General features: G+C 41.7%; 1 long non-coding RNA gene across 2 annotated transcripts; it reads right to left on the bottom strand.

The window, feature by feature from the left end:
* Window positions 1-11980: 11980 nt before the first annotated feature.
* On the bottom strand, window positions 11981-37215 carry LOC111272526 (uncharacterized). Of its 2 annotated transcripts, none has more exons than XR_015315764.1 (3): window positions 35562-37215; window positions 20676-20792; window positions 11981-12795 (listed from the first exon to the last, which is right to left on the bottom strand). It is a non-coding gene; the product is annotated as an uncharacterized LOC111272526 (long non-coding RNA). The 2 variants fall into 2 exon arrangements; XR_002687569.2 differs by lacking the exon at window positions 35562-37215 and adding an exon at window positions 26991-29035.
* Window positions 37216-51951: the final 14736 nt, after the last annotated feature.

The following is a 51951-nucleotide window of genomic DNA, read 5'->3' as shown; positions in this document are numbered from 1 at the left end:
ATTTGAAAGTTCCAACGAGTTTGGTCGCCTGGACGTTGTGGTGAAGAAGAAAGCCATCTGAAACCTGAAGACTCCAACGAGTTTGGTCGTCTGATCGTTGTGACAGGAAATAGGCTATAAAATAGGCTTATTATTCGTTTGTAATCATGTACTCGATCTGCCAACGCTTCATTTGTCAAACTCGTCCTTTCCTATCGGTATTTCAAAAACTCTCCGTACAATGTAAGCATTTATAAAACCTGTTGACAGTTATATTGACTTGTACTATTATCTATGTTCTATTCAAAGCAACAAGAAACGAGGCATCATAAACAAGCATCGCCTTTTACCGTTTGGTCAGTAATATGGCGGCTATACCGACACCTTAGCACACGAACACAGTCGATACGATCGAAACGATGAGTCACTTCAACGTTACCATAAAAAAGCGCGCACGTAGTTGCTATCCTTATTTCACACTGGATTTTACTGTTTGAGCGCAGTACCGCCGTTCGCCTGACGTCAAGACCCCTGCCCAAGTTTTTCCTCAAATGAACAATGTCCTAAGTAGCTGACAACCCCTATCTGAAATAGGTTCTGCTATAATTAGCGATGCGTATTAAAATGAAAATGAATCAACGGGCGCCGTCGGGACTACCGTCGAACAGTTATCTTTATCTCGAATAGAATTACTGCCAAGCACAACAAGCAAGCGTGCGCGTCGGGCTCGTAACGCCAAAACGTTTTTTGCGCGTGTCTTTAGATACCTAGATAGTTTTGTCTTTTATTTAATAATGCTAACGTTGTAATGGCTCCTTCTGGCTGTATCGTAGTGGTGAAAAGGTATTAGATGAGCCGGCGGAGACAACACGGGTAGATTCTGCAATTTTATCTGCTATTTTGCGATCGTGACTAGATAACTAGCAAGCGACTGTACTATCAGTTGTATACAATACAATTATTAAGAAATTGTGCTCAAAGATGCAAATACAGTGCAGCTGCGTTAACAGGCATCGTGCGCACGCGATAGTCACGGATTAAAAGCAATTTGAGATGAGCGTTACATACTTTGTCCAAGCGTACGATTCTTGCGAAATGTATCTATACTATATATATATATATATATATATATATATATATAGGAAATCTAAAATCTGATAGAGCGTAGGAATCAAATGATAGGTCACTAGAACAAGTCAACAGAAGGCCAAATGCGATTTTTGCAGATGGACCCGGCTGACAGATGAAAGAAGATAACAACCACGTACGGAAATTTTATGTAGAGATTGCTTGTAACATCTAAGTTTGCCACTCCGTATTCATTTCATACAAGTTCCATTTCAGCTTATAGAAAAGTCCATTCGCATACGTATCTATGCCATCCTACTATTTTGTTACCTTTTCTGACTCGTTCTTGTTTCATGCAAATCCAACGCTCTTTCCTTGTAGAACCTTTCAAGAACCAATACAACTTTCTACCGTTCTTGTGCATGCAATTGGTGTATATATATCAAATGAATCCAAATCCACTCTGTTCTTTTTCAATCCTCCGTTTATTGATATAGAAAAGAGTTCCGAGTTCAGTTGAATTGAAATGTGCGCGCGCGCACCGGAACGTATTACGGGGAAATGCACTCCGACAACCGTATGAAACATAAGAGGCCTTGGGGACGGCTTGGGACATTTGTTGAGGTCGAAGACGAAATGGAGCGAAGCGGTAAATGGTGTCAGGGGGACAATGGAAGTAGTTCGCTGTGGTACCGTATGTTGTACGTACTATTCCCCAAACAGCGTCTCCAATCTAACGTCAATGAAGCAGTTAATATTCTTTCCCTTATATTGCTTCATAACGATTGCTACCACCGCCAATATTGTCGCTTTCAGTGTTCCTAAAATTCTATTATTCTTTATTCTGGATGAAATCTGTCTTTCCGACAATCAGTAACATGACATAATCACGACTCTTGCCACTGCTGGCGTATTTCATGGAGCCCCCAACGACAGTAGCAGCTGTTGCTGCTGCTTCTACTGGCGAAGACGAAGCCTTCGTCACGTGCGATGTTAGCACCAATAATCGTCCGAGGGCGTTGATGCTTCTGCTATTTTATAAGGTGAGGGCGTTGTCGATTCTATTCTGTACGCAAGGCACTTCAGCGTGTCTTACGTCGAAGGCGAAATGAAACTGTCTCGAGGGGAGATCTCGAGGAGTAAGGGCACTCGAAGCCCTGCGTTAGGGCAGCTGACAAGCCAACTAACTTTAAGCAGGGAAATTGACTAAGTTGACTAGTGTGTGCCTGCTGTGTATGAAATGCGCAGGAAAACTAGGGCCAGAAGTTGCTTAAGCCCTGTCGCTTGCCACTGCTGTTGGAAACGGCATCGGCGAAAAGACGTCATTAGGTAATTTGCGTGAAATACTCCGGATGATCTCCCTTCTGACAAGGCTGCTAGACAGTGCTGCTTCCTTTCGTTTACTGATGTGTCTGTGCGTGTGTTTATTTCGAAGTACGGCACTGTTCCACGTGGCTGTACACTTTGTTTTTCGCTGTACACTTGTTTGTATGAAAGGAATTCGACGAAAGGGAATACGGGAAGAGAAAGAGAAACATCTCTTTCAACCAACAGATCGATGCTGAGAAAGCTGAATTTCGAAAAATTTTCACCTATGCACCCCACTGAAGCCAGCTGTGCACAGTAATTGTAATAGCATTGTTACAAGCTTGTTATGCGGAGGAATTATCACAGCAGTTTTTGTCCTGATCAACAGCAGCGTAAACAAACTAGATCGTTTTATGGTAATCTGCATTTTCCATCATTCTTCCCACAGTATGAATCGACGGACAACCCTCGAGATAATTATCACTCTAGTCGTCATGTCACCTCACAACAATTCTGCTGCTCTTATTATTATCACCATTACAATCGCCTGTATGTTTACCATATCGACTGTGAGAGTCAAGCCTCCGGAGCATTGAGACTTATTTACTAGACTTAAGGTCTGCTTTCTCAATGCTGCTGGATACGTCTCAGCAGTTCACACCGTTGACTAAGCACGCATCACATCAGGTAGGAATACTTTTCTCACACCCACGGTTCTCTCCTATCTGAGCTTACGTACGTCCTACTTCATCTACATGGTTCTTTCAAGAATGGGAAAGGAAACAAGATTTGAGCGGACAAAGTAGCCGGCCTGGAGAACAGACGATTGGAAATGAAACTCCCATCGGGGCACGGATATACCGCAACACAGCTTTATGATCTGCAAGTGGAATGTTCCTTTGGAACTGACAGCCCTTCCCGATGAAGGGATAAAAAAGCTCGTTCGGGATACGGGTTGGGGTAATGTCCCCATAGCGTCCGTTGCATTAGGGCAGCACCTATTCTATTCTATAATACTGAGTGATCCTGAAACAGTGTTGTAACGTGAAACAGTATTGCCACATATGTTTTCGACTAATGCCATCAGCCAGGCAACGAAATTATAGGAGAAATATAATGAAATTCATATGTGTTACTCGCTTAATGATGCTAGTCTACTATATCAGATCTAAGTACGGCGTTTATAAACTCTATGTAAGTCGATCAATTACTGTACATTACTAGACCAACACATATACCCGATAGGAAAATCTTTCAGGCTTGAACCAAGGCTCAAACTTCTTTTTGTTCATATAAATCAAGTGGGTATATATAAATATATTTTTTAAGGCACGACAGGCATGATCGCCGCGAGTTTCCCTTGGTTTCTCCTGTGCAGAAAAAGACATCAAATGTGCCTGATAGAGAGGCTAAAAACAATTGCAAGAAGCACTGAAGATGATGTAGTTCCCCGAACAGCCATAACCATAAGTCAGAGCGTATTTGCCGAGCTGTCAAATCTGTGGCTGGCCAGGTTAAAATCGCTGAGGGTGGCTGACAAGTAACTGGCCCGTAGCGGTCGAACAGTTGTGGGATGGATGTCCGGCTCTTCCGGGAGGAAATAGAGCTTCGGATTTTTCTCTTCTTCTTTCTAGCTGCTACTTATCCCTTCGTTAACTCGAAAAATCAGCAGGTACCAATCAGTACAGCTGTTAACATGAATAGATATAATATTATATATATAATATTATATATATAATATTATTACATCGATATCAGCGTAGATTGCGTGACAGGTTGACCTGGTCACGTGTGACGCAACTTTGTCACATGCAAGAAAGAGTTCTATTTTTTTTCGATAACCCTTACAGGCCTATTACACTCTGTCTGGGGCGAAGGGTACAGCAGAATCTATATGAACAATAAAGTGAATGCATAAATTATTGTTGATCAGCCGACGCTAAACGGAAGCATACTTTACATAGAGAAGTGAATCGAACTTGGTAACATCGTACAAGGCTAACGACCTTGCCTGTGACGGGTCCGACTATAGACCGTTTGCGTCTGGAAACATCAATAAGTTCGCCACTCTTCTAATGCAGAAACGACGAACACTCCAAGCTGATCTTTATCTCTCCTACATAACCTTGAGCAAATGAGAAGTGTTTAACTACCTTAACTCAAGATTTTTTTCCTTTTTCCTCTCTCTATGACCATTATTGCTTGTCAGCGCAAAATAGTGTTTACTCCATCTCAAACGTATACAGAGAACTCTCTAGAACCTTTTTTGTAATAATTGTGCTTCTTACAGTAGTACTAAAATTATACTAGATTGTCGTAAACGGTTAGCAAGCTGTTCCATTTTGAATCACCCCTCGACCGACTCGAAATGGTCCCGACGCCACCGAATCGGCAGACGTCTGCTTCCGTTAATGGAAGGTGACATAGGCAAACTTCTTTGGCCCGTCAAACTGAATTATCACACCACGGTCTCACTGCACCACTGATGCACCGACCCCGTAACATGCTAAGAGAGCGTTACACAAATGAAAACTGGTAACCCGTTAGTCGGCAGTCGCTCTTATACAGGTCGCAGATTGATGGCAATTCAGACTATAACAGTGAGAGAATCAGTTAGGACACATGTAGCTTAAATGACAGGTAACTCTTAATAATTATAACATTTTCATATGAATTATTTGATACTTGGAGCATAACTCGTTGCAAATTTGCTCGGTTTTTTCTACGTGTTAATATACTATACATAATAAACGGAAATTGTATTGGCGGGCTCTCTGTTCGCTTATTTCTTCTGTTTATTTAACAGGTTTACTCACCGCCACCGAAGGGTATAGAGCACATAGACACCATTGCAACAGATGCGTAGGATGCCGTTGCAGCTGAAGCGAGACTGAAGTTCCACGAACGAGATACCAGTTCAGAGTACATACAAGCCGATATAAGATCCCAATAGTTGCAATAACAGTACGTCGCCTAAACAAAAGGCGCAGCAAAGCCTTTTCTCCTGGTAGTAGACTAACGACAACTTAAGTAGAAAGACTTAAAAAGATCAGGTCCCTTTTGTTCGATCGAGAATCAGCTGGCGGCTGCTTCTCGCAACTACGTTAACGCATTTATCCACGGTACTACAAAACGGGAACTGAACGATTTCGTGGAGCTAACTTTCTCAACGAATGAAATGCTATTCAAAGCTTAAGTTTCAATGCAAAATTTACAGACTAGAGGTCAAAGTAACCGCATCAAAAAACCACCTGCACAGCCACCCCTGTTTTAATGCGAATGTCTCGTGGCTGTGTCTCCCCGCACTATATATATATATGCTAGGACCGCCCTTGCCATCAGTCCCTTTCCAGGTCCGCTCTCTTGTGCAGACGTTCCATCCTTTGACGCTGCTAGAAAAAGGCGGAGTCGTAGCCAGACCGAACACAGGCAGGATGGCTACAGCGGGTCGATTACCAAGAGTTCCGAGTAGAGACAGATGGAAGTGACCATCTAATTGGCTATTTTTTTTTTTCTGTTAATAACAACAACAACAACAACACGGCAATTTACAACGACTTACACCTCGATACGACGCAAGGAACGCTGTAGGTGTCTAGTCGCGTTTCAGCAATGGATACACCCAACGGCAAACGACCCAGGTACCAAGCAGCTAAAATATCAGCCCTAATAATTTTGTTGTAGGCGATTCCGTTAGCTTGTTAAAATTGTAAGCGCGCACAAGTGTTTACATTGGCATATGAACGTAAAGTATTTCTCGCGATCGAAATTTCGGTTGAATGAATCGTCTACGATGAGAATTGTCGCTACCATCGCTGTTTCCTGTAGCTGACAGGCGATTCGGTACGTTCTAGCGTCAATAAATCAGGCCAATAGCTCAGCACTTAGCCTGCTTAATATTACGCATTGCCTTAGACGCGGATAGGCGGCTGCCGGTGAGAACAAACTGAAAACAGCGGAAAAACCGCAAGAAAGTCAAAAATGATCAATTGATACAATAGACTGTCTGGAAAATCGTTCTGTCATAAAGATTAATGTTTGACAGTAGAAATCAGAAATATCGGATCGATTGTTAACGACGATCTCTGAGGCGTCAGGTACCGTACAGACTGGAAGGCAATGGACGATGTAATTGATGGGTATGATCTAATTAATGTATGAACGGAACGGAACGAAACAAAAGAGTCGAACAAATCGAAAAGACCGATAACTGATGCTCTGCCGACGAGCAGTGCTACCGATCACTAGTAAATATCATCACACAACCAAAGATAGCACTTGTTTAGCTAAATAATTATAATTTATATATTTAATCGATGTTTTTCTTCTTTGTCTTAGTTGATTCTTTCAGCCACCTCGTTAATCCCTTTCTATCCTGCTAGGAAGTGTATGATTTTGCAGATCGATAAGGGAGACGGTAGGGACGCTCCATTTTTTCCATGCTGCTTCTAACAGTGAATAATAAATGACAACAGTCGAGCAAATACGTACGGCGACTATTAGGATACTTCCAACTAATAAAACAAAGTACCAACCTGCAACGAATCTGATTTCCGTACGGGTAATCGATCGGCAGATGCAAAGGTACCTGTTGGCGCCCGGCGTACTGGTTAATATGGTAAAGTTCCGGAAAAGCGTCTTAATCTCTCGCGGCGAGCTGAAAGCAGCTAGATTTGCATGCAAGCCAGACACCGAGGGGTTGAGTAGGGGAATGACCTATGGGGTTACCACACCGTAATAATAAGACGACTGGATAGGCAGTTTTTACTGTGGACGGCTCCAGAACAAGTAGCGGTGACTGCTAAAAAAAGCTAAGAAGCCAGATTGGTTTATTTTTGGGAATGCATACGCTTTTTATGAAAAGCGTAACGGCGAAACGCAAAACGTGCTAAGTCAATGTCAATATTACTACAGTGATGACAAGATCGTCAACAAGCAAAGGTCCACAAAGCAGGCTCGGCCTGCCTTTTTTAAGAGAAATGTTGCGGTCGAAATTTTACGTCCATGGCTGAGGAGCAAGTGTTATTATACTGCGACAACACAAAGTGAATGGCCTAGCTCCTCTCAGCGACATTAGGTGACGCAAAGCGTTAGGCCAGCGCTACGTGTACTTTTTGAGTGCCCAGGGCAAATGAAAGAGAAGAGTCGGCTAGTCACAGAATTACGGCGATGATTACTGGCACAAAATGATAACCGAGTATGGAAGGCACAATCAGTAAGTTGGAAACTCGCTAAGTTGATTAGCTCAAATCTATGTTACTTGTTAAAAACAGTTAGTTTCAGGGAACCGTATTAATATATCCCAAACTAAGGAAAACCCAAAATGACGAGTTGATAATTATTATCAACATGGACTCACCACTTCTGCGCTTGTGACGAAATAGCTAACTAGGCAAGAATACGACCCTCATCCACAGTGTATTAATTAAGGAAAATAGTTGTCTACAGGCTGGAAATATTGAATAGTAACTGAAAAATGCCCGTAATGATCAGGGGACATCATTAAGCCCTTTATATTTTTCATGATCCCGCTCATTCTTTAACTTATTTCCTCTAATATCTCCGCAGTACCACGTAAAAAAATCTACTTTTAAGCAGCAAATGTCCCTTAGCTGAGCCCACGATACTTTAACCATTTAAGAATAAATAACTCCTGCGGATTTCTCCTTCACTTTGTCTTTCTTTTTTCTCCAAGGACAAACTACAGAAGAGGACTTTTGTTCCGAAGTTCCTTGTATCCGGCCGAGTGAGGTTCAGGCGAAACGAACGTTTAACAATCGGCTACTGTGATTGATGTTTGCCTAGGCTGATGGGCTATCTACTTGCTGGTCGAGCAACAAAAGCCGCCGCCGCCGCCGCCTCCTCGAGCTAACTTTGTCCGGATCTCAGTTCCACGAAACAGACAATGAACAACCTGGCGCCGGGTCTGGTGGCTCAGTAACAAGATCACAAGGCAGCTACGCTGAAATCGTCTGCTTAGACTATAGGCCCGGCTGGCCTTATATTGCATTGCAACGTCCCACTAAAACCTGATTGAACAAGGTGCTGCTATGTGCGTGGCATGACAACATATCGATGAACGAGATGGGACGAGCCAACCATACTATTTCTCTTTAACGAAAAAGTGACGCCAGCTGTCCGCTTTTTATTGTTCTTGCTACTGTGTCTTTTGTTGTGCCTCCTAGCAACAACAAGCTCGTATCGCGTGCAACACATCCTGCGATTGCTGAATATCTTTTGCAACAGCCACCTTTCCAGCACTCCCTTCTGATACTTGACGTTGGCATCGAATTGCAACTACGGTTCCTCGCTTGTCAAATGATACGATGCCGTTGACAAAAATATGGCATGATAACAGCAATACAATCTAATCATACAAAACGATTACCGTTATCATCCACTCAGCGATTTTAAACTTCAAACCAAGGTAGCAATACGCGTTACAGAGATAGCATACATACCGTGGTACTTCATAAGCGATAACGCACTTCTACCCCGACAGCAAGCTGTTACTTTATGACACTCTTACTTTATGGGCAAGAGGGAAATATGGTGGATAAAAATACCGTCAGTGATAAGATGAAGCGATATTGCCTTGCCAGCGAACGTGTCGAGCTGGCTAGACGGCAATTGTTATTACGCTTTGTTGTCGTGATCCAAAGTCCAAGACCACGGATGACCGCATTGTTATGCAATCGACGCTTGCTATGCCCAGCTATGCTCCAGGTACGATAACGAACAAAGCTTAAGTATCGATACGATCCGGTCTACTCTACCGTTTCTTAGCGCAAATAACCTACGTAGTAATTTTATGTACGGAGCTTGTAACTGTTTGTTCAAGTAAAATCTCCCTCGTGCGCTTCAGCGGGGGGTCTCGGTTTGGGTATCCCCGGAGGGCTTCTGGGTCGATTCGCAACCACGTAATGGATGCAGAATGCTGATTACAAACTACCGAAACGAAACAGCCATAACCATGTTTAACATAAAACGGTGGAGAAGTAGACGCAGATAAAGGTGCAGCCACGAAAATGGGTCTAATAGTATATAAGTAAATGTTATTAGCCGTTTGACCCTGTAGCATTCTACTGTCCATATCCAATTGAACGTCGGTTACTCCCCATCAACGATATGTATTGTTACATTGAGGTTCAAATTGAGACAAGGACAGAACGCATCGCTTTCAAACGGACCACCGTTGTTGCGACACGGTCACGAGGGCCTGACTCGACATGGCTCGATAGTCCTACAGCGTAACTTTTATTTTCGCTCGTTTGAGCGCCCCCGCCGTGGTCAACAAGTGGCAAGGCAAACGACCCAATTTCATTGGCATATGGTGTGCCTTTCGATGATATTATAAATGAAATGCCACAACGAGTCCTTAAGTTCACGGAAACGATGCTCGATAACTTTCCACCGATTCTTTCCTCACGTAAAACGTTTTTTTTTGTTCAGCTAATTTTCGTTTTGTTTAGTTCAGTGTGAGAAGATACTAACCAGCACACAAACTAACGTAATTGCGTACCAGCTATCTAACCTGTCATTTGCTACACTGTGTTAAAGGTTATAGCATCAACGGTTCTACAGTGTGTTGTATGGCAAGCTGCTTCGTACTGATAAACAATAGTTCGTAGTCGTGGACCTATAAGTTTAGCCTAGTCGTCTCACAGATTTCCAGATAGCTTTGAGTGATGGCTGTGATGGAGTGTCACTGAAGCATGCACTGCACGTTGTTATACGTTTATGATGAGCAGAATTACAGGCGTTGGACCGCCTCTGTGCGAAGTTTTTCATTGCCAGCTTTAGGACTGGTCAATCGACGCGTTACATGCAAAGATTACCTAGATCTGTCCCCTATATTTTGAAAATTTTCATCAGACCACTTTTAAGTATAACTGAATCATTAACATAATTCTAACTTATACATCACAAAAATATCAATTGTGGATCACTCGTTTCTCCTATCGGAAAGTTCGAATCAAATTTGAGAAGTCCGCAAAAAGGACACGACTGTAATCAAACCATCTCGTTTGAAAGTCATATATCAATTACATTTTTATCAGCTGTCCTTGGCACCCCTTTTAAATGCGAGCGACTCGCTGAATGACCACTAGTGACGAAGATTTCCCAGCAGTACGCTTTGTCGGCCCTGCGAGCAATTGAACTATTACATAGAAAAATAACTTATGGAATCGCACCTAAAATCATCTTTAGATATTTTATCAGTTCAGCTCGACCTAATTTTGAACATCTTTTTTTATAGATTTATTTAGCCTTTTTGTCGCTTCATTTACTGTCTGCGATGGTTTGGTGCAAAGGGCTTTTCTGTTTCATCATGCAGATTCTATTTATCGCTGACTATCACATCTGGTTTCTTATCTCAAAAGGGTAAACTTAGATTTCACCCTTCTGTTCGACTCATAGCGTATTTATTTATTTATATGTAGTCTTACATATCCGCAGTGTATCTACACTGCGCTGAAAGGATCAGAGACGCTCCGGTCAGCACCCAGTAAGGCTTAACGGTGGGCAGTAACTGAGCTCGGTGTGACGTCGAAACAGATACTAAGACAAGGTTCCATGGCTGCGGCAAGTCCAGTAGTAAAATTCAGAAAACGGTACGATAGTAAAGTGAAAGATCTTAACAGCGATGATCTTATTAAAATATGTAGATAACTGATGATAACAGAACAATCAGATGCTTCCTGACGCTAAAAGCAAATGTTATCCCTCTATGCGTCGTTGTCGCATTTAAACCTTTTCCTGCAGCTGGCCACAAAGCTCAGTTGGTCAGCTGTAGACAGTGCTTCCGGCAGAAGCTGCCGTCAGCAGGTCTACGTAAATAGCTAAGTAACTGGGGATCCCATGTGCCTTTATTCTTAGTTCCGCCCAAACTTGCAGATCATAGGCAATACATGTATTCTCCACTAATGGTTATATTCCAGTTACTGATCAATGTGTACACGGTTTCGTACATAGAACGACAGTTTATTATGGACTATTGACGACCACTTGCTACGGCTATGTAGAACGCAAAACTAACTAGAGGTAAATTCCCGCTAGCAAAACTGTGCTTATAATTGCCTAAATAAATCACGTCTTTACAATTCGAACCAAAGAGTATCTGTATATATTTTGTTCTCATGTAAAATATACCTAATTAACGGAGTGAATATTTTCTAAAGGTCGGAACTGCAAGAGACTCATGAGCTACCATGCATCATTTGAAAGCATTTTTAGCGGAAACGAAATATTGTAATAGCGGCCAATTGTTATATTGCGGTTCTATTATTCTGAACCTCAATAGCATCCTGCATTCGACCTGTCTCTATAGGGGCCAAGACGTCAATGCCTATGTATAACGGCGAGTTATATATGACTCGCCGATCCGACAAGTGCGCCGCAGAATGACCTGATCGTTCCCGAGCAGAACATCGCCGACCGAAGGTTAAATGTATGTACATACATAATAGTTCGCATTATTAGCACGTATAAAAAATGATCTATTCGTCATCTCTAGAGGCGACCTACTTCTGTACAACTTTCTATTGATAACACAATGGTCACTGATAATTTGATTCTGGTAAACGCAACTCGTTGGGCAATTCCAAAATGAGCAGTACAAAAATGGTCCGACAGTAAACCCAGTTTATTAGCAGTAAGTAAAACACATTGAGAACGGTATCTTGCGGGCTTAGAGCTAATGGAAGAACTTCGAGGAACTTAGAGCTAATGTTATTGGTAGAAAATTTTCATAAAATATCTGCCAAGTCAACTCGTAGTTGAACTAGCCTATACATATATACACCATAGTTTTCTTATAGTGAATACACACCATCGAGAAAAAGTTAAACAGCATCTGTGCCATTTGAATATGTAGTAGATCTTTTCAACAGGAGAAAATTATTCTGATGAATGTTCTAAAATAGAATAAATTGGTCTCTCAGATACAGGTCTACAATTATGCCAATTGAAGCAGGTATGAAATAGCTCTTTAAAAGTCGTATATACGTTTCCGTATGTGATACTTTATGACCTATCGTTTGTGACACACTATGACAGCAGAGGCAGTCGAACCACAATAGCACCAACAAGCCTTCTCGTATCTTCCCCATAGTGTCAATACGGTTTGTTGCCATGAATAAGATCCCAGATTTGGATAGAAAGGAGCGATATCGATCCAAGCCAGCGTGCGACATTATGTCTAACTTCAGCATATTCTCAGAGACCAACTTCAAGCATATTCTCGCCTAGTTCAGAACTCTTGCAATACGGTTCCCCGTGTATGTGTTAAGACGCCTACAAGCGTTAACTGTGTATAAGTCTTTCGGCTGACGACAGACTACGATCACATGTTAGCGCCACAGCGAGCCTCATTAAACTGCTCATACTGGATTTCTTCAACGTGCGCGGCAAATTTTTCTATATCAGTCTTGAGTTTCTCTGTAGCAAACACACGACAAACACAAAGGAGTTAAGGTTAGAAATATTTTTTGAATGTAACTAAACTCGTAGACCCGCGACAGCAGCCAGATAAGAGAACTTAAGTACTCACAGAGGTACGGAGGCGATAATACGAAGCAAGAAAGAACTGGCAAAGTTTTCAGCTGAATCAACTTATGTTATTGTTATTGCGTTGCCTTTTCGACAGCATCAAGCGGCATTTAGCAGCTTTGTGTATTGAAATTACTAACCCGAAATCCAATATGGGCTTTGGGTAAGAGTGGTTTAATTTAGACAGCTACATGGCCAAGCATTTCAAAGCGGATAACTGGTACTGATGTAAGAGACTGTAAATGGATGGTAAAGACAGATGCGGAACGCATTTTGGTTAACCATAATTAGGCACTTCAGCAATGAGGGGCTGCTCTAAGGCGCTCTGAAGCAATGCTTAACGGTAATGCCGGGCGTAAGACTTGAGACGCATGAATGAAACAACATTACGTCTTCGTAGTTCCAATGCGCTTTACCGAAATAACTATCGTCTACAGACTAGGTTCTGTCCGAGCTGGCGAACTAGTCTTCAGGTTTTGATTCGGTCGTGTAAAATTAAAAATCAGCTAAAACACAATTAAGTCTGGCTGGTAATTTTCCTCGTGACGGATTTTAATTTATCACTTAGGGTTTAATTGCTCACTACTTAGCCTCTACCTACTATAAGCCAACAGGTCGGATCCCTGTTGAAGCTGTATATATCGATTTTCTGACGAAAAGGCATCCTTCAGCTATTATTTTTTCAGACTTGAGCACTGCCATCAGAAGCCAACCATTGTCAATGGTTCGTCGCGCTATTCAACTCCCTCCCCTCCCTACCAAAAGGCCGTAAATGGGAAAGACAAAGGTCAATAGTGCTAAAAACCTAGAACATTTAATCCAGTGCTTCTTTTCTATCTTCTCAACGGAGTCTTTTCGCGTCTTGTGTGTTTTGTCACATCGAAGGACGCACCCATTAATGCAATAAAGCAGAACTAAAACCACCAGCGATGCTCTCCCAGTGACTGTCTCCAGTCAGTCGTCATTACAATCAATATTGTGACAATCATGGCTTTTCCTTTTCTCGAAGAAGCGCATTTACCTGACAGCGAAGTTTCAATGTTTCCATTTGGTGACCGCTAGTGAGCTAAGCCAATGGGCGATCGTAATTATAGCGCTGGAACGCGTCTCAGGGCAATCATCGCAAACGACATAATACAAACTAACGTAATCCGTAATAAGGGAATACAATACAAAATAATTTTATTCAAACCCATAAACAGCGTGGAAGTCTACCAATGGGTCAGGGTTGGTAACATGTTCGCAAGCAGGTAGACACATGAATACACTCGAACGTTCAACGTTTCATCAGTCGTCATCTGATCTTGTCGATACGTAACCAGACAGATCTGCAATGGAAGCATCGTAATGGTAAACGAGCCAGCTTTGCGCGACGAGGGCTGGCCACCAGTAAAAGCAGCCTAGTTTCTCATTATGACGCTACGACCAAATGTCGCACACAGCTGCTTTCTACAACGTAGGCATATGGGTTAAGCAAACGCTAGTTTTACCACACGAATCCCATTAACGAAACGCAACGTAACGATGCGCTACTGCGTGGATGGACAGGCTAGAAGCAGCGACCATTACGATTTCCGTTATTACAATCGTTACTGTCTCTGTTTATTATGAACGTGTATCTACATGCAAATGCAATAGTCTATAGGCTATCTAGCCGACAACATGCTATAGACTATCGCTCTGTAAAAGTAGCAGAGACCTACCGCAGCTCCGAATTGTCCTACTGCAGCGCAAACATTTGCCTCTTGCTGCAAATCGACGGAGTCCTTAAACAGGACATGAACAACCTAATAGTATCGTAAACAAACATTGCGGTCGCTGCAGTGCTGCCGATCAGACAGACAAGTCGCCTATGATAGTAGATCCGATTCAGCTTTGCGTCTTTGCATCGTGCCACCGTCATCATTCGACGCTGCCACCTGCGCCGTGCTTGTCATTGAGTTTACCTTGACAGTGGCCAATAAACCGCGTAGCGCTACAGAAGTAGTCAAGAAAGCTAATAGCAAATGAGCGGGCTGCCTTAATTAACATACGCTATCTACTGCATAATAATAGTACATAGATGAAGAGAAGAAGACAGATGCCTGCTACTGTCGACGAAGATGGTTTGATTAAGGCATCGTCTGTTCTTCTAGACGGTTTGGGCGACGTCGTGAACTACAGGCGCAGGGCGCAGCAAATAACTCGATCTAGCTGTTTCTAAAAAATGAATTTAGCGACGGCTGTGCGATTGCCTATTTGGGTGCCTTCGCCCACATCACTCTAGGCATTTTTAGTAACATTAGTATTTGTTAACCGAACGTTATTAAAGGAGACGCCACAGATAATGGGTCATAAATACACGTCATTTTGACAACGCCATACCAGCCTAATCCTATCTGGAGAAGTTCTGCACAGTGTCCTTTTAAACACCGAAACAATACTTTTACGTTTGTCATAATAAAACTTAAGAGCAAAAGATCACTAGTTTTCTTACGGCCATTCTAGTCTTATAACTTGTGTTTGCAAAAAACTCTACTAGGCAAAAACACTTGGCAAATCAGTCATCCAAAAGTAAAAAAAAAAAAGACTTGAGAGCAAAAATACTCCCCTATATTCCTCTTTTTACACCAAACTAAAATACTGCCATGAAACTACCGCTATGTTATTGTGAACTTTAAGAAGAGTTAAAATCTCTTACTTCGAGAATATAATGAAATAGCCTACTAAGAGGTTTTTGCATATATTACATTATTTTTTTATGTGTTTGTCCTTTCTGCATAGATGCGTAACGCTCAAAATGTCATACACTTGACCCATTTTCCACTAGAAAATGACTTCAGCAAGATGACGTTTCAAAGCGAACTCACAGCAGAGCAATCAAGAACAAGATGGCCGACACTATCAGGATTCTGTTTAGCATGGCTTGACAAGACAAAGCTGGAACAGAAATACTTAAATCTACGCTTAGTTTTTGTTCGCCAATCTACAGGCGTGATTTAAGCATTCTGAGCTATCGGTGCCACTGTAAACGACAGCATCTATCTTGCTAACTGTCTCAGAGTCTTAGCTGAAAAGAGGTTCGACTATTTCTGTACCGGATCCGATCCTGATGAGTTCGGTTCCTGTTCCGTTCAGAACACTGCGGCTTTGCAACGAAAGTGAGAGGGTTGCTAGAATAAGGATAATTCATGAATCAGATAAATAAAAAACAATTTATTCTGCAACCCTCTGAACTTCAAGAGCATCAACTCAGCCAATAGCTAATGCGTTTCGAACCAATGGTGAGATTCGTCCTGCGCGCCGTAAAGCACAGGGTACTACACAAAGAGTAGCTAATAAATTTATAATAATGAGGCTTAAGACACGTAATTATCTATTGAAATCATCTTCAAAAAAAATAGTAATCGTATCATGAAAATCGCTTCGGTGAAACTGTGAATTAGACAAGGGGTTTTGGAGAGTGCTGTTGTTCGTGCCTGGTATGATGAATACTATATCCCTCAACCAATTAAGCTTTTTTCAACTAATAACAGAAATGATCTAAAGGATTTCGAAGCCCCACGGATAACCTGATCGATTCTGATTCATGAATGGACCTTTATGTTGTCTGTATTGATACCTGCCGGCCTTTATAGGAAAGGAAATACATCCCAAGAAGGATCCCCTGGAGGCATGCCGACGAGGCCTTTCTCCGTCTGGAGAATAGTCGTTTACGTTAACGCGGAATATCCTATTTTATAGGAAGATTTGTCCGCCCCACACTGTTCGATCTCACTACGGAGCGACAGATTTCAACACGGATGGAAAATCGGATATATGGTATCAACACACTTATAGAACGTCTTCTCTTGCCGAACATTTAGGAGTTGTAGCGTTGCAGAAAGCTTTGATCTGTCGCCAAATTGTTTGTCTGTATTCATGCATAAATTGCTTGGCAAACAATCGACCTAGGCAAGAATGATTCTCTGGCATGATCTCTCGAGGCTCTTAAGGCTCTTTTGGAAATACTTTGCTTGCCGTACATCGCTCTCGCGGTCGCGGGCAGTAGCAGCAGATACATGGAGCATTCTATTAGCAGTTAAGTTTCTTTGATGAGCAAGTGCCCAAGATATCTGTTGTTTAACATTGTTGTAACACTGTTGTATAAATAGATATAGTGTAGAATTTTTTTATACATCTCGGTTACAATTTGTGGAAATATGTCACCGTGGCAAGACCCCGTTCAATATACCGGAGTTCACTTTAAAAGCCCGAAGCTAAAGAACAAATAGGTAAAAGCAATTTGGTACGGCAATAGCGAGGAGTCTTGTTAGGTACAGCTAAGAACGAAGGACTCACAGTACATTTTTTTGACAAGGCTTGCCTTTTAGAAGCTTGGCTCCGGACAGACCGGACATGGCAACAAAGCGGTTAGGGTATGCGTAAAGATTTCCCCACCCTAACAGCTAGTCACCGTCGACCAGATCTTTTATATTATTACAGCGCACTATTTTTATAGGAAGTGACACACCATAAAAACGCGAATTCTACGTATTTTACCGATCGTTTTTTTTTCCGTTTTTTTTCGCTCTCAAAGTTAAATACAACAGAGGCCACAAATAGAGCAAGATTTGTTCAAGTGCGCAGTATGACTATGGCAATGGCAAATGGCTAGAGATCATCGTTTCTATCAGAAAAATTAATTTCTCCCTTGGCCGTCGTAAAGTAGCAATCAAAAATAGCATTCACGTAATACAAAATACACACATATGTATAATACAAAATTAGCAAGCTCTGTTGAAATAGTACCTACTGCTTGTTGAAAACACTTATGAAATAACACTCGGCCTGCCTTTGATCAGAAACCTGATTAAATAGAAGAAAATGAACACAGTTCAGCCGCTAGTTAAGTTATGAGATTAACTAAATATTGCTCTACCGACAAAGCACCCGGGTCAGTTTTTGAGGACTTTCCCTTAGAAATTCTGTCGTCAATCTATGATTTTCTTATTGGCGCGCTACACGCATTTGGTGCAAAGGAAAGTCAAAGGCTTCTTTCTTTATTTGCTGTACTATGCTATCGGACAGTCTATTTCACTTTCCGATCGATAGGTCCATTGATATTATTGAACACCGTCACGAACTACAGTCTCTTATCCGCCAAAGTACAAGCAATCAGATCAATTTTTGCCAAGACCTCTCGATCAAGCATGATAACACAGTTGGCCATCCGCTGATAAAACAATCTGTTAACGCTACAAAGTCAATAATATGATAGGATAGGCGAATAACAAAGACCAGGAGTAGCATACAGCTCTGGCAACATCTTCTTATATATAGACGTGTGTGCGTGTGTGTGTGTTTATAGCTTTATAACCATGTTACAGCGTCTCGTTTTCACTGTGACGTTATACGTAACTGGGGTGTAGCATAGGCTCTGTAGGCGTGACCTGGCGCGCAGATGGACCACGCGAACTGGATCCCATGACACTACGTACAAGACTTCATGGTTGAACGCCGCTAACATACGCAAACGGGCCTAGCAGACCTCTTGATGTTGCACTGTTTCTAATGAGCTGTTGGCGGGTGATGGGTGAAGCTATAATGGTTTACGCTGAATTTTGCTTTACTAAGAAAACAAAAACAAAGAAACTTGGATATTATTTACAGGATGTAGTCCATCGTGCTTTGACGCTGTTACTTCTACTGTGGCATTTCCTTCCATCTACGTTTTTCTCGTTTTAGGCAAATGTTTTGCTCTTGCAGATTCACGTCGAACCTTAGATTTTTGCTGACCTTACTGAAATCGCGCATACCGGGCTGCAGATGGGATAAATTTCGACTGTATTTTAATAACAGTTACGCGACGATGCTCAAGTATGGAACAGGCCAAACGGAGAAAAACTGTTCGTAGCGCATGAGCTTTTTCAAAGTCGACATACACGATCAGTAAATCCACGGTCACTGGTTGTCAGCGTCGTTATTTACTGAAACGTATTGCTAGGGAACAGGCCAACAAAAAGTTCATTGGCGATGTTTGGCCGCCATCGACTAGTAGAGAAGGTCATCACCTAAGCAACACGAAGGTCAAGGCGCGCTGACACAAACCGCACTTAATTGTGCGATTCAAGCAAAAGCTTCTTCGTTGAACACGTAACCTCTTGAGACTATCGAGTTCTACCTTCGCTGCCTTTTTCATTCACTGGACAACAACCAATAATACAATTTCGAATCGTTCGCTATAAAAGGCGCGATAGTTTGCCAATAGGCAACCTGCCTAAATGCCCTTTGAGCTTACGACACAGTTTGGTGTATATAACACAATTGGGAGAGTGACCGCTGGCAGGGGACATTTGTTTATTAGACACAGAAGGTAAATTGGCAAAATGGGTTCCAAGTGAAGAGAGTTCAGCGCGTGTAAATCGTTCCGCGCGTACACTTATTGAAATATATTCTATCTGATGACAAAATTTATTGATTGGCATAGTAACGACTACTCCCATACTATAAAGCTTGCTTGTGGCTTATGAAATTTTTTTTCGGTTACAAACCGTAATCAATGGCCTTTATAGTTTAAAACATTCCACGCGTTTTAAGTTTTTTGCTAGTAGTCACAGTCGCCTCGCACAGGACGTCTATTTACTTGAGGTAATTGGATGTTTGTAATAAATTACTTGACACGAACAAACGCATAGACAAGAGCTGTGTGCCTACTGTTTCTGCTCTGATATCAGACAAGAACCAAATCGCGTGAGCATTCGGGACCGGCCGTACTATGATCTGAAGTAGTTGGATGCGTGGGACGTCCTCATTTGCTGTCAATATATATATATATATATATACACTAACAAGAAGACCCCGAATAGTGCGTCCTACAAACGTAGCCTAACCAATAGAAAATGTAAGAGAAAAATTGTAACGAAGCTAGAATGGCGCGGGTATTTTGATGTTTAGGCCTTATCATATCTCCGAAAACAAACACGTGCTTCTGTGAAGTGAAGTTGGAGACGCGCTAAAAGGCGGAAATGAAAAAAACGGCATTTGCACATCGAGTATTTTTTAAGTAACTGACAGACCGCGACATATGAATTGCTGCTGTGATTGTATATCTGCACCATATTTTTGCAAATCTTTACTATGTATATGCGGTGATCACCTCTGCAGGGAGAAGAGGTCACGAAAAGATCAGAATCTTCTTCTATTAACAGACTACTTGGTCGCAACATCTCAGTCAAACAGGTAAATACTTAAATAAAAACAGATAAAATATAATTCAGTAACTAGCTGTAGTAATAGCGGTCGTCGTAAGCAGAGGTTTTTGGCTCAGCATCGGACTTCCCTTGCACTTCATTCTCTTCATTTCATTATTATCTTTACCGGAATTCTTGCCTTTGTACCACCAGCAGTGTCCCTATTTTCTGACCTTGTTCAGCATGTGATAGAAAAGTCCTACAGAAGACTAGCGACATCTATGTGTCTACGCGACGCCCTGCCCATCCCACTGACTACCTGTACCTTCATGTTGACGAATAGTGTCACGTGCCTTCGGTGTTTGCTAGTTCATCACTCTCGCAAGAAACGCAAAAGGTAAACGGGCTGTACGTTAAATAGGCAAGGATAATGAGTAAAACATCTACAGGTCACACTCACGCCGCTCCCGATGCGTCAACATCGATGTGGTCAGAGAAACTGAAAACGCTTTGCTTTTACTATATATATATATATATATATATGTTACCTGTGGCTTGTTAGTTGGAAACAGAAGGGCGTTAGTTGCGCGGACAGCCTAGCTTCAGCCGGCTTCTCACCTCATTCCAATGTAGGGCAGTATCTGTTTTGGGCTTATACAGCCTGGTCAACCTGGACGACGTTAGCCAAATATCGAACAAAAAGGTCCTTTAGCCGACGAATGGAAAGAGGTAGACCTGTCGAACGTGGAAATGGTAAACGAGGCTGAGAGATTTGGCAATGCTTGAGGTTGTCATGCTACTATGAAAACTCCGCCCTTCACGTTCAAGTAAAAAAAAACTTATCTCAAGGCCTTTACGTACCGTCATGAAAGCCAGTGGAGCGACGAAGGTCAGGTCCAACATAAGCATTTGGCCAGTTCACATTTTACCGTTATGCTGCTCTACTTGGTTTTTTTCTTGACTCGTCATTACGTTTGCTTACCATTGCACGACCTACCTGCTCCTGGTTGAGGCATCAGAAATATTTGAAAATGTGAGAAAAGTAATATACAAATTGGGTTTGTTGCCGGAGAGGCTCGACATTCATATTTGCATCGTAGACATTTTGATCCGGCTTAGGTGCGAAGCTCGCATAAAGCGATATCATTTTCAGAACCTCGTAAAACGACGGTCTTTTCCTGACCTTGAATAATATTTATTAAGGTTATGCACATGACCCTTCTTCCCGATCAGACAGAAGAGATAATAGCAGCTAACGTCCGGTGGCTCTCGTATGGACATTTGTAGGTTGTGCTGGCGGTCGGGTGGCGTACCACTTTGGCACGCAGAAGACCTTCATCAAGCTAGTTCAGCCGAGCCGCACTCTTGGTCATTCCGGTGGTTTTTACTCCGTTTCATTTGGTTAACACGTTAAGGCATCCACAGAGATGGAATTATATGTATGACATATTCTACCTATACATAAGAAGGTAGACTAGATTTAACTATAAAATGGTATTAGAAAATGAAGGTCGTGCTCAGCCTGTCAATTTTGTGGCCTGTGGCAAGCAGGACTCGGATTACTCGGATATGCGCTACTCAGATCAAAGGACAGCCTCTGCTGATCAATATAATATATTATCATTTGACATCGTACCCGTAGACTTACGACTATCCGCGTAAACCCAACGTTTGTTCTCTTGCCTGGCATCTCCCAGACATCAATCGGACTAGTAAAATGCTGAAGTGAGCTTTACTTCTAGAAAGTAATAATGTATCATTTGTTTAAACTCCATCTATGATCGTGGCAGGACTCCAGGAAACATACTATTAACACGATACAGATATAAACAGGAGTGACGCATAATACCGAAAATATCGGGTTGTTCCGGAACCGCTTTCGAGGTTGTTTCCAGAATATAAATGTGTGTCCGTAAAATTATCTGCAGCACCCATATTCATAGCAACGCGTCCATTTCATTAGCGATATTATATTTGTCTCTGTTGTCAAGAACTTACCTTCACTTGTGATAACCGTGCTAAAATTAAGTTTACCAGCGACAATTTTGTGCGGAATATAAAACTTCTATTTATATTATTACTGGCAATTCTTTAACAAAGCTAGATCATATATATATACATATAGGTTAGACTTGTTTAGCAGTAGCGTAATCTATTCCATGATGTGTTCTGAAGCGACCTAACAATTTTATTCTATTTCGTTTGACCTACCTTACCCCTGGGGCAACGTCACTTCGTTCATTCGCGCTACTAAGAAAGCGCTTGCTAACTTTCTTTCGATTTCCATCTGATTACATTACAGACGTATCGTTCAGTACTATAGGTCCATTCCGCATAAAATACGTGTACGTCAACAGTGAACAACTTGCGACTTTAACATGTACGTTCAGAACAGGTGTATTCTTTAGGTGTCTGTCTATATGCCTGCCAAGCCATACACCACTTACGGAGAAAGGTCAGTCCAAGCTTTGAATAAGTGAGTGGTTTAGCTATCAATTTTTACGTGTGTGTGTGTGTGTGTGTGTGTGTTTGTACAATTATAGCTATAAGGGAGGTAAATGGTCTAGGCATAAAAATTATCTTAAAACGTCAACAACAATACGAACGAAAGGAACGAATGGCTACGCTTGGAACCATTGTACGAAAGAGGGTTGTGTCCAAAGAACTATTCAATATAGGTTCAATATAGGTCTAAATCGGACGAAAACTGATGTTGAATGTCTCATTTTGATAGCAAACATCGAAACAAATTGCTATTGCCTTATGAGACTGTATAGCACTCAAGTGATTGCTCGTCGTAACATGGTCACCCGAAATCATCGTTCGTCAACGAAGGCTTGCCAGATTTTCTCTCTCTACCCCAGAGACAGGCGTCGATTTCAGCAATGCAGGTAGGCGAAGCTGCTGGTTACTGTTTTGAGCTCTTTAGGCATCTGCTTTGTACGTCACTAAATTGGACCGGCTGCATGTAGGCCCGGAAATTCATGGGCACGATCAGTAATTCTGTCGAGGCGTTCGTCTGCCTCAGACCACTTCATATTTGTCTTGTGTGTCCGCAATAGCTGGTAGTGACGGCACTAGAAAAGCCTCGAACGGAACGGGCCATTTTATGGAACGGAGTGAGATCTAAAAATGTAGCCCCTGCGGGCAAGGTGAGGAGCAGACGGGTGCCGACGTTGGGGGCATCGCTGGTGGTGGCCCAATGTCCATAGGTAATTGCGGCGACGGAAAAAAGGGACCGACAGAGCGTAGAATTTCAGATAAGCACAGCTGGAGTTTCCGGACGCATGTGGAACCTTCTAGTCAGCAGACGTCAATTTACGGGACGGACCCGCCCGACGAGCGGGAAAGCGGCCAGACATCGCTGTCTGCACTACATTCGCCGGTTTGCCCGCGCCTAGTCTGGGAGTCTGGTAGCTGGCCTGAGGCCTAATGGTACAAAGCTCTGTCCACTCAAGTTGAAAAGAGAATGGGATAGTAGACTAATAGATAACAGTGCACATATTTTCGTTAAAAAAAGTAGACGAATGGGCAAAAAAAGAAGAAGAAAAACGAATTTCAGGTAAAAGAAAATCGGACTAAATACAATTTTGTATTTATGGATTTCTCAGTTTGGTGCTCTTAGTATGAAAGTACTGGTGCATACTATTAATGCGTTGACCTTGTGTTCCCAAAAAAAAACTCACGAAAGAAATGTACGCTCACTGATGTAAACGCATAATTAAGTTTCGTTTCTTGATATTCAGTCCAATGTGTTTCTATTCATTTTTTTAACCGTGGGGCAAATAAAGAAGGGGAAAATAGAACTGAGCCGTGCTTAGACCGAACGCTAACCGCCGATTTTAATAGTTGTTATCGCTGATGGTATATGAGGCTATCTTAGGTATAACCCATGCAGAAGCTAATACCAGCTGACCCTTAGGGGTTGATCTTTCAGATATTAAATAATTATGCTTAAAAAGGCTCAGAACATCCCATCATACTTTTCTGCTGGAAAGCAGGCTTCTTGTCATGCGTTCTGCATCGATCGACATGACTGGCGTTGAGGAGGCTGATTCAATTGCACGACGTATTCAGGCCATCTTCTCTATGCAAGAACTACAACAGATGCGCGCGACCATAGAAATGGTCACACAAATACAAATACATAAAAGACCTTTTGGCTAGCTCGTTATCGTTAGAGGGATAAGTAGTTCAAAGCGATGCAATGGTTTTTCGTACAAACATCTAATGAATTGTTTGCACAGTTATTTTTAATTTCTCAATTTATCTTCAACAGTGGCGAATAGTCTAAATTTCACTGTAGACGGACGTTTATGTGAATCTTTATGGAGTCGTTACTTTTGTCGCGGCGGCAGATCACCTGCTATCGACTTCCTCTCGTAAACGTCATCTGTGCTACGTCTATTTTATATAAGATGTCTAATGCTAGACATCGTTTTTTCGTCTATTTTTTTTTCTCTATTTTTTGCGGTACCGTGTAAATTTCGTTGGCCAAAAACGTTTAGACAGCGACTGTGCCAGTATTGTAAAAGTGGCTTCGATTGACCTAACCGTCTGTCAGCCTTACTTCTCGACAGACGTAACAGCATAAAAGTATGAAAAAATTATTAGGCCGCACAAAGGACATACGAAATGCTTTTTTGCAAAATCCCGTTGTGTCAAATTTTGATCGTATGACGTACACAGTACGTGCAGCACGTCGGATGTGCAAAGCCCCTAAAGGCAACACGCTCACAAAACGTTCACGCAATGCGCACCAAATGCACCTACAAGTCAGTGCATTGCAGCATAACGGTATCCGCATGTGTGTACATTACAAAGTCGCCCAACTTCATGTTATACGTACATAAAAATTATTGGAAATCAATAGCCCGCAGCACTCAGAATTTATTACTGAAAATACTTCCGAAACTACCAACCAGCACGCGTACTTAGTTACTTTCCTTTTGATAATTGCTAGTACTAGTACTGTTTATCAACACAGAAATTCGGAAGTATTTGGACCTTCCAAAAAAATTGCTTATATACGGCGAAAGCAAAATCTGGGTATCTGCCGAATTTGGGATTCTCTCATTAACTTGAGGATTTGGATTGTATCAAATAAATAGCTAAAATACGTAGATTCGATCTGGCTGGCAGCAACGAGAAAATCAGCGACTCCAAGCTAAGTCGCTAAACTTGAAGTATGAACGGACTATGAACCCCAGTTCATCGTAGGAGTTGTGTAATTGTGCTAATTGTGTGTAATTGTGTAGGAGAGCCGACCTTTTTCTTATAGTTCGTCTCTACCGATGTTATAGTAGCAATAGCGGCCAATTAATAAAACTTAGCGTCATTTAGCTAAAATTCAGCTTTGCCGCACCCTTGAAGGGCTAGCAACCACCCTTGAGAGAGTACATGTTCTAGATGCTTGAGGTGAATATCCTGGAACGTGAACATATGTGCAGCGAGCAGTACTGGAAGTGGAAAGAGAAGTGGGCCTGATTTTGCCTTTCCCTGTTAGGCATGTTCAGTGTTCTTTGAAGTTAAATTATCGTACTGAGTAAGGTCCCGCTACATCTTTACTATCAATGATCGGGAAAGCGAAGCTTTTGAACGTGTCTGAAGCTGTTCATCAATGTCCTTTTGAAAAGTACAACAGAAACATTGCTATTATAGCTATTTTGCCCCTGTTAAGTCCATAGAAAGCAGAGGTGTTGTGATACTACGCACTTTTAGCGGGACTATTTGTCCGGAGAGATTTCAACGTTAGAAAGAAAACACCTCAAATCAAGAGCTTTTGTAATGGGGCATATGAAAATTCTAGAGTGCTTTTTTCGCTCACTTTGGTCATGTTCATTGCTGTTAACATTAAAAAAGCATCCCACAGCTAGAAAGCTCACAGAGACTGATTTGCTTTGTTCCAAATATCTAACCGAGGTAGACTTGCGAAGTGCCTGACTATGTGCGCGTTATATTTACAAATATTTTTTTTTTTTCTTGACCATAATAACTAAATTTTGGCACGAAAATTGTGCTTTTGGCTTTGTTATGTTCCATAATAGATTGGTTAACATTCAGGATAACGCAGCAGGATCTGCGGCCGTTTCTTCTGAGCAGCCAAAAGTGTCCAGGTCATAAGCAAACCGACTTTCTCTCCACATATATATGTATGCATTAGATAAAAGATACGTCGCGTATCTACAGAGGCTATGGACACGCTGGGAAGTAAATAAAAAGATTTACACATCGGACGCCCCTAAGAAATCCTCCTTGTCGAAGTAAAGTAAACTCGGAAAGAACACCGTTCTGTATATAGAAGAAACCCGTCCCGAACGTACTAACAGCTCTTTATATACGTTTGACACGACCCTCTGGCCCCGACTCCAGTGCGTCAAGATATCAAGCTCCTTCTATGATTCTTGTATTCATAGTACGTGGAACCTAACCGAAACCGGTAATTCTCTGAGGCTTTTTGAATTATTATCGCGCGTAAGTGCTATGAGATTAGATAGTAATAATGCGTCGTAAATAGAAATAGTCAAATTGGAGATAAATAAAGAAATTGGCCCTTTGAAATATGGCAGATCACCTGAATCCTATATAACTTTCAAACATTCCCCTTCCTTAGGATCTAGCTGTCGAAATGTATGTTTAGTGAATTATTCGAACTTGAATATTATCAACGTACTACTCTAATGGTGCATGCCTTGACAGTTACAGCTTTAATTCCAAGTAAGCTCATAACCGGCCAAGATTACGAGCAGAACTTAGAAAACATTGATATACTATCTGGCGTTGCTATCCGTTCATGATGCAAGGAACTTTGCTTTCTTTGTGATCTGCCTCCAATTTTATCCCGTTTCTTCGTTTTCGTCTGTTTCTGCGTGAATCGATATCCACCTGCTATTCTAGACTACCACGAGGATTATCATTCGAAAAATTACTAACCACGCTATTCGGCGCGTCGACTGTCTGGCGGTCCTATGGCATCCATACAACCCATACAGCGGGAAACGCCGACAACTGCTCTGTGTTGTCGTTGTCACTTATGCTTGTACCATACTGCTACTGAAACCAACGAGAGACCCTATCACAGATACTATTAGAAATCTACATGTTATCTGAGGTAGCTGCCCAATGACCCAGTAACGTTTTGACCTAGTGAAGGGTAGGGCCCTTCGAGAGGCTTACGGGAGTGAGTGCTCTTACGATGATGATAGTGGTGACATGCGTATTCTCATTATTATTAGATACTTGTTCAGACTATCGGTTTGTAATGATTTAGCGCACCACCCAAGCTATCCTTGGCTCAATCCCAAGCTGAAGACATGGAACGAAAATAATCGATACATTAGCCTTTAAATGTTATTAATCGCATTGGACGTCTGAAGGCGTAAGGAAAGACGGTTCGACTACAACAAGACGTTTAAGGCTACAATGTAAAGCCTGCGGTCACGCCCGGACTGTAAGAATTTAAAACGTTCGGTAAAAAAGGTTAATTATCAACAAACTTGTTACAATAGTTTCCGTTGAAATGCTTCAGATAAGTCATTAAAGGAACTAGACTGAAAAACTTACCTGAACAGGATAACGGATATGAATTTTCTTAATTCCGGCTAATCAATTGAAAACGCGTTCTTTTATTTGTGCACAGAAGCAAGTTAGAAAACCCTATGCATAAAATAACTTAGTTTTGCAGATATGGGCGACCAGTTGACTCAAAGAGCTCATTGTGGCTTTCAGTTGTATGCTACCTTGTTCCTCATTCATTTCCAAAACTTGGACAAGGAGAAACAAGTTTCCTGGATTCCTGGAACTTATACTCCGCTACCAATATGAGAAGAATTAGAAGGAAAAGCACTTAACTTTAATAATGGTAGGATTTCCATTGACATTATCGACCTCTATAGAACTTGTTTTGATCAGTATTACTATTGCTGGTTACATTTTCGATTTGTATTCTTCCTAGGTATAACTGTTATTCCTCACTAATAATTTCAGGTCTTTCGACCTTATTTTATTCGTTAAGCACAAGAATGACAAGGACACAGCTCATCCGCCATCTTACTCTTCATAAACGTCAACGGGTTTTCGACAGACACCTCAAGGCCTGGTCTCGCATTCTTTGCGTATTCTCCACCAACCATCTTGGCTTTTCCAATCCACCCTAAACGATAACACACACTAAATATGCAGTGTTCTTTCATCACCGGTCGTTCCTGTCTTGCTCGAAGCCTCCTCCAAAACCGTTTATATGCCTGTATTTCTTTACATAGCGCCTTCAAGTAACAATCCGTCCTCCCATCAACTGTCTATCTATTCACAGCACCTCGCTTTCAAAACGACTGAATGTTCTTGCTGTTTTGCGCCATTTTTGTGTGTGATACTGTTCAGCTAGCGCAATAATGCACTCACGGGCATATTCGAGTGTATCCATGTTTACAAATATGTTTGCGTGGGAGAATCGGTGGGTTACATGAACCTGCTCGGTAAGCGAACGTCAGCGGTGCATCGCGTCTGTTCGTCATAACAAGCGTTGTTACCGCTGCCGCTTCTACTATCGCAGATGTTAACATGTTAAGGACGGCAGCGTGGCATAATATGTCATCTAAGCGTGGACGTTCCCGCGAACTGCTACCGACTGCTGGTTTATGGCAGAAAGCGTCCAGTGTAATATGGAAACGTACCAGAGTTCAGGGCAGCAACGTGACGAAAAAAGCCAGATCACGCCACTGGCTGAGAATTAAATAATTCGAATTTTATGTCCAGAACTGCCGTTGGACAGTACTAGATCGGACGGCTAGCCTCTAGCATGAGCCTAACATGGTACAACTCACATGTGTCCTTCCCGAGGTTCACAGATAGACATGTTACTGTTGAAGTGTTATGGGAAGTTTGGTTTTTAATGGTAACATCGGCAAGAACTGTATCAGCTATTTTCGGCTAAAACTAAAGGTCGATTCGTTAGCAGACAGTCTGTAATGGATGACGAATAATCTAAAGCTACAGTATATAAGCACAAGATAAAGAAACAAAAATGGCAAGACTTTGGTACGGCAAAAGAAACTACCTCGGTAAATGCTAACATTAGTCGAAATTAGGCTATAACATTATAGTGATGTGGAAAGCAGTCGAACTAAGAAACTGCCAAGGGGCACCACGCGTTTCCCGGAAGATTATATACCTATAGGAACATATGGGCGCTTCCATAATGGCCGTACGCGTGTGCGGTCTGTAAATAAGAATCGATGGCTCAAAGAGCACGCTCAGTGTTGCAGTGATTAGTATATTATTATCATATTATCGCACGCGCATACAGCGAACGGTTCGAAGGTGCTTAAAATGGAAACAAAAGAGGTCAATTCGTTAGATAATGTAAAGCGTCCTATCCTGAAACAAACCTACGCACAAACGCACTCGAGCAGATTTCGCAGAGAAGTTAGAGAATTGCAGAGTATCATAATGAGGGTAAGATGATAAACGGGGAAAAGGCTAATATGATCAGATACGAAATGGAGGTCGGTAGGCTAAGCGGGAGGTTAATATCAGGCAATAATATACTTCAAAATAGTAACATCGGTAAAAAGCCCGTCATAAGAACATTTTCGGAGAATAACGAAAAAAAACTCGTTAAAAAAATTTAAAGGAACATGTACGGGTGCATAAATATTATGACACATATGCATACGTGTCTAGAAGATTCTTCTAGACAATATCTCCCTGTTTGGCTAAAAGCTAACGATGTGAAGGAATTCTCGTCAGTCTGAAGCGAAAAGTTGTAAACATTAGAGCCATGCGAGCTTAGATATATTTTTGTTTTTTTTTCCTATTTTTTTTTTTATTTTTGTACTCCATTTATTCTTGTGAAAATCTAGTCTATTTATAAAAAGGCACGAGGTCTTGTGTAGGACATTCTCCTTAGCGTCTTTGATATAATTTAGCCCCGTAGACAAAATAAGGTGATCGCTTAAGTTCCCTGCGAGATCCAATATGCATGCATAAAACTGTGGCTCACATTTCGTACGAAGTTAAACCTCTATAAGTAATTTATTGAAAGTATTTATAGTATTTTAAATTTGTCCTCTGTATTTTCTACGTATCAGATTGATGCAAAACACGAGAACTAACCGGTTTTTGACTGTTGAACCGAAGAAGAGGTAAAACTTCGACAATAACACAATATCGACTCTTATCCAGAATTTTAGTTAGTAGCATAAACAATAAAGAATATTTCGAATTCAACCACTTTAAGTTAGTGGAATTACTTGAGTCGTCCGCTAATACGAAGGACGGTACGTTTTGTAGATCTAGCTTCTCTCATCTCCGCCCCATCCTTGACCCAGCTCAATAGCGCGTAAGTGTGTAACTAAGGGTCGATTAAAGGTTGCATTAAAAAGTCTTCAGCTATTGTTCCCCAGTGACCTCGTCGTGATATACACCGTAGCGCGTTTAACCGTCGCAGCATACATATGGTCCTCGGGATCTAATAACTAATAATAACCCACATAATTGGGACGTACTTTCGAGGTCAAATGCTTTTCAATTTAATCCAAAATAGGATCAAGCATTTTCAACGTTCGTCGTCGTACATCGTACAACGTACTTTGTGTTGACATTTCATTTACCCACTAATGATTAATGCACTGTGAGACAGGTTTGTGAACGCTATTCTACGTCGTATATATCCTGTTAAACAGATATTTATTATTACTATCTAAACATTTTAATAGATTTCTAAGCCCTACACACAAAAAGCCGTGCAAACAATTCTGATGCCATATATGTATCGATCGACTGTCTTTTGTCGTTTTGTGCCTGCCCTTCCGATCAGAACGGTTAAATGTGATAAGGGGGCATCTTCGCTGCAGTTAAGGTAACCTCCTCTCGTCGAGGCCAACAAATCGCAAGTGGTCATTGACACTGGCTGTTCAGCTGAACTGTACCAAGTTAAGCTGGCCGATCCGTTATCGGCAGGACACACATCTGCCAGTCGACCTTCACAATTAACAACAACAAAACAATCCGGATCACCACCAAAAGAACAAGGCACGCCACTAACCTTCTGGTACCATTGTATCCACTTCAAACGATGGACGACACCACAAACCTAGCTCTACTTTTGACCGCCGTCACCGTCAGAATCATGGCGGCTGGGACGACTGTTCGCTCCCTAATATGAACTTGGAAGGTTCAATATATAATACTGTGATGACGTCAATGAGTTGTCACCCAAGGGGACGGAATGATCGAAGAAACAAAAGTTAGCGTTTACGACGCTCAGACATCTCAGCAAACGGTTAGTGATGAGCATAAATACAATCACTAACTGACATTAGAGATCTAATTCTACTTGAAGCGGAGAAAGCTTGAATCAAAGTTCAGCTATAGGGAACTCCAAAACACAGCGAACTACCAAAATTCAGTGTTTTATGAAATGCCCTTTTAAAATGCCATTTATAACTCTTCCCGACCTTAGATGTAGACTATAGCATTAACCAACTATCGAATAGTTTTTGCCCTTGACATTCATGTTGCTTTTCTATGAACTTCCAAGCAGTTTCAGTTAAGTTAATCTGAAAAGATATTGGTTATAGAAAAAAAAAAAGGTCAACTATAAGCACTTGGCCACCGAAGACTAATTTCAGGATGAATATATAATGCATATCGAGCTAACAAAAAGTAATAGTATCTGATTTTTTCAATTCCAACTAGACGTATTCTTATAAAATCGAAGACTATCAATACTCTGAGCTAGCTGTACCAAGTAAATCGGCCTATATCAGAAATCTATCAGAGATCATTCAGGGACAGTAAAGGCAGCATGGTCATTCATCTGACGAGATGAGTTATTAAGTATAGAGCTACTGATCTACTAATAGATTAAGTCAGCCCCACTTGCAATATCGTATCACGTGAAACACATTTCGACTCGCTTGGCATCGTCCACCGTGTATGATGTTTAAACCTAACCTAGGTATGGAAAGCAAATGTGCACGTAACGTTTTTTGAGCTTATGTTTCTGAACTGGATCAGCAAATATGTAAAGCCGATTTAGCTTCAAGCTCGTGCGCAAAGTGGAGCTTAATACAGCCGTTGGTGGTTTAATCATGCCGTCTCACTAGTGCATCTGCGAAACTAATGTTCACCGAAATGAACTGACAACTTATATACAAATAGGACAAACAGGCAAAAAAGAAACCTTAGGTCTATCAACAAGTGTATGGCAGGATATCCTCTTTGTTTTAGGAAAGGTCCAAAGATCGGCTCGTTATTGCAGTTACCGTGAGGAGAGAAAAGCCGCCCGTATTCACATTTTCACCTTCCACAGTTTAATCTAAATTTAGCCTAAGTACGGTCCAAATGTGGCCTACGCACATGTATACTTTACGCTGACGTCATTCTGAGGCTGTTAAGTAAAAGTGGAACTAGTTTCTGAACGCGACGGTACGAAATCAAGCGTAAATGATCTACTGGCAAGACTTACTACCGTCGCCCGACGTCACGGTACGTACCAACGTACTACCGACATAAGGATAAACAAGCTTTGCTTTCGTATCGAAAAAGGTATATGTATCGAAGAAATGAATACTTTGTATCCTACTGTGGAGACAAATGTTTAAGACTTCTTTTAGCTGTCCGACTACTATTTCGTATATGTGTATATATATATATACATATTCGTATATATATATATATAACCACAGTTGAAATGTATGGCTCTGCAATTAGTAGCAGTATATTCCCCTTAAAGTCAAATAATTTCATTGAATGTTGATTTTAACCGATAATTTGATTATTACCATTGTATATATTTCCGTTAGGCTGAATGAGTGCAGCGAAATCGGCATCCGTCGAGTCGCTTCGATCCGATGGGGCTGGTCCTGGGCGACACAAACAACTAACGGGTAAACTATGTGCAATATCCCAGAAGAGCTAAATAGCCATCATCTATGTTCCCGTTGCTTGATCAAGTCACGCATGTTGATGATGTACGACGCAGCTTTACCTCGCTGAGGTATGCCACTGACTGTCTATTATGTAAATGATGAGTACACATAATATATCGATTTATGACACCTAAACGCTTCTTCGATCGTTACCACTTGATCGGGCTTCACTTCTTACCTACAAGCAGTATCTTCAAGGAAAACTACTGAACGCGAAACGAGAACTTGATTAGGTAAGTTCAGTAAATAATCATGTAAGCACAATGATAGTTGTGAATAATATGAGTAACACGAAAATTGCCAACACTATATAATCGATTTAACCAGCGTTATGTAATTGGGGCCTTGGTGTATTGCATAGATCTAAACAACGGCCATTCCGTAGGTGAGCGTCACAACGATGGGGATTAGACACGTGGCAAGAAAAGCTAAGGCTTATAGTTCCTCAAAAATAGGAGTATTTTAGTGAATTCCCAGCTATCCAGATCGCGTAAATTCGTTCCGGGAAATATTTAATCGTCAATTTGACCAACGCTAAGTAACGTTGCCAGGTAAATATACTCGAGATAGATACAATGCTTGCCACTGATTAAAATGGTTTCAGTGTTATTTTTTTTTGTATTCTATTACTAGGAGCTACTGCTGCCAGGTCTGTGTTAGTGATACAACTACTACATAATTTGTGTAAACAAAAAGTACAATTTGTTTGGTCAGCGTTCCTGGCGACAGAGCTAACGGCTGTTGTTTCTATGCTGTTTTCTTAATGATATTGGTTCTAAAAAGCATGGGTTTTTATACATATTTACTGATAACTGGACGAAAACTTTCCAGCAGAGTAACCTGTGCTGTTACTCCACTGATCTATAGTGGATTATATAGTACGGCTATTAAAAATACACGCTTATCTCAGGGCATTGTAGGTGGTTTTCGCTAGCCATAGTTCAAAACTATTTTATCCGGATAGTATCCGGATCAGACGAACGTAGTAGCTACGCTTATTTCACACAATTGCTGCTTTTCCAACAGATATTTTTCACGAATCAGTGGCACCGATAACGGGATCCACCCAGTGGAAAGGTGTCACCGCCCAGGTAAACTTTCAAGGACTCTGTCAGGCCCGACTCTGAGCTAGCTCTACCCACGTACAGATAGTGAGGACAAGGGCGGCTGACAAAGCTAAAGATCCTCCGCATATTTGGCCTGGATCTGTAGTCAATATATTGGCATATTGGCCGCAGCAACTCGATGTCGCTTCACAAAAATTGGTTACCGTTGTTTGCGTCCTATTCTTTAAACAGCGAAATATTAAACAGGCCTACTAACTATCCTTATATATTTATTGTCCTATTGACGGGTAATAGAAACGAATGTCTGATGGCCCAATGAAACAATCTACTCGACGTCTGCGCCGAGACCCGTTTGTGTCTGTCGGTACATACACCTTCCAATAACATGTAGCACACAGTGTTTTAATTGAGAAATGAGCAAAAAATTCTAGATTTAGCACCGCTGCAAACAGCTACTTAGACGAAACACCCGTGCGATCAGTGTTGGCCAGCACCGTCAAAATCGTATGTTTCGTACGAAAATAGTCATCGTACGAGAACGAAATACGTTTGAGAAGTAATTTAGTACGCTTATACGAATATACAATGGAATATACAGCGCTTAACGTGGTACTCACCAAATTACAGTTGTTTTGCTTATCTCGTGTTCTATCAAACTTGTTGTACAAACAACACTGCCTTAATATATTGCAAAGTATCAGTAATAAAGATCAACCTTATAATTTGTATTCATTTTTTAACTAAATACAAATAAAAACTGCGCATGTATTTATTTGTAGATAGATATAACCCCAAAAACCATTCAGAGATCGATTTTTAGGAAGATTTATCTAAATATAAACACGGCGCTAGGTGATATAGTAGAAAAAATTTTTTTGAAAATCTAGTAAAGTTCGTGAGCATAACTTATATGGACTAATCTTGGGGCGTGATATGGGTGGCTAATGCGTCTCCCTTAAGGTGCGTTACTATCGATTATTCTATGGAATTTGTCGGAAGTCAGTATTTTCAATAAATATATCATAAAAAATATCATGAAGTCCGATTAGTTTGAAGGCAAGATTTTGTGAGTAAAATAACACGCTCCCAATCGAGAGCCATCGACACATATTCCACAAGCTGTGTTAATAAAACACATGATTCTTTTAAAACCGCACAATTCCAAAGATTTACACGAATCTTTGCGACTCCCTCTACACGCCTATCCCTTCAATCGCTTCCAGACATCCTGTGCGTTCCATTACACGGTGTATTTATTTCACCTTGAAGGTGAAGCCCACCATAGTTTGTTTCAATTATCTCGCAATCGCGTTGAGGATGCGGCTCAGCGTGTACGGGCCACATAGGGACATCTAAGCGGGTCGCTTTGCAAACTAGAGGGAGTAAAATGAAAATCAATGTTCTCATCAATATGAAAAAAAAATAATTCTCCTGGAAACAAAAAAGAAAAACACACAAAATTACATGAAGATTACTGGCGCCTACTAGGTTAACTGCATACTTACCGTTTGGATGACTATCAAACTGGCTTGCCTGCATGCATGAAGGAGAAAAGGACGCGCAACGAAGCTTTTTTCGGCGAAGTTCATTTGTTTTTTTTTTGTTTACGACTATTCGATAGTTGTTGGTACACAACTGAGAAGGCCCAGGCATAAGCTGCCATAGATAAGGCACATCACGTATTGAACAGTCACCTTTCGAACGACCTGCTCAAACCGGCCGCACTTCATAAGGTTGAGTTAGATTTAGCTCAGCTCCAACCAAAAGATATTGCTGCCCTATACTACGTTCCATAACGCCTTTTCTCGAAAGCTCAGGCGATCTCTCCTGCTTCCGCTTTGTCAGCAACTGCAAAAGGTCGGTCTCATTATCTGTTGACATTCGTCGTTCGTTTTCACAAATGGACGGACGGTTGGTGGGGACTGGCCGACCTATCACCTCCTTTCCATTGCCTATGCCGCACCTACAAACCGAACTGTTTTTCTTCTCTCGCTTTGTCTTCCTTACGACGCTTTGCCTTATCATGTAAATCTTTGTAAATAATGGCGGCGTACGTAGTTGACTATGCGAGCAGTCTCTGAATGAAGTGTATTCATGCATGCACTGGTAGTTTTTGCAGATACAAAGGCCACTCCCTGATCAACATCTCGAATATATGACAAGTTGCAGGACCTCGTCACTGCCAAACAGCGCCACCGACCGTTCCTCAAAAACTAGGCCATCTCGGTACAGTGTTACATTATATGACTGATAAGCCCATAGAGGCCAACAAGCACCAAGCGTCTTTACTTTTCCAGGTCATGTCTTTGGCTCGCCGTCACTAGTCTGGGCCGAGGTCAGCTTCCGTTGGTTTGCCCGTCCCTAATGTCACTAGGGCAAAATCGACGGTCCCCGAAAAATCTGCAGAAAATAACGAGGGACCCTAGGCCAGGGTCGAGAGTGAGATTACCACCTACTAATATCGAACATCCTGGTGCAGTGTATAACATGTACAAAAAATTATATTAACCCACTTTTATTATAGCTCCTTACATTTTCACACGATCCTTTTTATATGGAAATCATTTCATTGTGTGATTGAAATGCCTTTCAATTGTCACTCGACTTGAATGGATATAAAATTTTTTGCTCTGTCCTGTACGGTTTGCTTTCACCTTCTTGTGTTTTCAATGCGCAATGCATTACTTGAGAAAACTATCCGCTTCCAGAATGAAACAAATTGTTTGTTTGCCTCTGTTTTTTCCCAAACCGAGACGTGTTCTTAACTGTAGTGTCCAGAGACACTTACCATTGAACCATTAGGTGTGCTGTAATACCTCACCCATTCGGGCGTAAATCTTACTTTCTATTTCAGGTATCTGCAGACCTGTCCCGAAAGCACACCTGCATCTGTCCCTTTTTTTCACTCATATAAAAAACCCACGGTGATATAATAGCCACTACTAAATGCATGGTAATAGATTGCCAACGCTGAAAATCAGCGATGAATCGCAAAAGACCCTGTGAACCCACTGAAAGACAACATTGAGGGGTGAGCGTTGGTGTCTTGATACCAACACAGCGAAGCGACAAATAGCAAACGAGCTAGAGCTCGAGGAATACTGAGGAGGAGGAGGTTGAGGTCAGCAGACTGAGTCGTTGCCCCGCAACTATTGTCTCCGTTCGTGTGTGTATGTGTGTGTACATAGTGCCTTATGAGTATGTTAGTTTGTCTGTTCCGTGAGTCTCTGTGACGCTAGGCAAGACTGGCATCCATAGCTTTTCTTATGGTGGACCGTGGCAAACGACCTGATCTAAGATTTTGTTCAGTCAGTGGGTAACACAGATTGTGAGATATATATATATATATATATATATATACACATTACATGACCAAAGAAACAAATATCGTACTACCGCCCACAACGGTAAATGCCAGCATGGTATAGTGATGTGCTCGTAAAAAAGATGATTAAGTTTTTTTTTACTCCGCTGTGCACAGCTGAAAGCCTACTGGGGTGGTAATACGCTTGCCTAAAAGGGCTATAATCCACTTGCAGACGTTTGATTGGCTACTTATCGAATTTAAGAAAAAAATACGGAGGGTGGAATAAAAGCAGAAGCTGAGACGCATATCTAACAGCTATACCACTCCCAGCAGCTCAGTGCAGATGTAGCGTAGCAAAAACGGTCCAAACGGCCAAGCCATACCAAATACGTGACACATTTCACTGCCGAAAACGCAACTTTACTTCACAGATCTGTAGCTGCGTATAATTTCGATATCGGAGGCGTAAACTTGGACAATGGCAGGCTAAAAGCCTTGACATCTTGTGTCACGCCACCCACGTTCGTCGCTAAGTTGACATCGGTCGATTACCACACACACTTATATGCAATAAATAACATCTAGCGTTACTCTATAAATACTTTTCACATTAAGGAAGATTCGGGTCGCCGTATTCTGACATGTATATTTAGTAGTTTGGGTCATCTTTCTCCATTCTTTCTATTCCTACGATGGTAGATACTGGAATGGGGACAGTGGTGGCAGTCGTTGCTAAATTTACCTTATGACGTCAGGCCGAGTCAGAGCAATGTGACGACTACCATGAGAAGTTGCCTCTACTAGTACGTGTGCCACCACAGCAGGATAAAGTATAAAGTGGAAAAGCCACCCTTTTACTGACGTCTATATATATATATATATATATATTTACATATATGACAAAACGAAGACATGGAAATAAGAAAACGGACAAGTTGGATGTGGGGGCTCTTGCTGAAGAAGTTAACCAATCAGATTATTCTTCAAGGATCCTCCAAGGATTCTTCAAGGACCTCGTTGCATCAGAGGGATCGAATCGGTCAGTTTAACCCTTGTTTGCAACGTAGGTCGCGACGTCATTTCCTGGTCATACGTTACTTGAAATACTTAATCGAGCATATTGAATATGTGTTTTTTTTTTTTTATATATTTAATTTGCCTACGAGAATGACAAGTTAATGGTTAATTCCTGTTCGGGCCTAATAAACAATCGCGTAAGCAGTTCTTCGTTATTTATATCTAGAGCTTCGGAGAAAAAGGCGATACTCTCACTGAATGGCTATATAATCTGCTTTAAAAGTACATTATTGTAAGGTAGCCTTATTCGTTTATGTTTAGTTATTCATGAAACACAAATCAGGTTAAAACGTCTTGGAACTGGTAGGTGAGCTACTATGTTCAAACGATCCAACCCGTGACGGCAATTCATTGTTGAGGTAACGAAGAAAACCGTCTCAGATGACCGCGATCTAAACCTCTTGATCAACAACCTGTTCAATGAGTCGCCAAAATACTACCCTTTGCCTTTCGACTCGTCGACATTTCCCGGAAGTCGCAATTTATCAGGTCGATTTCTTGTTTTAATAATACATCACTATTAGTGCTCTATAATTTGTATAAGATCATATAGATATGACGCCCATGTTATTCTTTCACATGTATACATATATAGACGTGAGAATTTGTACATATGAGCGAATGAGTCCTAAGGTTCGTACGTATCGTTCAGGAAATAGGAAAACGAACGCATATTTTAACTATACGGCTCCACTGGCATAAGGTCGTGTCGCAATTGATTCGACATCGTGACAAAGAAGAACGACGGCCACGTCACGTTGTTGGGATAAAACGGTCGTCGAATACACGTTGCTGAACTACCCGGTCGGAAATGGGAAGCAGCTCATAGGTGATTGAAACTCTAACTTAACTTGAAATTACGATTCCTCGCGGCACGTCACAAGTCCTCACGCCCATAATATAGACATTTCGTATAACTATTAGCAATGTCGGTCGGGTGAAAACCACTGAAAACTTAAATTACTAAAGTAATTTAGTAAAAGCCGCTGTCCCATATCTTATCCGGAGTACTTGTTTCGTTACGAGTTGGCATACCCAGGACTCTGAGATTTAAAGGGTTGGCTAAGAGTGGACAATGGCCCTTGTTTTCTAAACCCCAGCTGACTGGTGTACGTGTGAGAGAATTTTTAGGTAAGGTTATCTACTGCGTGACATTACGTGTCGAAGGTTCCGTAAGGCGCTGCTTTTCAAGATAATCTAAGGAAGGGAATCCTTCCAGACAGCGATACTCGTTCTTACCTTCTGTAGAAATAAGAAATACCGCTGTTCGCTATGCAACTTGTCTGCCTACAATAATAGTTTGAGCCAGTTAGAATTGTTTCTTCAATATTTCGGTTGAGGCCCGATGACTAGCCCTAATGTAAACGGTACAGCGTCGTTCCTACATGTCATCCAAAAGATGGTTCCAGCAAAGCCATACGATGTGTAAGATTCGACCCCAGTGGGCGAGCAAAATACGCACTAATGACAGCTTAGTACGTGCAATCAGGCTGTTATGAGACCGTTCAAATACTGTTAAAAATAGTTTTATTTATAATAAATAGAGAAAGAAAACGGCCTTAAAATGGGCAGCTTCTATGTAGTAGAAAACACCATGCAACTACTTACATTGCTAATTAACCGATACAATTATAAACTTCAATTTCTATAAGTTTGTGCGCTAATAAAAGTTCAAACATCAACATTTCACATAAATAACGGCACTTAAAAAGTTAGCAGAAGAAAAAAATACGATCACAGTATTAGCCCAAATTTTTTTTCATACGAACACTTCGGTTGATGATGAGTTAGCAGTCTAATTGATGTCAAAACAGCTCATCCAGCTCAGTCTGCTTAATATGTCGGAGCTATGTTCTCTGAACTTCACGTGACTTCACTTTCGTTCAATCTTTCCATAAAAAAATATTAGTTTTAATGCTGCCCCACTTTTTTTTTAATCGATTCTTATCCATATCGATCTATAATCGATCGTTATTTGACTGAATATCTTATGAATGGTTCCTCGTCGGTCTGCGATAGCGACGAACAGCGCTTAAACTCTACGAGCTACTTCGACGTCACATGATGCTTGTAAGGTAAATTTACGCGTCGATCTAACATCGTCCGGAAGAGGTGGTTCGGTGGACATAACTTACAACTTCAGATCATTAATTAATTCCTCTTCGCGGTGGCTGGACTGGACGGCGTCGCCAAAGCTGTGGCGGTTAACATCGTTCAGGTTAACAGTTCCTTTAGATCGGCAATAGTAATGGAAACGATTGGAGGAATCAGTATATGACACAACGTAACATAAGCCCACTCACTATAGACGACTTGGACCATGCCAACTAAGCAGTGGTCACAATATCCCTTCCTACGCCTGCATTAAGTATAGGCATCATGTCGGCAGATTCGTCGTAGAAATATTCGAAGACGATCTTGAAAGCTGCGGTGGCAGCAAACATGGCCAGACAAGACCCCGCTACTACGGTTTCCGTCGCCGTGAGCTATTAAAAACGGAATGAATCGAACCAATCCCATAAGTAATTCCGCTTAACCGGCACTATTAGACTTCGGCCACTCGCGACATCAAATCCCCCTGGCGGCCGTGTTGACGACCATGGTATATGCGCGTGTGTTACTCACGCAACGTGTCTATAAACGTATCGAGCCTAAGCGTAGCCACACGCGCTCATGTAGTAGTTGGTAAAGAAAAAAAAAAAGGTTAAAATACGCCTTGCAGAATCTCCTTTGCTCTTGTGCAGCGCCTAGATCGAAACCTGCTCTGTTTGCATACATTTTGTAAATGGTCCACATGTCGGGTAGAACTTCTAAATTTAATTGCCGATTTTTGCCACCATACGGAAAAAAGGCCGGTAGCATTTTTTGTTTTATTCAAGTCGAGCTTCTATAGAAATAATAACTACTATAAGCGAACAGGTGAAGGAAACCGAGAGAGAGAGAGACAGACAGGGATCGGCTCGACGAGGAAATACGCCTATTGTGTTGATTGAATCGGCCATTGATGAAAATCGGACGCTACTATATGATCGTCTTCGCCACCAGGGGCTAGTGATAGGCGCCTTTCAGCTCTAATCTTTTGATCGCCTATTTTTACTTGCCTCCTTGCCACCCCATATCGATGTTTCGCGCGTATCCGTTATAAGACGACTTCCGATATGTATCAAGTATATGAATTAAGGCCGTTACGGAGATGACAGAAAAAAAAAAAAGTAACCTGCATAAGTGGTAAATTTCTCGCTGAATGAATTCTGTGAATGAATAAAAGTTGTATGTAGGGAGTATGCGTTCGGGTAAAGCCAATCGTAGCTAGGCCCGTGTAGTTGTCATACGGGATCAATGCAACTCAGCACTGATTTAGGAAAGCGGATCATTACTAATTGCGTTGCCTGATCCACACATAAATTATTGACAAAGTTATTAAGTCTATTATATACCCATAAGCGTACAATCTAGCAACGAACCCTCGACTCCGTTGTAGCGCAAAATGTACTGTTTTAGGGTATGCAATTTGGGTTTTCTCTCTACGGAGTGCATACGTATATCTAAGAAAGATCTTTTAAAGAGGAGCGGGTTGTTGCTGCTGCTGGTGTCTTATTTTAGACCACCGAAAAATGAATTTATTATGTCTGGACTCTGGTATACAGTGCGTACATGGTAAATCGCTGCTTACATTTCGCTTATATGTGGGCCGCCGTTACATGTCGGTATATACAGCCAAGGAACACAGACCGATTTAACCAACGCTTCTAAGCCTCGAGTTTGTTTTCGTTGTCGTCATCGTATTTTTAGGGTCAAAGGCCAGCTGAAGCGGCGCTTGCGGACCAATCAAGGGCAACCCAATTTGCAAAGGACCTATTTAGAGGGCGAGCCTATTTAAAGAGAAAGCTATAAGTGTAAATGACGTACGAGGGATGCATGACATAGCAACAGCAGTACTCATCCTAATAACGCGTCATCTATCTGCCTACTGCAGTATTACCTCAACAGTGAGAACGATGCTGACAGTTGCAGAAACGATGCTCAGCTATACATATATATATATATATATATATATATATATAGAGAGAGAGAGAGAGAGATAAAGGGAGAGAGTTTCATTATGTTACGTTTACGACATCTAAATGTATAAATTCTTAAATCCTGAGTCATATGAGATTGTTTTGTGGATTTGTCTCACCTATAATCTATTCTAGTCTCAGAGTTTGAGTAATGTGTGACGGTAACTTCCCTTCTAGGAGTAATTCGTTTATTATTATTAATGGAGACGCTTGCTATGAAAACACGAAACGTTGCAAAAATTATGGATCTGCGTACTGGATTAGTACTATCTGTTAATAAAAAATTAATCGACGCCAAATGAATCACGCCATAGGCAAACGGCACTGAAATACGTCATATTGTGCCTGAGTGCGTTTACGGTATGGCTCTCATATTGAATTCAATAGTTTTACCCTGGTCGTGTATGCTTGATAGAGTACAATAGCAAAGCACGAAAGACGATTCCTACTGTTAGACATCCCATAGAAGCGCAGCCGCGTCCACAGTGTACACGAATATGCGCAATATACAACAGATACTATTTAATAGACGTCACAGCATCCAGGTTGACGGCGACACAGATTCAGTTCTCTTTAACGGTGTTGTGGTCAATGTTTTACCTTTCGTGAGACTGCTACAACAATAAACCTGAACAGAGACATTTTCATGTAGAAAAGATCATACCTATCAATACGGATGCTATTATAAACGTCACCCAATGTAATCAGTTGTTATTAGTGCCGAGTAATTTTTGTTCCTCGTCATTCTTCACACTGACTTGCGACCCCGTTCCAATATGCCAGGTATTTTCGCGCCATTCGTCAGTGTGCTCTTATCGATAGGCGATGTTCTTGGTAATATACGCTTCATAAGGCAGCGACCCGGAGCCGACGTTGTCGGTGATAATCGGCAACAATTTTTCTGTCACCGTAACGTAATCAAACGTGCTTAAAACCTCCTCTCTAAAAATATCTATCGAAGTTTTACGTGAACTTAGTGTTGGCGAATAAACAGATTGTCGTGAACCGCTGGTTAATGGTTAGATACCCAGTGCAAGAAAAGAATAGCCACTGTGAAAAAAAAAAACAGGAAGTTTTCTCGTTTGCCCCGAATTTGTCTCAACGTAGCCCACATCGGCAAGTGTCTAAAGAAAGTGATCACTCGCGGTTTTCCTCCTCCAGTTATCGTTTACGAACGATATGATAAGGTGGAACAGTACAAATGGTATGAACAAACGACGTAAGCGATGGACGTTTGTGTTGTTCTTGTCATCAGACCGTAAGAACATAATTCAAATTGTATACTCAGAATTGCATATAGCTTCATTGGAATTAGTGCATATTGAAGTTTTCACATATAGAGATGAAAATTGGCTTAAAAGCGGAGCGCATCACAAGTTACCCAGAATCAAAAAAATTGGTAAAAATAGTACTACTACATCGTTGTCTTGCTCATGTCATGGCTTATAACACAGCACAAGCGCCTATGTGATCTCCATTAGTGCTTGAACTCGAAGAACTGCATTCTAAAGCAGCAGCGTAACGAGATACGAAAACAGAACGCGTGCTCGTGTCGATCAGAATTCACTAAACTGGCTGTGTGATCAGTATGCCATCCATATCTATAGATTTGTTTTAAACGCATTATATCAGCCGGAGTTGAGGGAGTAATATGCTTGGACAGATACGCTTTTGAAAGCTGTGCATGTATCCAGCCGCTTGAAATTTACGCCGCCACACCTGGAAAGACATTCGGAACTACTTTTTGTTGACAAATTTTCAGTGTAACATCGCAAAGCTCGACACCTCCCTGAGGTTGTTCTACATCGCATATTGGCCTAATAAGTACCATTTTGCGGTTCATTATTTGATCATAATAGACCGATGTTAAATTGGGCCTGATTCTAGGTAGGCGAATAGGATGCCAGCTAGATGTCCATCTAGATACACCCTGCAATCGTACTGGGGCAAACAATGCGTGCTATACGGTTCTTCTTATGTTTCTTTTGTTTAGGTGCGCATCAGTCGTTTGACTCCTATTTAACAAATGTTCATCTTTCTTTCATATCTTTTCAATTATAACGTTCTTAGGATTTCAAACCATGCCTTGCTTACGAACGCAAAGGCTTTCTCTTATTCTTGTTCTTTTGTTATGACTATATTAGATTGTCTGCTATTTCTGCTAACATTTTACTGTTACTATAGTTGCATTGCTTGCATCGGTGGCATGGCCGGTAGTTCACGAAGCGCCCAGGTTGTAATATCTACCCTTCCCCTATCATTAGCGTTAGGCGATCACGCTGCCCTAATCGTCGGCACCGTCAAAACCGCCGTCTATTACCTGTTGTTCATCACCATACGTACAGTGGTATTCACCGATGGTAAGTTGCCGCATAACCGCATTATCTTAGCGACCAGCTCGATACATGAACTGTAATGGTGTCAGGAGCAGGAGATAGGGGCGGAATAACCGAGAAAACAACCGACTATAGTCCGAAAATCCAAGACAACGAGTGGTAACGAGCTGGGCGAAAATTCACACCGTACCCGCATTGCTGGAGACTGCAAAACTCCATTACCTTTAATGTCTTGCTGCGCGACCTGGATATCAATCACTCTCCTATCGAACTGCCGTGACTTGACGACGCCGCCGCCAATCTTTGTGCCACAATCGCTGTCTTGAGGTCTTTGGAACTTTCTAATAAAAATATACGTGGCCAGCCTTGATCTATCGGGAACAAAACAGACCAAATAGCAGCACAAACTAAACGTACGTGCATGGCACCGCAGTCAACGCCATGAACCATACCTGTTCCCCAGGGGGTTGGGGGAGGAGAGGGTTTGGTTGTCTAATTCGTTTTTACGTGCCGCTTGTACAATCGACACTTGATCGTCCGTCGATATCGCATTGCCGTAGAACAAGTTCCAACGCCTCGGCATGACTCTACATTTATAGAATCACTACCCTATTGAGAGTACCAGGCCATGAAATGATAAAGAAAGTTACATAACTCATCAATACTGAGACGGCGAGTTTTATAACTGGCCATTATAGAAACGTTTTTGTGTGATCATAATAGACCAATCTTTTATATATGCCATAGGGGCATATATGCTTTGCTTAATTTAGTGTACACTTGTTTATATATGGTACAGCAATCACGTTGTGTAATAAATACAACAACATATATATATATATATATAGACTCTATCAGTTGGTTCTTCTACGATTTGTAGTGGCTTGAGTGAAATAGCAGAGGAGTCGACTGCAGCATAACAACCAACAACAGCATTGCCCGTGTCGTCGGCAGCTCTTGACGACCGCTAGCATTCACTTGACAAGAGCCACGCCGACGCGATCAGAGGCTAGTAGTAATTAGCGCGAAGTTGTCACGACCGCTTTACGTATGGGCTAAACGATAGTGACGCCAGACCAGTTTAGCAAACATGTCCTCCTACAGACATGGATAAAGGTACGAATACGGTGATCGGATACGGTGGCGAGCATCGAACACGTAGACAGACAGAGCTACACAAAATGCCGACTACATAAAGACGAAGCACGCGGATCATTGCGGATACCGCAATACGCAGCCAAGAGAGAAAGGCTTTAAACACGGGTTAATTGGTGAAGAGACCTAATGACAGCCAAAGTGAACGGTGACCCGGGTTTTTAACCATTAACTAGGGATATAGGTACTTTTCTACCCTGGGTCGACCCTGGAAAGGATATCCGAGAGAAGGCTGCGTCTTCAACGTAGGGAGCATGTGACGTACCAGAACTTTGCGACGAGTGCGCTACAATCTGGCACCTGTTGAGTGTCACTCATGAATTCTCATTCCCTGTTGACGGCGTCTCTTCTCGGGTTAGAAAATTGACCATTCAAAACAAATTCGGGATGAATCGAAGCCTCATGCTGTTCCTTGTAATCATTAAAGCAAACTCGTGTGGATACGAATGCATCTAGTCACATACGTTTCAATACAGTTGCAATTTGCTGATGTATGAGTCTTGGTTGTTGAGAAAGAAGGCCTGTTGCCCGCAGGACGACATGACAGGCTAATACGAAAACACGAGACTTGTGTTTGTTTCATAGTCAACTACCAACATGAGGGAGGGATATATTGAGAAGCTTCTTGGTCTATATAAGGAAACATCGACTATTATAAGGCCCTATGTATACTAAACATATATATTGTAAATATATAAGTACCTAGTACGCTAGCATACTCTAGCTGCGGTAGATGTTAACTCCTCGAATGCCAAAGCTATTGAAAGTATACTGGTTTAGGAATATTTTTAAGGCTTACTTGTGCTACATAATTCTGCTATTAGAACAGGTAATTATTGATGTGCTCAAAAGAAATATTCGCCTCGATCCACGAGAAGGCATATCTTTCTTTAAAGGTCAAGCAATGATGACTGTAAAAATCGGCCACATATATGCCGAGAGATGAAATTATATTGAAAACTAATATATGCAGGCAGAACGCTTTTTTTTTTTGCTTAGTTTTTCTATATTCAATTGAACTTTTATGGCGACATCGAATCGACTTTACCGAAATCTGAGTCGCAGAGCAGGGCAACTCTGCTCTCGGAAAGGTGCCGCGCAAATAGCTTCAGGCGCCGTAGTTTCTAGTACCTCAAGCGCAATTGGAGATAGACGAATCTGTTTAAGCTCTGTCGACGTTTCCTGTTCGAAGCAAAAAACCCTTTGGGGAAACGTGCCTCGTATGCAGTTGATGACACTCTCTCTCTATCGGGCAGCAGCAACTATAGCGAGTGATTTTCGTACAAGTACGCTTTAAAAACTTCACGAATAAATACGTCCGAAATACGCTGCTAGCAAAACGAAAACTTACTTTACGATAGTAATGTGAGTGACCCCCTTCTGACACACATACACGTGCAATGCAGCTTAATTATGGTTTTTAAGATCGCATCTGGCTGCCATCATCATTATTATTATGTTATTAGAGCACTGAAACTGCACGTAACAGGTGACGTTATTCCTCGTAACACGTTTTGTTTGTCGTAACAAAGTTATTACTTACTGTACGGGACGGACCAGGACTAGTTTCACAAGTAACAAAGGCTCATTACGGGCGTCGGCACATGGCCTCAGGACTGTACAACCATTGATAGACCTAAGATACGACGTCTAGGGAAAAGTAGGCCGGTCGTTCAGCAACGATTCATTCAATAGAATGGAATATTGATAGACAAAACTGAACTCTTTCTGGATTTTCTTTCCTTTCATTCGTTCAGTTTGTCTCACAGGTAAACTCAGAACTCTAACTGGGCCTATAAAGGCTTGAGGTGTAAGCATATTAAGACACGTACTGTCGTCCTCATTCAAAGACGTCAGCTACACTTTGACATATTTGTATATGTCCTCTATGTTTCTGAAGTAACGGACGCCGGTTGCTGTCAGAATGACATAATATATTTATAGATAGATAACAACATAAAGAAACCTTACCATTTTCAAGTCAGCGCGACACCGACAAGATTGAGGGAATGTGAATTATCAAGAAAAGCCACTAGAAGGAAAGTTTTCCTTGTCTAACTCTGCAGAGATAGTTATTATAGATGAAGTATATTGAATCACACGATAACAGCCCCGAATAATTACTGGCACCAAAGACCTGATTCCACTGTAGATCCTATCAGTTGCTTCGTAGATACGGGGGCAAAATGTCTAATTTTAAGTTTAAGTTCCTACAAAATTATCTTTTCGTTATTCACATGCCGTTCGCCCACTTCATCATGTCATATATGTCGCTGATAGCTTTCCCGACCGCGTTCGCTAAATATTTCGTGACACGCTACCTCATCATCGGATCCATCGACAAGGTCGTCTACTAAATTACGCCTAACTATATAGTACATTTTATATAACGTTATTACGAAATTTCGATTAATTGAACAGTTTTGGCAGTGAAAATCGCTCGATGCGATTGTTTTGAAGCCTAGATTCTTGGGACGAGTTACCTTCGTTTCGTGGGATTGAGTCGTCAGCCACATGAATACTTTACGCTAAGTTGATACATGTTACATAGCTGTCACCTACAAGATTCTGCCCCAGAGACAACAGCTTTACGAAGTCCAACTGATCCGTCTACTCTATACGGTATTATATGCAATTACTCTCTCAGTAATACAATATAGCACCCATATGGACATCTTCCATATCGTATGGGAGCACCAACATCGACAGCAAGATCTCTGTAAAGAGCTATTAGATTGAAAGTACTTGAGTTTCACGTTTGCTAGCTGGTCAGCGAGATTAATTTAATTCGATACGACTCTAGCCTACCTCACTCAACCGCTGTAAGATCATCCACAAGTTTGAAAACATGCTGAAGCCGTGTGGGTCTGGCTTCTAATATCGCTAGTAATATGGTTAGTGTTGAAGCTGCTGCTGCTGCTGCTACTGTCGTTCCCAGTCAGACGAACCTGCTACCCTATTCTAGATCGTATAACGGTTGCAGACGCGAGTTGGCAGGCTTTGCAAAAAGCTAAGAGAAAGAAAGCTGCACAACAAAATGATTATCACATACGTAAAGACTATTTCTAATAGCAGATGGAAGACCGACTGCTGGTCTTGCCCCTCTCGCCAGTACCATATTAACGGGCCTGATAGGGAAGAGGTTTGCCGCCGCCATAGCGTCCGGCTTGGACCCCCTTTACTCACCCAAGTCTCGGCCAGGTCGCGTGAATGATGCAGCAACCCGCGTCGGCATAAACACGAAGCCTAACAGTAATAGCTTGAGCGCTGAACGAAAAGTGAATGCTTGTTATAAATGACAGATCGATTTTGCTGTTTTTATGTACAGTCATTGTCTTTAAAATGGGCATAAAAGTATGACCTTCCCTTGTGCAATATTTTGTGCTCGTATATTGTAGGTTGAGTACCGTCAACGTTGTACTGGCCTTACAAGACTATATGTTGCATTTTTTCGATACGCCCTAGTAAATAGATATCGCGTAAGAATTTCAGTCAGAACGACTGGTGCTTTCTTCGTACACAAGAGCAAATTCCACTCACCAATGTGCGCCACCTAAAAATAAGATAGCAACGTTGATGGACATCTGGCTTTTTGTCTTCCGCATCACAACAAGGACTGCGGCCGCCATAAAAGCTTTAAGAGTTCCCGCGATGGTAGCATTAAGACCTACTGTACTGTTGGCAACAACGGGCTTGTTCTGCTTGGCAACACTCGGCTACGCATATGTTATGTGTAAAGCAAAGCGCATTGAGAGACAAAATAGCTACCAATCCGAGGTAAAAATAGCTGCGGTCATGTTGTTCTATGCGCGTTTCGAACGAGCTAATGACGACCGACCCGCAAGCGAGAAGCGGCAAGCGCCAAACTTAGGACCGAGCAAGCCTTTCTAATACGCGTGAAAAGCTACGTGCAGCCGCAGCGACTTCGGTACACGGCCGTTTTGACCTTGCTCAACTCGGCAACACGCCGTCCATAGCGGCGTTATAAACGCTAGCGGGTGAGAGAAGAAAAAGATAAAGGGCGGTTAAATTTAGACAGCCTGTTGTTTCCTGGATAGCCGTCAACTTGCGGCTAGCGGCGGTGACCGATACCATTCGTCGTCTTTTTATTTGCAACTTTCGAAATCGTTCCTAATCTTTCCCTAGCTAATCGTTCCATCTATCTTACCCCTAGAAACGACGTCGATTGTTCTCTTGACGCTCAAACAGTCTTCGAGTTTAGTACAATGTCGCGAGCGCACATAAAATTGACATTGAACTGTGAATCATCAGCTACTTTCCCTTTACATTGGCCGACTGCCGATGTGGGATCCTCGAGGTGGGAGATGTACAAAGGTCGCGCTCGTCGGCGATATCCATCTGACGTCTTTATCGCGACATTTCAACCCCAACATTTCAACGCAGATAATCGTTTAGCCGCTGAAAAAATAGCGTTTTGTGAAAATCAAGTTCTTTTGGGGCTAGAAGTTTCCTACGCATGATACTCTCCCGAAGTGCGGACACTCGGTCCAGGGCAACAATAACACGCCTTTGTTAATACTCAAATTTGTCCTCACGGAAGGACATGCGATCAGCCTGACTTCAGCTCAAATCTCCTCCAAGTTATTCGCAAGTGGATGCTTTACGGATTTTCGTATTAGGCATTACGTCTTGACAAATAGTTCATTGGCGGCATAGCATGTAGCATTCGATGACAAGTTTTTTGCCGTGACGCTGTTTGCACTATAGGACAATCGCACATAGTATAGGAACAATAAGATTAGCTAGTAGTATTCCTCTAGCGACGGGGCAACGGCTGCTTCTTCACTAGGCTGTCGTAAGTCTAGAAAGTTGAAGTAACGCAAATGTTTGGAGTACTGCAAACTACTTCTGCTATATTTGCTGTCGAGAACAGAGACACCGTTAAGTACAAACAGTACCAAAACATTAGCTCTTATGAGATTATAACTTGTCCAGCTAGAAATCGATCATTTGCCGATCACAACGGGAAGCGACATAGCCTGCTTGACATATTTGAGGTACGTAGTGCACAGCATATACGTATATATGCACATGCTGAGTTCTATTTCCTATATGTATGGGTGATTAACTGCAATGAATGTAAGCTGCTGACGTTCATTTGACGGATGAAATAGGTCTAGGAGAATTTTTGAAACCGCACGAGTGGACGTCTTTAAATTAGCCCACCAACTACGGCTGTACACGCATAGAAGAGCATCGGCAAGGTACGAATATGATTCAGCTCAGGTATTCATTCTGTAAGCGGCATCGTACAGGCGAGGGCGCAGTTGTGGGCGTATGGTATTGCAACCGTCTACGCAAGACGACGATATACACCCGGCCTGTTTACATAATGATAACCTGTCTGGCTACATGGGCCTAGCAACACGGCGATTACGTCCGCTCACGTTAACCGACATTTGTAAATATATTAAGTGACGAGATACAATGTGACAAAACACCATAAGTACGGAAACGGCTGTCTAGAAAATTCCACATCTATATATCCAACACTCCGGAACATCGTATGTTAGAAAATAGTTCTCTCTGTCCCGCGCTTTTTCGAATGTAAAGATTCTGAGCTTGACGAATTGTGGTGAAATATAGCATGAGTTATTTCCTATTATCCAAGTATACGCCGGAAAAAGAGGACTCCTCGTAGATAACTCACAGATAACTATTACCAGCCAAGGCCTGCCATACAGCCCAAACAAATTGTACTTCATTCATTTTAACCAGCCTATGTTATCTAAGCCCATCTATCATCTGCTAATCTTCAAAAGGACGGAATCGACCTGATGACACGTTAACTGTGACATATGACGAAACATGCACTGTATCCGTTAGTTGCCACTCACTTTTACTTACCTACCCTAACGACAACAAGGCGTTCATATTAGATTTGAAAATTTATTTATCTTTACAAACATGCAGGCGTTTTTAGTTGATTATATATGCA

Source organism: Varroa jacobsoni, unplaced genomic scaffold, assembly GCF_002532875.2.
Source record: "Varroa jacobsoni isolate VJ856 unplaced genomic scaffold, vjacob_1.0 contig02493, whole genome shotgun sequence".
Taxonomy (NCBI): Eukaryota; Metazoa; Arthropoda; class Arachnida; order Mesostigmata; family Varroidae; genus Varroa; species Varroa jacobsoni.
The sequence above is the reverse complement of the archived record's forward strand: the minus strand, read 5'-3'. Positions and strand labels throughout refer to the sequence as shown.